Below are 63,014 nucleotides of genomic sequence, written 5' to 3'. Positions count from 1 at the left end.
CAACCAAATACTGCATTCAGAGCAGAAAATAAGTGTAGTGACCCCAGAGCAGAGAATAATACTACTGGAGACCACGTAGCAGGCATAAAAGTTATACTAGTGGAGAACCCAGAGCAGACAAAACCTCTTCTTTCATGGCTCTTCTCCTCCCTACACCACACTAGAGCTTCTTCTCCATGTGCTATTCTAATCTCTGGTTGTATGTGGCAGCATCCACACCCGGAGCAGAACTCCAACAGGAGAGAACCCAGGAGTAATACAGTAAAGCTGACAAGTAATTGCAACTCCTGGGTCCTCTCCTACAGGTGCTCTGCTCTGGGTCCTGACCTTAACACTTACAAATAGAGTCAGGGCACAGAGTTTAGCGGTAGGAGATGACCTGGGAGCACTTCTCAGCTGCATTCACTGCTACCCGGTCTCTTGCACTAATGAACACTTCAGTTATGTTACAGCAGTTCTAGAAGTGCTCATTGGACTCTAACCGTCAGCAGGGTGCAGTCCACAACTCATGGCTTGACAAGCTGCATGTGTCCTGTTGGCTTAGCTGGTGCGCCCTTGATCCCCTTTTTATTTGAGATCAATGCGGGGTGAAATACAGGAAGACGTGGAGGTCATAGATTTGCTGGGTCTGTCACATGAACAAACGGAGAGCATGGGCTCCCTGCTGTCAGTTGAGGAATTGGAGGCAGCTCTTGCATCCCTCCATAATGATAAGGCTCCATTGTTAATGAGCTTCCGGGGGAGTTTTTTTAAGAAGCACCAAGGTTGTTGCAGATGCTAGAAGAGTCAGAGGCACAGAATACCTTCTCAGCACCTATTCGGGAGGCGATAGTGGTTCTGGTGCCTAAGCCAGACAAGGACCTGCTTTATCTGGACTCTCACACAGTCTGATTTCCCTACTCTCCGTAGATATCAAAATAAGGCTAACCGCCTTCGGAATGTTATCACCTCCCTCATTCATACAGATCAGGCCGGGTTCATACCGGACAGGTCCACATCAGTTAACATCAGGAGATTATATCTGAACATTCAGGCCAAATGGTGCAGGAGGACAGGCAGGGCGGTTCTCTCACTCAATGCTGAAAAAGCTTTTGTGACCAATTGTGGCCATACTCGGGGACCCTACTCCCCCCCCCCCCCCCCCCCCAGAGATACAGCGAGGAATGTGATTCCCTTTATGCTGATGACCTATATTTGGGTGATACTGAGAAGTCCCTCACTGGTGTCATGAATATCATTAGAATTTACGGGTTTTACTCAGGATTTAACATTGAGACCAAATCAGTCCTACTCCCCTGGATCCAATTCCTGGAGATCCCCAGACTTTAAGCTCTTTTACAAGTGGCCTCCAGGATTAAATATTTAGGAGTGGTGGTGACCCTCTAGCCGAGGGACTACATAAAAGATAACTTAGAACCCCTGCTCTCTCGCTCTCTAGCATAAAATTGAGACATGGTGTAAACTGCCCCTCTCCCCAGTAGGCAGAGGGAACTTAAAGGGAACCTGTCACCAGGAGACCCATTTTTAGCACTCCCCCAGTCCCCACAGAGCATAGTACATACACTGCCAAAGTGTTTTTGTATTAAAAATTGGTTTTACAGAAAATTAGATACGTTATATTGTACCTTTCATTAGCATCTGCTGTGTGACTAGGCAGTTGCCTTTTGGGAGGAGCTGGAAAGGAGCAGTTTCACCCCACCCACCCTTGGGGAACAGCTTCTCCATGTGACCTTTTCAAATATATGAAAACACCCATCACTGGGCTTAGCGACGCCCCCTGCTCCTCTACAGCCAATCCTGAGTGTTGGGAGTTATTCATATATTTGAAAAGATCACATGTTTCCCAAGGGTGGGGGCGAACTGCTCCTTTCCAGCCCCTCCCAAAAGGCAACTGCCTAGTCACACAGCAGATGCTAATGAAAGGTACAATATAACGTATCTTTTTTTCTGTAAAACCAATTTTTAATACAAAAACACTTTGGCAGCGTATGTACTATGCTCTGTGGGGACTGGGGGAGTGCTAAAAATGGGTCTCCTGGTGACAGGTTCCCTTTACTTAAGATGATCCTGATGACGCTACTCTTGTATATCTTGCACAACTCCCCGGTCTAGATAGCACAGACTTATTGCCATAGAATAAAACATATGTTTCCCAAATTGATCTGGAAAGGCCAACAAGCATGTATCCGTTTAGAAATGTTTCAGAGGAGCAAAACTGATGGTGGGCTCTAGTCATTCCTAACTCTTGGCTGTACTTTTTAGCCTCCCAGGTTCAGCATTTTGCCAGATGGGGGAAGCGTGAAGGGGTTAACTCAGTAGGCAGCTTGATCCCGTCATGGACAATAAAATAAAATCATTACTAAACCCATACAGTGAATACAGTAAAAAAATAATAAAGCAGACTAAAATAAAAAAACATGCGATCAAAATGTCACATTTACTCTAATTCGGCTCAATCAACAAAAAATCCAAATGTTACACCACTTGAAAAACGATAATGCAAAAGCAAGTGATTCTTCTCTCCAAATGCGTTTTTATTCAGCGAAATTGTTCATAAAAACATTCATAATTACATAATGCATATTCATAAAACAGCTATATAAATGGGATATTGCCGTAAGCGTTCAGACCCATAACATAAATAACATGATATATATTCTAGTGTTATATACAGTGTATAAAATATAAAAGTAAAAAATCTGTATCGGAATAGATTTATTTTTTTGCATTTCCACCAAGAAAGTTCATAAAATGTAATCAATGAGCTATAGACACTTTAAAATGTACTTTTTCAAATGGGGTCACATATTAGAGGTTTCGGGGTGGAATTAGGGGCATGACGCGCGGCAGTCACCGCCGGCCTGTGGAAAAATCGGGGTGGTCCAGGGAAGAGGCAGCCCCTCGGACCGCCCCCTCAAAAATACGCTGCGCCGCTTTGTGAGCAGTCTGACGATTACATTGTACTTTGCCACAGTGTTAGATAGTGTTACCGGAGGTTTCCGATAACGCTATCACTCTAATACTGCGCCACTTTCGTAAGCAGCTCCTAATGCCCAATTTATGGGTGACAGGTCCCCTTTAACTGGTTTACATCCACTTGTGGGGTATTGCTAGAGAGAAACTGAGATGTGTTTTCTCATTTTATCCTGCATGAACAGTAAGCAATCTTAACAAGGGCTGCATAGTTTGAGAGGTACAATTTAAAATGTGGTACTTTGTGGGAAGTTTCTAATAAATAGAACTTTTAAAATCCCTATAAATATGAATAGGCCTCTAAAATAATTGAATCTTACATGTTTGTGGAAAAAAAGACATATAGTTAATGTTAGTTAGTAACCTATTTGGGAAGTTAAATTAACTGTATGACGGGCATAACATTTAGAAATCCGAAAATCGCTAATTTTTCAAAATTTTCACCAAATTTAAATTTTTTTTTTTAAATAAATGCAAAACATATCAACCAAGATATATCACTAAGGTGAAGTACAACATTTCACAAAAAAAGAATCTGAAAATCACCCAGGTAAGTTAAACTGTTCTAAAGTTAAAGTTGCTGGATCTTTAAGCGGTCAAACAAGAAAAACTGAAATATCACATGGTCATAAGTATTCAGACCCTTTTCTGTGACATTCATATTTACCTCCCATGCTATCCCTTCCCTTCTGATCTTCCTTGAGATGGTTCTATTCATTAGTTGGAATCCAGCTGTGTTTAATTAAACTGATAGGACCTGATTAGGAAAGGCACACACCTGTATGTATAAGACCTCACAGTGCATGTCAGAGCAAATGAGAATCATGAGGTCTAAGGAACTGCCCAAGGAGCTCAGAAAGATAATTTTTACAAGGCACAGATGTGGTTACATTTACAAAAGAATTTCTGCAGCACTCCACAGCTTAGTCTCTTCATAATAATTAAATTGAAGACATTTGGGACGACCACAACTCTTCCTCGAACTGGTCGTCCAGTCAAACTAAGCAATTGTGGGAGAAGAGCCTTGGTGAGAGAGATAAGAAAGAACCCCAAGAACACTGTGGCTGAGCTCCAGAGATGCAAAAGGGAGATGGGAGAAAGTTCCACAAAGTCAACTATCACTTCCAATGGAAGCCTCACTCCAAAGTCAGCATACAGTTTGCAAAAAAACACATAAAAGACTTCCAGACTATGAGAAATAGAATTCTCTGTTCTGTTGAGATGAAGATTGAACTTTTGGTGTTAATTTTAAGCAGTATGCATGGAGATAAGCAGGCAATGGCCATCACCTGCAAAATACTGTCCCAACAGTGAAACATGGTGGCAGCATCATGCTATGGGGGTGTTTTGTTTGCTGCAGAGACAGGATGACTGGTTGCAATTGAAGGAAAGATGAACGCGTCTAAGTACCTCAGACTGGGCCGAATGTCCAGAGCACAGCTAAAATAACAAAGCAGTGGCTTCAGAACAACCCAGTGATCATTCTTGACCTAAAGCCAACTGAGCATCTCTGAAGAGACTTAAAAATGGCCGTCCACCATCGCTCATCATCCATCCTGAGGGAAATGGAGAGGATCTCCAAGGAAGAATCCCCAAATCCAGATGTGAAAAAGTTGTTGCGTCATTTCCAAGAAGACTCATGGCTGTACTAGCTCAAAACGTACTTCTACTCAATACTGAGCAAAGGGGCTGAATACTTATAACCATGTGATATCTCAGTTTTCCTTGTTAAAAGCAAATCTGTAGATATTTTTGCTAATTTATTTATGTCAAGATGGGGGGCGGAGTGTACATTAATAAGCAAAAAAGACCCTTTTTGATGTAACCAATTCTCTGCAATAAAGCAAAGAGTGAAAAATGTAAAGGGATCTGAACATTTTCCATACATTTTATGGCGTTTACCGCCAGGAATAACGGTTTTTATATATTGATAGATCAGGACTTTTGGGACGTGCCGATATCTAACATGTTCATGATTTTTACTGTTTATTTTTATATCTGTTCTATGGATGATTTGGGTTTTAGGTTTTTTAGATTTATTTTTTACTTTTTTTTTCAGACCCCATTGGGTATTTTAACACCAGGCTGTCTGATCGATCCTACTATATACTGCCATACGACAGTATGGCGGTGCAACACCCTCGCCGATGCAAGGCGGAGGAGTGGTTGCGAATACGTCCCACAGCATGTCACTACATCACACTACATAGTCCTTATAGGACACAGGGGGATATTGCAGTGGTAGATCCTGCCTGGCAAGGCAGGAGTTAACTGTTTTATGTGATGTAAGATGTGTCATCCAATCACATGTATTACACTCTATTCTCTTGTAAGCTGAGATGTAATTGGAGGAGTAGCCATCACCTGACCAGGGGAGTTACAAGACCCTGTCAGGAAACTTCCAGAAGAAAGCAGTCTCTCCCTGGAGTTCTAGTCAGACCTAGGAGTCTGCAGAAGCAAGCTGGAGTAACTCCAGTCTAAACTCTATACAGCTAGCATACCAGACCAAGAGCAGGAAGAGCCTAGCCCCTGCCTGAAGAGTGGAGCTAATAGATAAGAGTTAGTGAGGAAAGGGGTATCATCCTACCTTCAAGGTTGATACCTGAAGCACTCCAGGACAAGCTGAAGCATCCTATTAGGACACAGCTACCTCCCAGCCTGCCCTCTGCATCCAGGCTGGCGATCTACCTCCTGTGGCTCCCTCCAACTGCATCTCAGCACTCCACCATTCTGTTAAAGGCACGTTGCTGCGGTTCCTGTCGGTTCCAATAAAGAACTGTAAGTTGTTTTTTTATCGGACGCTGAGCTCAATGACTTAGCGCTCAGCGTCCGATATATCGGACGCTGAGCCCATGCCGGTTCAGCTCAAGATCTGAGCCGAACCGGCATCGGGAAACACGGGGTGCCGGCTGTGACTGATAGCCGGCACCCCAGTGTAACACCCGCGATCGGAGTTGACTCTGATCGCGGGGGCTTAACCCGTTAAATGCCGCGGTCAGCGCGACCGCGGCATCTAACATGCCTCTGGGGGTTCTTTCCCCCACGATCGCCCCCCCCGAAGCGTTTTCGGGGGGCGCCGATCGTTGCTATAGCAACTCTGGGGTCCGATCTGGACCCCAGAGTTACCTGCAAGAATTGCCGGTAAGATGGCGTCTGTGACGTCATCTTACTGGCACAGTGCCAGCCTATGCAAGTGTATAGGCTGACACTGATAATACTCTGCAATACATGAGTATTGCAGAATATTATCATGAACAAGCAATCAGATGATTGCTTGTTCATTTCCCATGGTATAAAAGTGAAAAAGTAAAAAAAAAAATGTTATTCAATAAAAAAAATAAAGTAATAAATCACTAAAAATGCCCAAAACCCCCAAAACATATAAAGAGACATATAACTAAAAAAAAAGTCTAAATCATAACACAAACCCCACATATATAGTATCACCGCGTCCGTAACAACCCGTAGAATAAAAGTAAATCATTATTGAACCCCCACGATAAACGCCGTAAAAAAAAAACTGCTATAAACCTTCCAAAAATTATGATTTTTAGCTATTCAATCCCACAAAAAATGCTATAAAATGTGATCAAAAAACCATGTGTACTCCGACATGATACTGGTGCAAAGTACAACATGTCCCGCAAAAAATAAGCCATCAATCAGCTCCGTAGCCAAAAAAGTAACAATGTTATGCCACTTGGAAGACGGCAATACATAAATGATAGATTTTTCCCCACATTAGGGTTTTGTTTGACAAATTTAGTAAAACGTAAGAAAATATATTCAAGTCTGGTATCCCCGTAATCGTATCGACCCATAGAATAAAGATAACATGATTATTAGTCTATACGGTGAACACCAAAAAAAAAAGAGTAAAAAATCCAGTATAGAATTGATGCTTTTCTACTCCTGCCCTCAAAAAAAGTTCCTAAATTTTTAACAATAGGTGATACCAACCCCAAAATGGTAACAATGGAAAAAGCATCTCATCGCGCAAAAAAAATGGCATCACATGGCCCAAATAACGAAAAAGCGAAAATTTTATAGCCTTCAAAAGGGGCCAATGAGGAAACTAAAATCCTGGCAGCTGCAGGGCTCTCCTTCCCTTCTGCACCTCGCTGTGCGCCCATAAAACAAGTAATGGCCACATGTGGGGGGTCTTTGTACTCAGGAGAAATTGCAGAACAAATTGTATGGTGGGTTTTCTCTTTTTATATTTTGGAAATGTGTAAATTTTAGTGCTAAATGAACGTATAAGGGAACAATTTGACCATTCTAAATTTCACCTCCATTTTGATTCAATTACTATGAAGATCTCAAGGGGTTAACAATCTTCGTAAAAGCTGTTTCTGATAGCTTGAGGGGGGCAGATTTGAAAATGGGTTGGTTATATAGGGGGTTTTAATGCTAAATATGTAAAATTTCATTCAAAACTGTATTTATCCCCAAAATAGTCAATTCTGAAAATCCGGAAAAGCAATATTCTTTTTGTAAGCCGCGTGACATCAAAATAAATTATCCAGCCATTTCAGAAATTATGAAAATGTAAAGTAGACAAATGGGAAATGTTATTCAGCAACTTATTTAGGTGGTAAATCTATCTGCCTGAAAACACAATGATTTTGAATTTCGAAAATGGCAAATTTTTCAAAAAAATTATCATATTTTCTTTTTTTTTTGTAAATAAACGCAAAACTTATCAGCCAAAATTTACCACTAAAATGAAGTACAACATGTGGGGGAAAAACAATCTCAGAATCGTTTTGATAAGTAACAGTGTTCAAAAGTTATAACCATATAAAGCGACGCAGATCAGAATCCAAAAAATCGGGCTGAGCCTTAAGCTACAAAATGGCCGCGTCCTTAAGGGGTTAAAAACATTGAGGAAAAGTATGTATTCCAACCCCTTGTACTTGTCCAGAAGGGTGGACATGTATTATGTGAGCAACAGAACCCTGATTAGAGAGAAAGGTTTGTAGTTTGTGGTGCATATTACCCCACACAACAAAAATGTTTATATCAGGTTGTTGAATAACCTGTTTTTAGAACAAGCTTAAATGCCAGGGATGGGACACCCTGAGAATCCAAAGTATTCCCTTATTACCATTGATGAAGATGACTAAAGGTTAGGTCAAGCCCTAGGAGCAAGAATGGGTTCCCCCCAAACCTGAACCAACTACATCTACTCCAGGGAGGTATGAATAGCTCAAACAGGATGTCACAAGCCACCTTGGCCAAGGGTTGTATGTAGGAAAGCTGGGTATGAGAAGAAAATGTTAGCAATGGTTAAACACATGCTGGACTCTGGCAAATGACATATATCTATCTTCTAAAAGATGCAAGAGACATACTTATATATATATGGAAAGACCTTGAAAGTTTGACAATAGAAAAAGGTACCATTACACATATAATACATGCAGCCATGGGAAAAAGTCTAAGAGAAGACTCAATAGTTGAGTGTTGTGGACAACTGACATATTGAGCTGGAAACAGTTTGGTTTCACAATCTATTACTTGACACAGGAGAAACCTTTGAAAAATTTGGTGCCATATTACAAATGACCTGGGCAGATATGGGTTATGAGACTAGCAATGAGATGCACTAAAAGGATACTAGGGTCTGCTTTGGTTGATGGTCTATTTTCACCGATATAGGATGCTCTAGTATAGTCACAACCCAGGTGACTTATACAAGATAGATAGAGTAATTGAGGGGTGGGCAAAGTTAAGGCAGCTACCTTTCAGAGGACATTGGGAGAGGAACAACCAACTCAAGGAAAGTTATACTGCAGGCAAACAACCAGGATAAGTGTTTTTGTAGAGCTCAACCCAGAGAGATTGTGTGTCAACAATTTATATAAGTGGCCTGGAAAAAAGCGGGTGGGTTCATTTAATTTTATTATTGACTAAAAAAATTGTAATTATACTGCTCATCTGTTATAGCCACTAGCAGACCCTAACAGATCATGCCAAATGACTGTCACAGTGGCCTCATAGAGGCTTAAAGGAAACCTACAACCTCATATCTACCTATAAAGGTAGATCGGGTGGTTGGTGCATCTATTGGACTAATCCTATTGGACTGGCTTCTCTGGGGCGCAGAGGAGCCAGAGCTGTGGCTACACGGCGCTGCTACTCCACGCCCCAGTATCCTCTTTGATCCTCCTACCAGATATCTTCGGCATGTGCAGAACAGCAAGCCTGCGGCTGCACGGTCACTGCTCCGAAACCGGCGTCGAGGACAATGGATAGGGGATGGATATCGCAATGGATTTGCACCCCTTCCCTCCATGACGTTATGGGGAGTGGAAATAATATGGAGGCACAAATGCGCTGCTGCAGTTTAGGTGCCAAGGTCGGATTCGAGCACGTCACCCCAATAGGATGTCAGCCAAGATGGCTGCAGTTAATGCCAGGTGTCAGCCCTCTCCATGCATCTCTTACCTCACTGTGACATGCGATAGCTAAGTGTTCCTGCAAATGTAGATGTGTGGTCATCTATTTTCTATGTACATAAGGTGTCTCAATGTGTTCATATATTTGCAAATTTGAAATGTGATGTAATATTTGTGTCAAATCATTATGCGTTGCATAAAGGTGATTTTATGTATTTAATGTGCTCTAAAACAGTATACAGGCAGTCCCCGAGTTACGTACAAGATGGGTTCTGTAGGTTTGATCTTACGTTGAATTTGTATGTAAGTCGAAACTGTATATTTCATAATTGTATCTCCAAATTTTTTTTGGTCTCTGAAACAATTGGATTTTGAAAATGTTGGATTGTAATAAGAACCAGAATTAACAATAAAGCTTTATTACAGACACCTTTAATCCCTTAAGGACAAAGCCAGTTGATAGTTTAAGGCTCAGTCCCATTTTTTGATCACTGTTACTTGCATGCTGTACTTCACTTTAGTGGTAAATTTTGGCTGATTATTTTATTTATAGTTTATTTACAAAAAAAAGAAAAAAATTATGAATTTTTTGAAAAATTTTCTATTTTCTAAATTCAAAATCATCGTGCTTTCAGGCAGATCAATTTTACCAAATAAATAAGTTGCTGAATAACATTTCCCATATGTCTATTTTACATTTTCATAATTTTTGAAATTTCTGGATAATTTATTTTGAAGTCACATGGCTTACAAATTGAATATCGCTTTTCCGTATTTTCAGAACTGACCATTTTGGGGATAATTACTATTCTGAATGAAATTTTAAATATTTAGCATTAAAAATCCCCTATATAATAAACCCATTTTCAAATCTGCACCCCTCAAACTATCAGAAACATCTTTTAGGAAGATAGTTCACCCCTTGAGATCTTCATAGTAATTTAAAGGACACCTGTCATCAGGTCTGTGTCACTTGTCCTGTCACCTCTACCTGTTGGAGCAGCTCACAAGGATCCCATCCCAGCCTTTATCTAGTTATTTCATACATTATTCATTGTAAAATCATCTTTTTTTTATCATATAAATGAGGCTGGTCACATGGTCAGAGGCAGTGATGTCACCCCTGTTCCCCCTCCCCTCTCCTCCCCCTGCTCATGTGTGTGTAATGTATAGTAAAGCATTGCTAGTGTGTGTGCTGCATCTGCTGTAACATGGCTGCCTGGAGCTGCTGTATCTCTCCTAAACACACACAGGCTGCAGGGGGCGTGGCCACCAGCACCAGGAAGCACATCATTATACAGCCTCACATCATTATACAGGCTGTCAGTCATGCACTGGGGGTGTGGCTGTGCCTCCCACTCATGAATAGAGTGGACAGCTTGAATATGCTAATGCTTCATTGGACATTTCACAGGTCATTTGCATACAGCTTTAGGACCTCATTGCTTAGGTTTACAGGCATGTAGAGGGACAATGAAGGGATAGAGGTAATGCTCTCTAATGACAGTTTATGAAAATATATTTAGTTTAGGGGGGTTATTTTGCATGACGGGTTCTCTTTAAATCAAAATAGAGGTGAAATTTAGAATGGTCAAATATTGTCGATTATATGTTTATTTAGCCCTAACATTTACATATTTCCAAAAGATAAAAAGAGAAAACCCATCTTACAATATTTTCGGCAATTTTTCCTGAGTACATATAGTTGTTACTTGTTTTATGGGCGCACAGCGAGGCGCAGAAGGGAAGGAGTGCCCTGCAGCTGCCAGGATTTTAGTTTCCTCATTGGCCCCTTTTGTAGGCTTTAAAGTTTTAGCTTTTTCATTATTGGGGCCATGTGATGCTTTTTTTTTTTTTTTTCAGGATAAGATGCATTTTCCAGTGTTAACATTTTGGGGTTGGTATTCCCTATTGTTGAAAATTTATTAACTTTTTTTTGAGGGCAGGAGTAGAAAAGCATCAATTCTGTACTGGATTTTTTAACTTTTTTTTGGTGTTTACAGTAAAGCCTAATAATCATGTTATATTTATTCTATGGGTCAATACGACTATGGGGATACATTTGCCAAATAAAATCCTAATGTGCAACAAAATCTATCATTTTTGCATCACTGTCTTCCAAGTGGCATAACATTTTTAATTTTTACTTTTCTGGCTACAAAGCTGGTTGACAGTATAATTCTGGAGTACATATGTTTTTTTGATCACTTTTTATTGCATTTTTTGTGGGATTAAATTGTTGTACAGTAAGTCTCCTCACACTGCTGTTTGCAGGCAGGAAGTGTCTGTGTGTGAACTCGTCTTGGAATGAAAGGGGGAAGGGCAAGAGACAGAGAGACACTGCAGACAGGAGAAACAATTCATGAGAAACATCTGCCATGCCCAACCTAGTCAGTAAATAGTCTGATCAGAAAGTCCAAAACTGGCTTCAGCAGGAAGGTGTTTTTTTTTCCTTCCATTTATTCGTTATTCTTCTGGTCTTTTTAGGTATCCTTTTTCTGGTGTATTTATATATTCTTTTTTTTATTTACTTTAGTATTTATTTTCTGAAAAAAACAGAAGGAATAATGGATGGAAACAATAGATACCTTTAAATATACATCTGCATCCATAAGGTATACATAGACTTAAATATTACCAAAAAACACCTTACCATGTGTCATGCTTCTGTTATTTGAAATAGGAAAAATCAACAGTCGTGCAAAAAGAGGACAATGGAAGTCTTACAAATACATGGGGCCCATGTATTATTAGTTTGAGATTACTGTATATGCCTGTTTTTTTCTGCTGGTCAGATGAGTATCATAGTGTTTCATACATCTGGCATTTGAGGACTTAAGCTGTTTGACTGAATTTGCAACTTTTTTTTTCTTTTAGACAAAAAGTCGCAATTTCCTACACATGTTGTAGAGTGAGTTTTTGAGAAAAAAAAATGTGTGGGCAAAAAAAAAAAACAAAACAAAAAAAAACCTGGAACATCTGGAATCAGGGGCGAACTCAGGCAACACTACAGAAAAAAACAAACAACCAAGGTAAACTCTAAAGTGAGGTCGTCTTAGGTACAAATTCACTACTGCACCCCAAAAACTTTAAAAAAAAAAGCAGGAGAAAAAATGTACATGTGCCCCATTGCAACTTTAATGTATTTATTTGCTTTTTTTTTGCCCTTTTAAAATGGAATAATCCAAATAAAAGTAAATGCTACTGTTAACTGCCTGTAGATTTCTGATTTGCTGGAAATACTATATACATGTTATATGACTCCAGGATCAGATTTGATTGTGTTTGTTGCCTATTTCCAAAGATTCCAATATGTGTTGAAGATCAAGAACAGGTCATTTTTAAATGATCCTATCTGCTATATTGCTTTCTTTATTTTAGATGCATTTGCATTTGTGTGCTCTTAAAGAGAACCTGTCACCACATTTTTCACTATTCTAGCTAGTCAGGTCTTAGCTTTCAGTCAAATGAACCCCCAAAACTAAATATATTTTCTTAAACTGCCATTTGAAGGTTTTGTCCCTCTACATGCCTGTAAACTTAAACAATTGGGTTCTAAAGAGCTCTAAAGAGTTCCAATGAGCCATTTTCATATTCAGCAGTCCAGCTTATTCATGGGTGTCAGGCACAGTCACACCCCCAGTGCTTGACTGTCAGCCTGTATAATGATGTGACACTCCTGGCGCTGGCTCCTCTATGTGGTTCCTGGTGCTGGCGGCCACGCCCCCTACAGCCTGTGTGTGAGAGACTCCTATACATATGACTGACAGCCTGTGTAATGATGTGACACTCCTGGTGCTGGAACCCCTGCACCCTGTGTGTGTATGAGACACTCCTATACACATGACTGACAGCCTGTATAATGATGCGACACTCCTGGAGCTGGCTCCTCTATGTACATCCTATTGCTGGCGCCCCCTGCGTGTATATGAGATACTCCTGTAGACATGAATGACAGCCTGTATAATGATGCGACACTCCTGGAGCTGGCTCCTCTATGTACATCCTGGTGCTGGCGCCCCCTGCAGCCTGTCTGTGTATGAGATACTCCTACACACATGACTGACAGCCTGTATAATGATGCGACACTCCTGGCACTGGTTCCTCTATGTGCTTCCTGGTGCTGGCGGCCGCACTCACTGCAGCCTGCACAGGATACAGCCATGTGTATAGAAGAACATATCAGGTTGTTGTGAAGCTGATGTCTGTGTCTCTCATGTGTATAGGAAAACATAGCATGTCAGGTGTGTAACTGATGTCTGTCTCACACAGGCAGCAGATAAATCACAAACACTAGCGATGCTTTACTATACATTACACACAGACATGAGCAGGGGGAGGAGAGGGAAGGGGTAACAGGGGTGACATCACTTTATCTCTACGTGGCCAGCCTCATTTACATAATAAAGACATTCTAAAATTTTAGAATGATTCATGTATACATTTGACTAGATAAAGGCTGGGGTGAAATCCTTGTGAGCTGCTCCAACAGGTAGTGGTGACAGAATTAGTTACAGAGACCCGATGACAGGTTTCCTTTAACTAAAAAAACCTCCTCTTACCTTGCAGCTAAATATAATGGTGGACATTGGTTAAAAGAGTGATATGGGAACCTGTCAGCTGGAATAGTGAAAAATTTGGTGACAGGTTCCCTTTAAAAGCTCACCTTTCATTCAGCTTTTGTAGCCAAAATCAGGAATAGAAAAAAGGCTGTACTGTCTGCCCTTTCTTATGTTCACTTCTGCGTCTGGTTTTTGGCTTAAAAAAAACCTCCTCAGGGCAATGAAAAAGAGTTAATTTCCTATAAATACAGCCATTTTGTAGTTTATTTGCCTTCAAGAGGCAAAGTGTATTTATAAGCAAAGCATACTGCTATTAGAAAGTATAATTTATCTATATTCCCATGTACCAGATTATTGAAAGCAAATTGCAAGTAACTCCAACCAGTCATCAGACTGCAAGCTTTTATGGCCAATAATTCATTGTGCCTCTTTTATTCTACAAGGTACAGCGCTCTGTGCACTGCCAGTGCTATATAAGATAAGAAAAGTATTGTTTGGGTTATTTAAAAGTACATCAGGGAGTAGGAAAGCCTACAGCTTAATCAAAATGTAATGCCTTCATTTTCCCTCTCCTCTTATTGTGAAATCTCAAGGACAAGTTCACATACTGGAGGAATTGCTCAAGGATAAGAAACATTTTAGATGCAAATAGCATACATAACCCCCAGATTGGGGTCTCAAGGGAGTCATATTCCTCTCGCGGTGACGTTTTTTTTTTTTTTTTTTTGCAATGATGCTAAGACAAGCAATCCAATGCAAGAGTCCAATGCATAAACATGTATAAGTTCTGTGACAGATTGATGAGATGCCTTGGTCAGAACTTCCCTTGCTTCAATTTATCTATAAGGTGAGACAGCTTCAGAGCAGGACCCAGCTTTAGACCCATATATTTCATCATGACGTCACTTCTCAGCAATAGTAGGGCTTTTCCATCAATTTCCTATAGGAAACAAAAACAGATGATAAATCGAGGTGCTTAAATATTAGTCTATAATATGTTTCATTGTACCAATTTGTACTTTTTTAAATTAATCTCTAATTTACAAACTCTGAGGCTTGGTGTTCCACCCAAATGCTTCATATTCCACAGAAAATGGGTAACTGTTAATGGGATAACAAAACTGTCTAGTTGCTCAAGGCTGAGCTTTCAATTCATAAACTGCTATGGGAAAGTGAAAGCTAGGCTCTGATTGGTTGCCAAGAGCAATTAGAACAGTCTTGCTCCCAAACACGTCTGATAAATCTCCACCCTGGAGTGTAGGAAGTAAATGTTGTGGCTGCACTTTGGTTGTTCTTATTGTAGTGCTTAGCCCCTTAACCACCACAGCACATTTTCGTTTTTGCTTTTCAATTTTCACTCCCCACCTTTAACCCCTTAACGCTGAAGCCACATTTCACCTTCCTGACACGGCCCATTTTTTCAAATCTGCCCTGTTTTCTCGTGACACATTGTACTTCATGTTAGTTAAAAAATTTTGGTGGTATGTTGCGCATTTATTTATGAGAAAATCAGATATTTGGTGAAAATTTGGAAAAATTCGCAATTTTCGGAATTCAAAATGTTCTACTTTTTCCACACATAAGTCATAACCCCAAAAAACATAATAACTAACATTCACCGAATGTCTACTTTATGCATACTGTTATTTTTGTAGGATGTTATGGGGCTTTGAACGTTAGGTGCAATTTTTCATATTTTCATTTAAAAAGCTAAATCCTGCTATTGAGGGACCTGCTCAGGTTTGAAGTCACTTTGAGAGGACTAAATAAAAGTAAAACCCCATAAATTACTCCATTATAGAAACTACACCCCTCAACGTACGTAAAACAACTTTTATGAAGTTTGTTAACCCTTTAATTGGTTTACAGGGGTTAAAACAAAATCGGATGCAATTTTGAAATTGCAATTTTGACAGATTACGGTCAACTGCCCCTGACACGCTGCGGTCAGCGCGACCGCGGCGTGTTAGGGCTTAACACCCGCGATCGGAGAAATCTCCGATCGTGGGTGTTAGAGGCGGGTGTCAGCTATAATATATAGCAGACACCCGCAGCTTCTGGAGCCGGCGCCAGAAGCATGACGTACTATTACTGCATTTTGCGGGAACGCACCTCCCGCCATGCAGTAATAGTACGTCAAATGTCGGGAAGGGGTTAAAAAATCCATAATGTTTTTTTATTTTTCCATGTAGAGAGCTGTGTGAGGCTTGTAAATAGCACATTGTAATACCTAGTGTGCATAGTGTGAAAAGGGACAGCCTTGGGTCTTCGTGTGACATCAAGGGAGACTGAACTCCTGAAACACGTTGGTTTTTGGTATAGACTTTTTAATCTAATGAAATAAAGAAAAGTGGAATTTCACCATTGATGCTGAGCCGTTTCTGCGTTTGATTAATTTATATATATATTGTTGGTAGGTTTACAGCCACCTTCAGAGACAACAGAACACCTCACATCCCCACATCATAGGTCTAAGACAGTGGTGGCGAACCTATGGCTCTGAGCCCTCTGTGTGGGCACCCAGGCCATCACCCCAGCATGAAGTTCACCAGACAGAACTCAAAGAATCTTCCTGCAGAACCTTCCTACAATGATAAGCGAATTTGCCCTCCTCCTTTCAACTACGTTGGTTTCCTTAGGAGGAAAGTTGTCAAAGAACAAGGAGAAATAAATTACTGCTTAAATTGCTGTGCTGGCACTTTGCGATAAATAAGTGGCTTTTGGTTGAGGTTTGGGCACTCAGGCTCTAAAAGGTTCGCCATTACTGGTCTAAGAGATGTAACCTAATATCTTTTGTGTAGATTACAAAAATAAAGTCATTTTGTTGTATCAATGAGGAGGAAGAACATGGTAAAACTACATATGGTATACTTCATACACTTTCTGTATACTAAACAATATACTATTACTTATTTTCTTCCTATACTTACATGTTTACGGAAGAGATCAGCATGGGATCCTAGCTGTGGATCTGCTTCTTTGACAAACTGCATAACATCTTCCATGTTCCATAAAGATGGGTCGCGAGATCCCTGCCGACCATTTACACACCTCTCAGATTCTAAAGTATAAAAAAAAAGAAAAAAAAAGGTAAACATCATGCTATTTAACCATAAATGTATCTCTGTAATATCTTCATTAGCATTTTGTGGTTTGCATTGTTATAGTCTGACATCAGGACAGGTTTTCCCACTCTGTTAACCAACATATACTTAATTCATAAACAGACTTTATTCTAGTCTTTATAAAACTGCTGAGCACTACAATGTAATTTTGCAGACCAAAATGCCTTCGTTAGAAAAGCCACGCCATAAAAGACAGTTACACACGTGCAACTGCCAACTGAGAAATGGCTATGTGTCTCCACACACCTACACGGCAGCCTTAATTGGCAAAATCTCTGTAAGGAGAGCGCTTACTTCCCAACCCTAGTCAAAAGCTTCTCACTCAGCTAAACCAGTTCCCTACACTGTACTGAAGAGATGCAACCACATTGAAACAGACCTGTCTACAGTTGGGAATCTGTCCTTATTAATAGATTTACTGGTTTGACTTTAATCCAGCATCATGTCATTCCTGAAAGTCATGCTTAATGATAAGGGGGCTGCCAAAAGGAAGGGATTTCCTTATACCATCCTGAAAAACATATTTGCATATTTACCACTTTTGCAACAAACAGCAACTTTGAAATCCGCTATAAACATGCATGTCCCACTCAGTCAACCAGACAACAGTTGTAATGGAGAGGATGAGGATTTACACAGGGACAGATTACCTTCATCAGTATATCATATTTCCATATATCTCTAAAATGTAGGTATTGGCTTGCTGAAACAAAACCCCTACAATGAAATATTACTAAAATAGTTTTATACCATGACTGTGCTACTCACCACCTGAGCTTAGCCGGCGTACAGTTCCTTGGGACAGACTGCCAGGCTGGTGGTGATTCCGAAAGGCAGGAGACCGATATTCCTTAGAGACTCTACAAGTGTTTGGGCTACTAGGAGATTCTGCAGGTCCCAGACGCTGCTCCATTGACCCTGGAAGTCCAGCATCATTCAGGAATGTTTCCCCTGTAGTCATACACAGGTTGGAACATTACTATAATATGTAGCATGAGTTATGCAAAGAGAGCCCTTCTATGATGCTTTATTCCTAAGCCCCTTAGCACAAGAGCTAGATTTGGAATACACCTTTTGTATCTACTCTTCACTTTTTATTGATGGTGAATGCCATATTATTTCATTACTATGTGTCCACTAGAAACTACCGTATGTTGTTATTTTGCCCTCCTTGGGATCAATACTGTAGGATTATAGGTTAGACCTATGTACTTACTGAACCATATCCAATATAATATATACACCGCTATGAGCTGTATTTTTCTTTGTTTAGTTTTTTTCGTCACTTTACCTTATTTTAGTCATTATGATTTTTCAGTTCACATGGTCAGTACTTGTATATTGCCATACTATTTTTTTAAGTTGAATAATTTCTTTTAAATAACACGATTTTTGTGAGTTTATCAGAGGATATAGAGATACCCAGGGGAATAGCTGCTGTCATTAGGGGGGCAGACACAAAGCCAAGAGTGTTAGCCGCTCCCCTCCTGCTATACCCCTCCTGCAGGCAGTGATTTTTTCAGTTTTTACAAAATCCCAAATAGCACAATATTTAAACAGCGCAATAATTGGAACCTTAAAAGAAACACTGACAGACCTACAATACCACCTAAAAACTAATATTAGGATTATAAAGGTGAATGTACAAACAAAAAATGTCATTTTCTCCATTGTGGGGGGACAAAGATCATGGGAGTTCCTAAAGCATACCCTAGGGGTGGGAAACAGAAAGTCATTACATACTAAAGCCTGCAGTACTTTCCTATTTAGAGATGTGTCTGATGATATAATCACACCATAAAAAATTTGAAATTTGAAAAAAAGTCGAAATGTTAATCACATAGACAGTTTGCATACTAGAACAACACAGGTTTCATAGGATACAATAGGTCTCCATTGCTGTGGTGGGAAAGTCCATCTACGAGTTCCCATTCTAGAATAACCAAAGGAAATCTGGCACAACAATACAAAAGGGCTGCATGAACACCCTGAAAAAGTGTGCACATCAGGTTCAGAGGCAAACTGGTGTTAAAAATTAAGACAAACTTTTTATCATTTGATAGGGCTAAAATGGAGTTCCCGAATGAATGAAAACATTTAAAAATGTATTAGAGAAATCTGATGTTCCTCACACCAACTAAACAATGACAGTCAGATTCTGTGGTAGATTCTGGAAGGAAGATTTCTTGCCATCAGCATGGTGCTGTTCATGTTGCCAGAAAATTGCCAGGGTGCCTAATTTGATGCATAATTCTTTCAAAATTAAGATGAAGGTACCACGCTCTCAAATCCACCATCACATTTTCTATGCCAGAAATGTGGATTCTGGTTAACCATACAAAGTGTTACAGACTAACAGACAGAAATAAAAAGTTAAGGAGGACAAAATGTGAAATTGACCAAACAGAACTCCCTTGCATGTGAAGTGGAAGAAAAAAATCCAAAGGACAGGTTGGAGGTTCTTCAAAAGCTATAAAATATTCTCTTGAAGAAGCCATGCGGAAATCTATCCCCACCAAGGTTATTCATTTTTCAGGTGAAAAACAGGAGTTGGTGTGGTCGAATACCCAACAAAACAGAGTCAACGGATCTAGGGTATCTTCATAAATTAAAAACCAACATCTTCATAAATTGTCCTTTTTCTGGAAATATAACAAGAGATTTCATGCAGAATCTTTGTACTTAAAGCGTAACTGTAAAGCTATAGTGATTTTACCAAATTATAATATGTGATTCCCCCTTTGAAAACAAACAGAACGATGCCTACTTTGTGCTGCTCACCCATTTCTTTCCAAAGTTATGGCATTTTCTGTTCTGAAAGTGTGTGACAAAAATCTTTCTCACTAGAGCTAAAGTAGGCAGAGACTAATATCTGTCAGTCAATCTCTACCCTCAGGCTGAAGCCAGTTAGCTTGCCCACAGATCCCATGATGCCTTGTGTTCTCTCTCAAAGTAATTTAGCATTAAATCCATATAGTTTCCCAAGTAAATCCACTGAACACTGCACAGTGCACATATAGGATGTATATGGTGACAGACTGACAGCTTCCATCACGCTGAGGAGCAGGGAACATGTTATAAGTGAAAGTACATGAAGTGTATGCCTGTGCAGTATGAGCAGTAAGGGTTAATAGCTTATCTGGACAGAGCTGATATTGCTGATGACAAGGTGGGGGAAGTGAGCAGCATGAAGTAGCAGACAGAAAGTTCTGTAGAATCACAGACTAGGATGGAGGGACTGATAGGGAACAGGGAGACTTGTACCTCACTATTCTGTGCAGGAGACATCTGCATACACATCCAACTGTGCCAAGTTCACTGACACATGACCTCTTCCCCTGTGAACAGGAGGCAGCAGCTTCTTCCCTTCTCTCAGGAAACCGACAGAAACAAAGTTTAAACACAGTACCGATTCATAAGGCTTATCAGCACATGGAGAGGAGGCAGCCATTACAGCAATGAGGTAATCTGAGGGCTATAGCAAGGAAACTACTGTATATAGGTAATAAATATAACAGGCAAAGTTGTTTTGAATCCCAAGGGCTATACAGTTACTCTTTAAATGATCCAATTCATGGTTTTCAAATCTAGAATCGTGTAGGCAATATTCTCCTCCTCTAGTACATTGAAAATGAAGTCTCCTGTCCCCTCATTTCACCCGTCCCAAGGAGAAGAGTCAAGCGTCCAAGAATAAAACATAGGACATAGAAAAATAGAAGCTGCTGCAGCCGTCCATTTGAGGTTAGGGGGCTTTGCACTGATGATAAGAGTGGTTGAGGAATTGTAAAATATTTCCTTCAGTCTATATTTACCCCACCTTCAGCCTCTTCTTTTTGGCTTCCCCAACTAAGCTGCCTCTCCCCTACAGTGACACTCAAGTGATTATGAGAGTGGGCTTGAGTGGGGGTGCAATCTACCAGTAACAAAATGGCTAATGGGCAATAGGGGAACTGGGCTCCTCTGTTTCTGCTGCCTTCTTGGAGGAGAATGAGGGCAGTGCAAATGTTAGCCTGTACTTGTCCTTCCCACTGGGGATAACAGTACATTTAAGATCTGTGTTTCCTAACAAAAGAAAAAAAAACAAATAAAAAAGTAGAGAATCATACAGAGGAAGGAGGTCTTCCTTCTACAGACACTGAGCTAAAACTTATTAGCTCACTGTCTACAGGAGAGATATAGCATGGAAGATGGAGGTCTTCTAACGGCAACAGCTTTACCTCATTATGACAAAATTTTTTATTTTTTTCTCCAAAAAGTAACAACAGCAATTGTCAATAGTTTTTTTTTATAACTTGTGAGGTATAAATCTATAGGTTTTTACAGCAAAAACACATGTGTATTTTTTGGTGTGTGTTTCAGTCACAATAACTTGTTTATTGAGAAACCTATAGTAGTTTTCCTTGGTACCGTTTTAGAGTCATATCACATTGTAATCACTTATTATTAGTCATTATAGTGTGGGGAGAGAAAAAATGATTTTAAAGGCAGTATAAATGTAAAGAGTAACTATTCTTCAGGCCTGTTTGATTTTGTAATATATAATTTATATAGTGAAGGGCTTATACTTCTCAAACCTTCTATTTATCGCTTTGGGTAAAGATTACCTGAATTCCTCATTCATTTATTTTTCTACAGCATATTCAGTTTGACTTAAATAACATGATAAAAATATAGGGTTGGTACTCGTTATTGACTGTGGCATCTAAGGGGCTATAAATAGCATGACACTACCTGTAAGCCTTTAGCATCTAAGTGCCATATATTTAGAGCACTGAGTGAGAACTACATCTTGCTATTTTTTTGTTAATGTATAGTGTGTGTGAGTTGCAAAAGGATAGTTACCAAGCTTACCTTCTGATGCGTGGCAATCATTCTTTGGTACTTTGGGACACAGGGGAGCATTGTAGGGGGGTATTTCTTGAGAGAATCTCTTGGATCCTCTGCCAGGACCATGGAGGCTGCCCTCAAAATTACACCTTTCTGAGAAATATAAAAAAAATTGTTATGAGCACTGGACAACCAGGGGTTCACTACAAATAAAAAAGCAGTCCAAAGGATTAACCAAATAAACATTTATAAATATTTTTGGTAAAAGGGCTACAAATACATAACATATAAACTACTTGCAAGTGTAGTAGAGTAATATTCTGAGAAATGAATCATTAATTGAAAGAGGATTGTTCTAAATTTAAGGAGTTTACATGAAATCATTAATTCTGTGATATAACATGTGTCAATTTTGGCCTTTATTTTAAGCAGGGATGTGGCAAATGTTGGTTATAGGTTACTACTGGCATAAACATGGAGTTTGAATACTTTTATAATCACGTTACTCTATTGGAATGTCCTTTCAATTAGTATTTCAACATTACAATGACCCAAATCATACCGTACGCATATGTTCACCGTCTGGCTTTCTGACTTGCAACATTCGTATGTTTATGACAGTAACTAAGCTTTTTTCCAAATACGTCAATCTTTTCTGAATAGTGCTGTTTCATATAGTACCTGTTAAATATCGGTCATTCTCATATGATCCAGCCTGTGGTGCAGGATTATGAGTAAACGGTTGATTCCCAAATAAGTTGTCACTACGTAGATTCCGGCAAAGCTTCTCCAAAAAGCGCAGAACATGCACAATACTGTTTACTGCTGGAAGGTTCAGTGTGTGCTGCTCCCTCTCAAACACCGCTGCAAAAGAATGAGCAAAAACTAAATCATAGGTACGCTTTGGCTGTATCATATACTTTGAATAGATGGCAACCAAACCCTTCCAGACTGCTCACTCATACATATGCCCAAGTAAAAAAAATATATATATATTAATGAATATTCATAAAAATATAATGACATTTCCCCATATTATAAAAAAAATCCCCCACTACACTACAAAAAGCATCACGATAGAGACTATACATATTATACATGAAAACGACCGAAACAAAATAAGGAATTCATACTAAAAATTACAAAAAAAAGGCTTTTTTCCACTTTTAAAAAATTTTTTTAAAAAAAAGTTTAAAGTTTTATTACCTTTTTAACTAGCTCTAGGTGTCCTAAAAAAAAAAAAACACCACAAAAAGATTTAAGGAAGCATGGACCCTAAACCGGCGCTAACGAAAATTCGCTAAAAAATGCCAGGTCACTAGAGCCTTTTCAGGCTGCGTCAATAAGAAGGTAAGAAAACTTGACTTGCAGACGACCCCTAAGCAGAAAATCATGCTGAGCAAATTAATGAATTCATCACAGTTGCCAAAAAGCGATAATACAGGCGCAAAAGAGAGACTAAAACCAGGCGCACTAAAAATTTAACAGCACCTAAAATGTGATACATCTGCCTCAAAGTGTACAGTTTTCAGCTTTATTTTTGCATAATTTACCTGGGTGTTGGATGTCTATTTGAACATTATCCAAGAAGAAACACAGAAATAGGAAAAATTATTCTCCAATCTTATGTTTATCATGATTCTAGGACTATGGGCCCGGAGAGGCCTGAAACATGAAAGATCGGTGGATACTTCTTCCCCATACTGTGATTCCTCTTGGATGTTTGCTGTATATTGATTTTGCAAACACTTAGAATATTGTAGGTACAGCAAAAAAAGATGATGCAGAGTCCAGTGAAAAGTAAGGATATGTTCACACTAGATTTTAGTGTGTATTCTGCACTAAAATACCTTTAAACAATTTTCACCCAGACAGGGAATTCTCATTCATGGGCAATACGCAGAAGAGGCCATCAAAGTCTGATTATTGGTACGGCATAAACACAGGCTTTAGAGTTGGAAACTGACTTTTTTTGTTTTAGTATCTACTAAGCCAACACACTGTAGCAGAAAAAAAACCATTTGGCACTCACCAGATATAATTTCCCCACCATGACCCTGTTTTAGGAAAGCAAACACCGTTTTCTGATGGTAAGCACAGTCTATGCAGGCTTGTACTGCTTGCTGCAGGACAACAGATGCTCGTGCTGGTCCAAAATGATCTGGAAGGTGCTGAACTTTCTTTCTGTCAAGGTGAGGGCCAGCATCTCCATTCCTGTTTAGGTAAATGCAAACTAGAAAAAAAAAAATAGTACAGAGCAGGTAAGAACATGTTTACATAAAGTCTTAAGCAAAAGAAATTGCAACCTATTTGATTTCATTTTGTGTAACAAGACATAATAAACAAAACACCTACTCCTTAGAAAGTCTTAAAGGGAACCGGTCATCAGCAATAGATCTAATAAACCACCTTCCAGTTTTTGTTTCTTTTATGGTCCAGTGTAGTGGCTTTAGCCAGAAAATCAACTTTGAAGTGAGATGTAAATGTAAGTAGCATAAGTTTTATAACTATATATTGCCACAATCGCAGCGTATGGAGTTGTAATAAAAGAAGTTCTGAGGAACATTGTTCCTCCAGAACTTCTTATTGGGACACATCTTATTAGGACACAAGGTGTAGGCAACATTCAGAAGCAACATGTGGAAACGTTTGTCAGTGTGCCGGTCTGCAACAATAAGTTGTCCGTTAACACAACAGGAAAAACATCAGTAATGCTGTTAGAGATCACATTAATCTGGGAAGAGTTCTAAGGCCATTTCTAAGTTTAGTATACTACAATGAGAAAAATTCATGACAGTTGCCAATTCTCCCGAGTGGACATCCCATTCTTTACGACATTCATTTTAGCTACTGTCCTTACAGTTCACACATTATTCCCCCCTCGCTCGCGGAGTGGGAAGCAGTGAACATAGTTTAAGATGAAAGTTGCAAATGTATTACCTTGCTTAACCCAGTTATTTACAGCCCACAACCTTTTCTAGTTTGCAGGGTCCTGAGCTATTCTAGGTTCTGAAAGTATCAAATATATGACATATGGTCATTTATCCTACTATTACATGCCATTGATATGATTTTGCAGAGCTTCAATAATATCATGACTTCCCTGATGTTTCTAGGGTATAATGCTATTTACAGTTGGTAAGGAACATGCACTTGCTGGGGAGAATCAAATTACACAGTTTCATGTGGTCTTACTGTACAAAACAAGAAGAGGTAATTTAATAATATTAGTTTAGCATAAATATATAAAGGCTTCAACTATTGGGTGCAAAGGTTATACCTGTGGGTGCCTGCATGGCAGCACATGGAATCGTGGCAGCATCTTGTGGTACAGTGCTTGTATCTGGCTCTGGGGTGCTGTTTGTTGGGGAAGTTGGGACTTGGTTTAGCAAAAGTCGTGGCTTTCTCTGTTAAAAAAAAAATGGATTATGTGAAAATATTTGATAAGCCTATTATAACATGAAAGGTTGAACATTAAACGTTATCATATATGTAAATATACAGTACTGTTTATAAAAAAAATGATAATAAGGGTAAATGTAATGTTACACATATAAGGGCTATGTACACCTTTAGGGCAATCTTTTTTTGCATAGCATCTACAATGCATAAAAATTATTTCCCCAACATGTTTATATTAAAAAAAATTTCTCAGTAGCTGCTGCTTCCCACACTTCAAATCAGTCAAAGAGCAGTCTGACTTCCTGCTTATCTGTCTTCTCCTTAGTGGATAAAAATACATAATGAAGCTAATTCATAGTTAGAATTCTGCTTCAGTAAGTGTTTCTTAACATGTCATCAAGATACTTCTCTGATGGATTTTTTTCTTTGCAAGAGGAAAAAAATCCTCTAGAGAGTGAAGTACTAATATAGGAGAAACCAAGCACAATTTTATTGCAAAAGTGATAGATGATTACAGGTGATACGATTCATAATGGGGACATGGCAAACACCCCTGTTATATAAGCAGTTATATAAGCTGAACTGTATTAATGGTAATAATGATATACATACAGCATTATGGACATAGTTGAACATAGTTATATCTATATTTAAGTAGCAATATATAGAAAAAAAAAAGAATTTCAATTATTATCTGTATTAGAGTTCTTTAATGCTTCTTCACTGGGTTGGCATTTGTTAAAGCTGTGTACCTTGCTTCCTGGTTTGGGACCTCTCTTTTTGGGAAACCGGAAAGGTTCACAAAGTTTCGCCGGTTGGCTTGTCAACTGATGTGCAAGAGCTTTAGGCAACTGTCCCTTCTTTCTTCCTGGCTTTCGACGTCTACGTCCTGGTACACCAGGTAGCAATGTTTTAGGGCCTCGCAAGATCCCAGAAGCAATACCTGCAGCAGGAGCTGGACTTTTAGGAATGGCCACTGTATAAAAAATAGATACTTTTGTAACAACAATAACGTGAAAGGAAAATGGAAGGGTAAGAGACAAGTGGTAAGAGGATGTATCTACTAATCGGCTATCATCAATGATTTATGCACAGTACTGACATGCCGAAATAGCCTATTAGTATTTAAAAATCTATAAAATCTGATATAACGCCTATCATCCAGAGTAAAATAAAGCCACAGAAAAAAAGGAGTGAGCTCACCTTCTAAACACAATGCCTGGTGTGGAGGAGTAGGCACAGGCCACCTCGCTGCTGAGGTATCAAAAGCTCCAATAGAGAGATCCACTCGTGGTGCAGCCAATATCCAATGCACATGTATCAGTCATGATTAAGAGCGGTTGACCCACTAGAAATGCGTAGACCTTGTTATCTGTCTTATACGGTGATTTTTCAAATAAAGAAGTGTGCACTGGATAGTGGCTGGACCACGAGTGGATCTCTCTATTGGAGAGTAAAATAAAACCTATTCTGAAATACTCTTTGGCAGCATTCACACAAACGTTTGGAGGGGGGGAATATATATGTCTGCAAATTCCCCCCCCCCCCCATATACGTCCTCCACAACTTGTGCTCACTGTACTGTGCCGTGGCCGCAAAAAATATAGAACATGCTCTATCTTTGGCCGTAACAACGGCCGTGCGGCTCTATTTTCTATGCAGAGGGGAAGGGTGAGCAGTGCTCATCCCTCCTCTCCAGCGCGCCTGACGTGGGCCCGCCCGGCCATGGCCATGTGGGCACACGTTCATGTAAATGCAGCCTTTATGTAATTTTCCAGATCTGGATTTTTGCAAAGATAAATCTTTCTGCTAATAGACCTAATTGCATTGTACCATACAGGATCTACGACTTGCTCCCATGTATGGTGCAGGTAAAGGAGCTGTGACCATGCTATCGGCAGCAAAGCACTAGTTGTTGCAGCAAGATTTCACCTTTATATTAGTCAGGATTGGGAAGAATGTTAATCCTTTCCATTTATTTGAAACTCTTACTAAACATGAGTAATTGAAGGAATAATGTTATCCTTAAAGGAAACCTACCACTTGAAGTGGCAGGTATAAGGGGGAACTACCGAGCACCAGCTCAGGGTGAGCTGGTGCCGGAGCTTAGTTTTGTTAGTGTTTTAAACCGCAGTATCGCGGTTTAAAACACATTTTAAACTGTATGGCCGAAGCTGCTTCGGCGCAGGGAGGTACGCGCTCGGCGCACCATGCGCGACCGTGCACGCGGCTGCATAGGAAGTGAATGAGAGCCGCGGGCACGGTTGCGCGCATGGTGCGCCGAGCGAGTACCTCCCTGCGCCGAAGCAGCTTCGGCCATACAGTTTAAAATGTGTTTTAAACCGCGATACTGCGGTTTAAAACACTAACAAAACTAAGCTCCGGCACCAGCGCACCCTGATCTGGTGTTCGGTAGTTCCCCCTTATACCTGCCACTTCAAGTGGTAGGTTTCCTTTAAGCAGCAATGTGTGCAACATAGTGTTTTCACTATAATTATTCTAAATGTCTGATCTCCTACAACCATGTTACTTAAATATGTTTATAGTGAATATTTCTGAATAAACAGGAGGATTAATGACAAAACCAAAACATTGTCCCCTTTTGGGATGTAAACATCTACATACCTTTAGTGCCAGGAGGCTGAAGGTTGTCACCTGTCAGAGAGCACCACCCAACAGGAAATATATCCCTGGAGTCATATCTGCACCAATAATCAAAAGCTCCTCTCCATCCATCAAAAGTCACAAGGATCTCGCTGCCCCTCACTTCTCCAATGGTTGCTGGGCAGATGAAATGGGGATTTTTTCTGTCTACTGCCTCCAGCTTCATGCCGATCTCAAAGTTATTCTGAGCTGGAGAAGGAGGTTCCTTTGAAAAGATAAGTAACTAATTGGGGACTAAACCACACTTATGTTCTTCACACAAAGGCTTCACAGAACTTTTTTTTTATACCACAGATGGTTCAAACTAAAAACAAAAATGAAAACAAATTTCTTGTCTAAAAAGGCAAAAATAAAAACCCCAACAATTTAAAGGGAGCCATTCAAATTACCCCACCCAAAATAAGTACCGTATATATACTCGAGTATGGTTACACTCAAGTTAAAAAAAAAAAAAAAAAAGTGTACCCCCCACCAAGCAGGTCCTCTTCTATCCATTGCGGCCCGGCATCGGCTACCTGTCCTGGTCCGTCGCATGCATCCTGACATCAGCCGCACGCTGACATTCTAATGTGTGTGCCGACATCCGACATTTTTACTTGAGTATAAGCCGAGTTTGGGTTTTCAGCACATTTTTTGTGCTGAAAAACTAGGCTTATACTCGAGTATATATGGCAACTCCCTTAGATTTCCCCTGAATGGGATCTAGGAAAGATAGGAAATTCTACACAATCTCTTGCTGGAACATTGAGAGAAAGACAGACAGGGGATGTCTGTGACTCAGCAGTGCTACATCATTAACCACTCCCTCAGAAAGGTGCAGACTGATGGAGACCTGGCTAAATGCAATGTCACAAAGGTTCTCTTATTCATGAGGAGGCTGGGTTAGGTGCGTCAGCGAGGAGGTGGGATATGTAGACTGTATACTGCAGCTCCCTGCTTCCATGAGTGGAACAGAGAACATCAACAAAAGTATTTTTTAGAAGAATGCTTGATCAAATCCTATGGATAGAGGCATCAGTGGCACATGGTATACCTGGTGACAGGTTTGCTTTACAGTTACTGGGTCCCAAAGCAAAATGTGTTGTAGAGCGTCAACTATAATGTATTGTTTATGGTACTGGTCTACATACATGGGAAAGATACCTTATGGCCCCCTAAAGATCCTGGGTCTAATGGCACCATCTGCACCTAGTCGCTGTTATTGGCCTATGCAATATCTCACCACCACTGTATAGGTTCCTCACAACATCACAACATGTTTCCATGCTCTTGTGTATCTAAACCAAGGTTACTACTGAAAGGGAAAGCACATTACCATGCTTCTGAATAATGACATCAGTGAGGAACCCTTCAAAAGAACATAGAATGAGCTCTAAGGACACGAAGAAAGAATAGCAGCCTAGGAATGTATACATTACTTGGAGAATACATTTTACTACACAAATATATGAATTTTTAAGTTATATTCATCTTTATCTACAGATAACTTTAACAATAGTAAACAATTTAAAAGAACAGAATACAAGCATACCTTGTGGAAAACTTTTGCTGGTGCCATCTCAGCTCCATTTAGTGTCTTCAGAAGGAACATGGGCCAAGAAGAGGCATTAAGTCTAAAACCTAAATACAGTTTTGGTTACAGTCATGAAATCCATGTAAATAAGAACATGTACAAGCATCCAAATGTGTATTTTCACACACAAAATAAGTTAAGGCAAGGGTCAGGTATAATGCTATAAATGGATGCTGTCATGGCCTAAACAGCTAATAAAATATTGCCTACTGCAACTATAACAGCTTTGAGCTTTGTTTCCCCTTTTTAATAAAACTGGCCTTGCACACAAGGATGTACAGGCAGTTCCCAACATAGGCCGCATGCAAACGACCATACAAAAACGTCCGTATATACGGCGAAACACGGCCCCATGCATTCCAATGGGCAATACGACCATCCATGTACATGGCCGTATTGTTCACCGTACCGTACCGCACCGTAAGTGAGCCGCATAAAAATATAAAGCATGTCCTATTTTCTACTGTATTTCTGTTCTGTACTGCCTATAGAAGTCAATGGGAACATATAAAATATGGGCTAAATACGTGCTGCATACGGCTGTGCACCGTATGCTGCCGTATATATGTGCAGTATCCAGAACCAGTGGAACATGCATTCTGTCAGCCATCCATCATCTGCCAGCCCACCGTATTTTATACAGATACAGTGCAATATGTTGCCATACTTTTGCAATACGTCCCATAGTTATACAGAACAGAAAAGACCATACGGTCATGTGCGTGAGGCTTTAAGAACACCTGACTTGGAGTTACCCATAGTTACAAACAGACCTTTCTGGATTCAGGTAATTTACTGTACTTTAGTTCCAGGCTGCAATGATCAGCTGTAAAGTGTCTGCAATTAACTACCTTTATCATTATTGCATGTTCCATTGTCAACCCAAATTTATTTTACATCCAATTGTCCCAGGGAACAAAAAATACTTTGTCTGGAGTTACACTTACAAAATATACTTGTTCCAATTTACATACAAATTGATCTTTAGAACAAATCTATAGAACTTGTACGTGACCTGGGAACTGCCTGTAGCTGAATGGTTAATCATTTCATGTGTGCGGCCTACTGGAAGAAAGAAGGATTGGGTACGATAAATTTTAACATGCTTAATGTTTAAGTTTTCGGATAAGCGAGAAGGACAGAGCCCAGCATGAATATAGGGAAGTAGCTGTGCCTTTTTACACTATGCACAGACTATGCATGGTGTAAACAGAGCCTAGGCAGTACCAATCTATCTGTAATATTAAATACAGCACTGGAAAATGACTCTGTTTGTACAATCCATTACTGGTTAGCCAGTGCCTCATCCCTTCATAGAGAAAATGTAGCTGTATAGAAAGGAAATGCAATAACTCACCTAGTGGAGGCTGCAGCATGCCTCCATTCTTTTCACACGTGCCAATGGGTTGGATCTCTGATGAGTCTACCAATCTCCAGAAATCATTTTTGTTGTCACTTCCATCAAGACGCAATCTAAGTCTTGCTCCTGTGAGGCCTACCACAGAGGCAATGCAAGTGGAGGTTGTGTTCCTTGGGTCTTGGGCTTCCAACTTCATTCCAATCTTGTAATCATTGGATGGGGGAGAGCAGGACTGAGAATAAAAGTAAAAATGAATAAAAAGGTGAGTAAATATTAACACTTTATAAAAAAATGGAATCCACTGTTGGATATACTGACATGGGAAACTGCTTTCCTTTAAGGCGATCTGCAAGACATCCAAATTAATTATTGGTATAGTTAAGATTCTTGCTGAAGGTCCGGACATGACATCTGTTATAACAGCTCAGTTGTGATGCAGCCGAGTTGGCCATGGACCTTTTAATCGACAAACTGCTGTCAGCCATTGTGTTATTCATACTTACTATCTGCTACACAGAGATCTAGGATCTGCCAGCAGCAGGGTGCAGGCAGCAACTGGAGGCTCTCAGCCACTTGTGGGTTGTGCACCAACTAGTGCAAAGTTAGTCTAGACAGTCTTAAACTACTCCATATTTATCATCCTGTATCAGACACCTTGATAAATCTGGAGCAGCAACACAGTGACTAAGTTTGCTCGCTTAATAAATCTACCTCATTGTGTCTTCAGTGTTACTGGTGACATAAAGTAGAGCACTGTGTTTGAAGCAGTACTGAAGCACTGTGTTTGAGGTTAATTTGTGTGATTTTATATTTTACTTACCTTCAAAAATAATTTAAGGTAATAAAGGCAGTGCTAAGCTGGGGAGTAGAGTGAGCAGGATTAGTGGAACTCTCTACCTTGCATAGGGCGTTATACCTTTAATGCTGTGAAAGTATCATCATCAGGAAAGCGTTTACCTGCTTGATAAAGTTACCCCAATAAACAAGCACAAATTATCCTCTTTTGATTGAGGAATAAAAAAAAAAGTTTTAGCCTTCCTTATATGGCCAAATATGGTTTTAAGTGTAAAACAAAAGAAAACCTGTTTGGTATCTCCTTAATGGTACTAAGCTACAGAATCATTTTATCATGGTTATTATACTGTACAGTGAACTGCGTAAAAGGTTTAACTAAACAACAAGTGGCAAAACACCTGTTTTGTTTTCTGTTCCGTTACAGGAAAGAGAAAATATATAGTTATCATTCTGCTATTTTTAACATAAAAATTAACCCATTGGAAAATACAAATCTGCAAAAAACAAGCCCTCTTATGCCCATGTTAGATAAAAAATAGGCCTGTGTCCTGAGGGTGTTAACAATGAATTCATAATGTAAATGATTATGCGGAAGTGCAATTCAAATACATCACACAAAGGCTTCAAAATACAATTGCCCTTGTGTGATATTGCATGTTTATTTGAGGCGTCTCACCTGTCTGAAGCAGTGAGGAGGGGCTGGTTGAGATCCCGTCTCCTTCAAATATTTTTCCCAACTGAAGTGGCCTGTGCAAAAGAAGTTGTACATATTTTTTATTCCAATTGCAGATCAAATGCATACTTAAGGGATAAACATTAATACACAAAGTTAAATTATATAAATATAATAGGCACCAATGTGAAATTACCGTATATCCTCTTGTATAAGCCGAGTTTTTCAGCACAAAAAATGTGCTGAAAAACGTCCCCTCGGCTTCTACACGAGTCAATACGAAAGTAAAAATTACTTTAAAAAAAATAAACTTATATACTCACCCTCCGGTGGCCCCGATGCGTAGCGCTGCTCCCCCGATGTCCGCGCGGCTTCTCTTCAGGCTTCCGCGCCCGTCTTCTGCAGGGCACCGCCATTGTTTTTCTCCCAGGCGGCGCCTAGCATGACGTCAGCAGCGGTGCGTCATTCTATGCGCCTGCCTGGAGAGAACAATGGCGGCGCCCTGCAGAAGACAGAAGCGGATGCCTGAAGACAAGCCGTGCGGACATCGGGGGAGCAGCGCTGTACATTAGGGCCACCGGAGGGTGAGTATGTAAGTTTATTTTTTTTTTAATGCTGGGCTCGCTGTATACTACTGGGGGCAAGCTGGCTATGTACTGGCGGGGGTCTGTGACCAATGCATTTCCCACCCTCGGCTTATACTCGAGTCAACAGGTTTTCCCAGTTTTTGGTGATAAAATTAGGGGCCTCGGCTTATACTCGGGTCGGCTTATACTCGAGTATATACGGTACGTAAAATTAGATGCATACAAAGTATACCAATTATAAACACATACAACATGGGCCCCTGCAGGCTATAAGCAAAGTATTATGGATCATTACAAAACAGATGCATATTACAACAATATGCATAAGACTTACAATGTAATTGTGTCTGTAGAAGCTTTTGGTGGTAAAATTGGACATAATGTAAACGTCCCTCTCTATGTAAGGTCTCATAACTGACAATGCAAAACCGAAAAAGACAGCATTGTTTTCATGCACAAATTAGGAGAAGGGTACAAAAAAAATGTCTTCTTTTCTGAAAGTTCCCAGCATAGTGCCCCCTTATTGTTAAATGAAATATGTTTAGAAAAAACAAGATTCTACCTATAGTTGACCACCCGACTAAACTAAGTAAATCTTAGAGAATGGCGTAGGTAGAGAGGTGACCAAACATCCAATAGTCATGGTGTACAGATGTGATATAATTTAAAAAAATCACTGCAGCACTAAACTAGTCTTGACTTTATGACATATTAAAGAGGAGGCAGAGCTGAGTAAGTGAGTACACACATGTTGCCTGAGTATCCAGCATTTATTCTGTTAATACCCGGAATTCAGCAACTTGTCAGCGCTATCTTACTATACAGACTACAGTGACCCTTTTCTACTAATATTACCCTGCAGAGATGGAGATCCAAGCACATAAAAGGTACTGTAACATGAGCGGCAGAACAGAGGCGGCCATTGTACATGGCTCAATGACAAAGGGCCCTGCTAAGCCTCCAAAGGGAGCCCTGCAATTGCTGGATACTGCAGCTTTAGTAGTTCACCTGCACTTCTCGCTTACAGCAATCAACCATTTGTCAATAATGAAATGCAAAAAGTGAGGGAAAGGAGTTGAACTCCACTGATATGCATTAAGACAATGGGGAGATTTCAACATGAGGACCTGTCATCCCACCAAAAGACCCCCACCAACTATGCCCTCGAAATCCTCCCCCTCAGCCCCTTTCTATTTATGCCATTTTTAAAAAAAGAATTATGTTGGGGAACTTGGTTTTAATCAATCTTACCTCTTACCAAATTAGAGTTCGGACCCTCGTATCCTGGGCACTGCAGTCGGCAGTTTTCATGAGGGGGCCTGCCGACATGCTCCCCACCACGCTCTGTCGCGGGGACCTGTGAGAATAGCCTGCAGCGCATATATTGCGCAATTGTGGCTGGCTCTCTGCGATGCGGCGGCGTCGTGCTGATTCAGAGCGCCAGTCGAATGTTATATATATTTGGCCGGCATCGGAGAGAGTCTCCTCAGACGTTAAAGCATATACATAGCTAAACTCTGCTTATCAAATTTGATAATGAGATTACTTTTTGGTGAAAACAACCCCCATCTATTATCAGCAGAACTAACTTCACTGATATGATTTCAATGACTCAATTATTATGTGTCATCCACAGCGCCCCTTGCACTGTTTTTATTAATTCCATAGTGTGTTCAGCGACCTAATCCAAAAGAAGGGGATACCTCATATTAAATATGATTCATTACACCCCTCTAAGGAAGGGGCTGTCCTGACTCCCCTGAATCTGTGGATTTATTTTCTGTCCTCACAACATTCTCTTGGTGTAGAGGACCAGTGGCTGCCCTGTTGGAAACCCTGGCTATCCAGTTCACCTATTTCCATATCAAAGGCAGGTAGGGAGGGAGATATAGAACCTATTTCTGAAAGCCATTGCAATTGTTTTTCTTATGTTTTGAAATTCTTTAATAAAAATTTATTTGATTAAAAATAAGGCATATCAAACTCTGTCACTAATAAAAAAAAGCAACTAAAGTGCTCTCAAGATACAAGAAACTGGATCATGAACTTTGTGGCCTCAATTCTATGTGTTATGTCTAAAGGAAACCAGGCTCTGCTTGTCATCTTTACAGTAGCATCCGTACAGCGAGACATGGTGGTGACATTGTCCTGTGAAGGTGTTTTTCTGCAGCTGGGACAGAGAGACGGGTCAGTGTTGAGTCGATTGGAGTAAAGCACAAAAAATAGTCTTCAGTAAAACTTGATCCAGACTGCCCTAACACTCAGACTAGGCTGAAAGTTTAGCCTTCAACAAAACAATAACCCTAAGCATACAGCCAAGAAAAAGCAAAAAGTGACTATGGGACCATTCTTGGACTGTGTTAAGTGGCTAAGGCAGAGCCCCAATCTCTGAAGAGATCTACATATGGATGTTCTCCAACTGTGCACCATGCAACCTGAGAGAATAATAATAATAAAAAATACAGAAACAGTCCATATGCAGGTTTATAGATCTTGTGGCATCATACTCAAGAAAACTGGAGCTTGTAAGTGCTGCTTCAACTAAGTCGCAAGAAAAGGGTGTGAATACTTATCTCAATGCAATATTTTAGGTAGGGCTTTTCATTAAATTATAAAAGATATCTAACATTTAGTTTTTTGTCTGTATTAGACAAGCAGCAATGTAGAAAAAAAATTGAATTTCTTTTATTTCAAATATGAAAAAACGCATTGTAGAAGAGAGTATGAGATGTTAACAATGTACCACTTCCCAACAGTACTAAACTATGCAAAGGGCTTTTGCACAGTGCCCGCCCACACCCTGGAATTATACACCCTGGAGTGATAGGAGCGAATACAGCAATAACACTAAGTAACATTGTAAAGTAAGGGGTTAAAATGATCTTTATTGTGTAAACATCACGATGAGATTGATATTGGAGAATTTTCTTTATGGGAAATCTCCTTTAAGACCTTGGAATTAAGACCTTGATGAAGATACTTACCCTGGAGTCCTCAGCCACATCTATTGTACGATCCACAGGCTGGTATCCCGATATTAGCCCCACCCACTCTCTCCGGTGATTGGTCGCTCTGCCCGAACCTAAGGGCCAATCGGGCGGCCTCCTTGGAGGGTATGTGAGAAGGGCTGGGACCTGCCTCTTTTTAAATATTGGCGTCTTTGTGCCGCAACTCGCGGCTGACTATCTGACCGCCGGCACCCACCATCAGGACGCCTGCGTTTTGTTTATTATTTTGTTAGCTATCCACTGATTCTACAGTATATGTCCATATATCTCCTGATGAACCCAACATTGTGGGGGAAACGCATAGAGATGAGATAAGAAGTAGATGAGATCTTATTAGTGCACAGAATCATCATATGTGCCTATAATAGCTAGACTTAGTGGGATGCATGAATATCAAATGCACCCATGAGGACAGGAGATGCATTGATTACAATACATGATATCATATGTTCTTGCATCCGAAGTCTATACTAAGTGTGCAGAGGATCCAAATGTATGTGTGAGAGCTATCTTCAGAATGCGTGCATATTGAGATACTGCACTAGACAGGGCATGTTGTGCATCTGAATACACACTGTGTACGAGTGCTGGTTGAGTCCTAAGTGTGCATGAACACTGATTACATACATATCCTACTCTATCCCTACCCTTGTTACAGGACATCTTTATTCTATGGTGCATGGTGGGCTCCCCCAGTGAAGACATTAAAACTGAGGGATGCCTTAAACTACAAAATTGATGAGGTTACATTGCCACTGAATTCCTAGTGAGACGGGTGCGCTCTGCTCATCCTGGACGCCACTGCATCTCCTAGTGATGTGCTGTGACTGAATGATTGATGTTATAGTGGTGTATATGTGACACTAGTGGTGATAGAAGGCGTCGGATTTACGATCATATAGCCTATATCCAAATAAGAGGAGACTATAGCCATCACATACACCTACCATTCACCATTAAGAAGGTTTTGTAGACGCACACTTAACAACTCCTACTGAACCAGCAACAGTGTAATAGTGGATCTAGAAAAAGTGGGTCTAATCTTCCCTGTCTCCACCATATTGGTGGTGGTCCCTGACCCATACACCACCTAGTGGTGAGAGAGGGTACTGTTGATTTCACCCATCTAGTTCTTCCACAATACTTGAGGAGTCATGGCAGAGGATGTGTAACAGTGGCTCTTTTTTATTGGTTGTGTCCAGTCCAATTTGAATTTTAAGACGTCTGAATAAAAGTTAAGTTTTATCCATATAATTCCGTTATTTCAGTGAGTTTCTGACAAGAATTGACAACGGTATTGACATCAGCATATTCTGTGAAGACCTTGGAATAAGTCAGTAATAGGTGATTGTGGGGGCTTGACACCCGTTGCCCCCAATGACCAACCGACTACACTACGATCAGAGCTAATCGTAAAATCACTTACACATTTACATGGGAAAATTATTTGTTACAACTATTCCTAGAAATGGTGATACTCGATATCTGGCCTCATAATATGGCATTACCAGAAGGCCTGATCATAGCTGTCAGACTGTATGTTTAAAGATTTCACATTTTTTTGTAACAATAAAACTTTTATTACCTGCTGAAGACAACTATTCAAAGAGACTACTTTGATGCTATAGATAACTACAGATTTACATTTTGTTAATGGATAACTTCAGGAGTAAATATGTCTCAATTCTTCTAAACCACAGATCAAACAATCTACCTACAAAGCCTTTATAAGTTAAAGAAAAATACTGCATTAAAACCAACCAGTGTGAACTGGGACATCTGCAGGCCCTCACAGGAAAGAGCTCTAAAATGAAAAGGTCAACCTGACTTTTTAGCTACCAGTCCATATATTTAGGTATAGTTTTAGGTGTAAAAATAATGTATAATAATATATTGGGCAGGCAGGCAAGTTTCTAACTGGTTATGAACCTGTTTAACAGTCATCTAAAAACACTAGATGCACAGTATTACTGTGTAGTTCAATATAAAGTCTGACAAACTGAGTTGCATATAATTGTCAATTTCACTATGTATATAAGCATTCTGCTATGTTAACATGCTTCAAATAAACGAGAGGAATTCTAAGCTCTGATGAAAAAAATAAATAATTTGAAGCACTGGCTCACCTGGAAGAAAACTCACTAATGTACTTGATGGTATTTAGCAGGAGTGAAAAGATGGCAAACGATTAGAGAGAAAAAAATAGGATAAAATATGTTCATGCTTAGAGATGAGCGAACACTAAAATGCTCGGGTACTCGTTATTCGAGACGAACTTTTCCCGATGCTCGAGTGCTCGTCTCGAATAACGAACCCCATTGAAGTCAATGGGAGACTCGAGCATTTTTCAAGGGGACCAAGGCTCTGCACAGGGAAGCTTGGCCAAACACCTGGGAACCTCAGAAAAGGATGGAAACACCACGGAAATGGACAGGAAACAGCAGGGGCAGCATGCATGGATGCCTCTGAGGCTGCATAATCGCACCATTATGCCAAAATTATGGGCAACAGCATGGCCATGACAGAGTGACAGAATGAAGCTAGATAGCATCTAAAACATCCAATAATTGACCCTGACACTATAGGGGACGGCATGCAGAGGCAGCGGCAGCAGGCTAGAGAGTGTCATGGCGACATACCCTAAATGGACTCAGGCTTCAAACCAATGGGTGGCAGAGAGGAACCAAAGGAGGTGAGCAAGAAGCGCTCAAATAATATCGGTACATGATAAAAGTTTGCCAGTATATTTTGTGGATTACACAGCAGGGTGGCGACAAAGTTAACATGGAAGCCATGAAAACAACCCAAAATTCTGCCTGACACAGCTCGTTTGATAAGGGGACGATGTATGGAGGCAGTGAACTAGTAGTAGATTAAAGGTGCTGCAGTTAAAACTATGTTAGTTGGATCTTGGCATGGAGCTGGCGCTCCGCTGCCAGGCGAGCTTTCGCCAATCCAAGCCCCTGTCTATAGGCTACTCCCCAAACAGCACTTCTAAGAACCTTTTGTATAAGATCAAGTGTAGTAGCGTTCTTATAAGTTTAGGATATGGCGGGTGAGGGGAATGTAAACAGATGCGCAAGAAGCGCTGAAATAATATCCCTAAATGGTAAAAGTTTGCAAGTATATTTTGGGGATTACACAGCAGGGTGGCGACAAAGTTAACAACTTTGATGTGGAATGCCCTGTAATAGCTCTTGGGCGGTGTGCCTTTTATCGCCTAGGCTCAGCAGTTTCAGCACCGCCTGCTGTCGCTTAGCGACGGCACTGCTGCTGTGCCTAGAGCTACCGACTGATGGCGCCATGCCCACGGATGGTAATTCGGAGGAGGAGGAGGTGGAGGAGGGGTGGGAGGAGGTATAGTAGGCCTTTGAGACCTGGACCGAGGTAGGCCCCGCAATTCTCTGCGTCGGCAGTATATGACCAGCCCCAGGGTCAGACTCGGTCCCAGCCTGCACCAAGTTAAGTGTAGTAGCGTTCTCATAAGTTTGGGATATGGCGGGTGAGGGGAATGTAAACAGATGCGCAAGAAGCGCATGATGCGCATGGAGCTGGCGTTCCGCTGCCAGGCGAGCTTTCGCCAATCCAAGCCCCTGTCTCTAGGCTACTCCCCAAACAGCACTTCTAAGAACCTTTTGTATAAGATCAAGTGTAGTAGCGTTCTTATAAGTTTAGGATATGCCGGGTGAGGGGAATGTAAACAGATGCGCAAGAAGCGCTGAAATAATATCCCTAAATGGTAAAAGTTTGCCAGTATATTTTGTGGATAACACAGCAGGGTGGCGACAAAGTTAACAACTTTGATGTGGAATCCATGAAAACAACCCAAATTTCTGCCTGACACACCTCGTTTGATAAAGGGACGATGTATGGAGGCAGCTATATGGACGACTTTTGGAGGTAGCAATGGAGACAACGTGTGGAGGCTGCTATGGAGACAATTTAATTTGGATAGTGCCTGTATGTGGCAGTCCCAAACATTTTTCAAACCAGAGGAGCAGGTAGGTGGCCCTCCAGTAAAATGGGATAGATTGAGTGCCTGTATGTGGCAGTCCCAAAAATGTTTCAAACCAGAGGAGCAGGTAGGTGGCCCTCCAGTAAAATGGAATAGATTGAGTGCCTGTATGTGGCAGTCCCAAAAATTGTTCAAACCAGAGGAGCAGGTAGGTGGCCCTGCAGTAAAATGGAATAGATTGAGTGCCTGTATGTGGCAGTCCCAAAAATTGTTCAAACCAGAGGAGCAGGTAGGTGGCCCTGCAGTAAAATGGAATAGATTGAGTGCCTGTATGTGGCAGTCCCAAAAATGTTTCAAACCAGAGGAGCAGGTAGGTGGCCCTCCAGTAAAATGGGATAGATTGAGTGCCTGTATGTGGCAGTCCCAAAAATGTTTCAAACCAGAGGAGCAGGTAGGTGGCCCTCCAGTAAAATGGAATAGATTGAGTGCCTGTATGTGGCAGTCCCAAAAATTGTTCAAACCAGAGGAGCAGGTAGGTGGCCCTGCAGTAAAATGGAATAGATTGAGTGCCTGTATGTGGCAGTCCCAAAAATTGTTCAAACCAGAGGAGCAGGTAGGTGGCCCTGCAGTAAAATGGAATAGATTGAGTGCCTGTATGTGGCAGTCCCAAAAATGTTTCAAACCAGAGGAGCAGGTAGGTGGCCCTGCAGTAAAATGGAATAGATTGAGTGCCTGTATGTGGCAGTCCCAAAAATGTTTCAAACCAGAGGAGCAGGTAGGTGGCCCTCCAGTAAAATGGAATAGATTGAGTGCCTGTATGTGGCAGTCCCAAAAATTGTTCAAACCAGAGGAGCAGGTAGGTGGCCCTGCAGTAAAATGGAATAGATTGAGTGCCTGTATGTGGCAGTCCCAAAAATTTTTTAAAACAGAGGACCGGGTAGGTGGCCCTCCAGAAAAATGGAATAGATTGAGTGCCTGTATGTGGCACTCACAAAAATTGTTTCAAACAGAGGACCGGGTAGGTGGCCCTCCAGAAAAATTAAATGCATGAAGTACTATAGCAAGAGCCAGTGGGCCCTGTCAAAAAATAGCCAGTTTCCTCTGCTTTACTGTACAAAGAGGAGGAGAAGGAGGAAAATGAGGAGGAGGAGGAGGAGTGGATCAATTATTCAGGTTGAGCTTCCTTCACCTGGTGGAGATTGGAAATTCTGAGAAATCCAGCCTTTATTCATTTTAATAAGCGTCAGCCTGTCAGTCGACAGGCGTGTACGCTTATCGGTGATGATGCCACCAGCTGCACTGAAAACCCGCTCGGACAAGACGCTAGCGGCAGGGCAGGCAAGAACCTCCAAAGCGTACAGCGCCAGTTCGTGCCACATGTCCAGCTTTGAAACCCAGTAGTTGTAGGGAGCTGTGTGATCATTTAGGACGATGGTATGGTCAGCTACGTACTCCCTCACCATCTTTCTGTAAAGATCAGCCCTACTCTGCCGAGACTGGGGACAGGTGACAGTGTCTTGCTGGGGTGACATAAAGCTGGCAAAAGCCTTGTAAAGCGTACCCTTGCCAGTGCTGGACAAGCTGCCTGCTCGCCTACTCTCCCTCGCTACTTGTCCCGCAGAACTACGCACTCTGCCGCTAGCGCTGTCAGAAGGGAAATACTGTTTCAGCTTGTGCACCAGGGCCTGCTGGTATTCATGCATTCTCACACTCCTTTCCTCTCCAGGGATGAGAGTGGGAAGATTTTGCTTGTACCGTGGGTCCAGGAGAGTGAACACCCAGTAATCGGTGCTGGAATAAATTCTTTGAACGCGAGGGTCACGGGATAGGCAGCCTAGCATGAAATCTGCCATATGCGCCAGAGTACCAACGCGTAAGAATTCACTCCCCTCACTGGCCTGACTGTCCATTTCCTCCTCCTCCAACTCCTCTTCTTCTGCCCATACACGCTGAACAGTGAAGGACTCAACAATGGTCCCCTCTTGTGTCTCGCCAACATTCTCCTCCTCTTCCTCCTCATCCTCCTCCACCTCCACCTCCTCCGATATGCGCTGAGAAACAGACCTCAGGGTGCTTTGGCTATCAACAAGGGAATATTCTTCCCCCGTCTCTTGTGACGAGCGCAAAGCTTCCGACTTCATGCTGACCAGAGAGTTTTTCAACAGGCCAAGCAGCGGGATGGTGAGGCTGATGATGGCGGCATCGCCACTGACCATCTGTGTTGACTCCTCAAAGTTACTCAGCACCTGACAGATATCAGACATCCACGTCCACTCCTCATTGTAGACTTGAGGAAGCTGACTGACCTGACTACCAGTTCTGGTGGAAGTTGACATCTGGCAGTCTACAATCGCTCTGCGCTGCTGGTAAACTCTGGATAACATGGTCAGTGTTGAATTCCACCTCGTGGGCACGTCGCACAACAGTCGGTGAGCGGGCAGTTGGAGGCGGCGCTGCGCTGCCCTGAGAGTGGCAGCATCTGGGCTGGACTTCCTGAAATGCGCACAGATGCGGCGCACCTTCGTGAGCAAATCAGACAGATTGGGGTATGTCTTGAGGAAACGCTGCACTATCAGATTTAACACATGGGCCAGGCATGGCACATGTGTCAGTCTGCCGAGTTGCAGAGCCGCCACCAGGTTACGGCCGTTGTCACACACAACCATTCCCGGCTTGAGGTTCAGCGGTGCCAGCCACAGATCAGTCTGCGCCGTGATGCCCTGTAATAGCTCTTGGGCGGTGTGCCTTTTGTCGCCTAGGCTCAGCAGTTTGAGCACCGCCTGCTGTCGCTTAGCGACGGCACTGCTGCTGTGCCTAGAGCTACCGACTGATGGCGCCGTGCCCACGGATGGTAGTTCGGAGGAGGAGGTGGAGGAGGGGTGGGAGGAGGAGGAGGCATAGTAGGCCTGAAACACCTGGACCGAGGTAGGCCCCGCAATCCTCGGCGTCGGCAGTATATGAGCAGCCCCAGGGTCAGACTCGGTCCCAGCCTCCACCAAGTTAACCCAATGTGCCGTCAGCGATATATAGTGGCCCTGCCCGGCAGCACTCGTCCACGTGTCCGTGGTCAGGTGGACCTTGTCAGAAACGGCGTTGGTCAGGGCACGGATGATGTTGTCTGACACGTGCTGGTGCAGGGCTGGGACGGCACATCGGGAAAAGTAGTGGCGGCTGGGGACCGAATACCGAGGGGCGGCCGCCGCCATGAGGTTGCGAAAGGCCTCGGTCTCTACTAGCCTATAGGGCAGCATCTCCAGGCTAAGCAATCTGGAGATGTGCACATTAAGGGCTTGGGCGTGCGGGTGGGTTGCACTATATTTGCGTTTCCGCTCCAGTGTCTGGGGTATGGAGAGCTGAACGCTGGTGGATGCTGTGGAGGATCGTGGAGGCGACGATGGGGTTTTTGTGCCAGGGTCCTGGGCAGGGGGCTGACTAGCAGCTGACACAGGGGAAGGAGCAGTGGTGTGCACGGCCGGAGGTGAACGGGCTTGTTGCCACTGAGTGGGGTGCTTAGCATTCATATGCCTGCGCATACTGGTGGTAGTTAAGCTAGTAGTGGTGGAACCCCTGCTGAGCCTGGTTTGGCAAATGTTGCACACCACAGTCCGTCGGTCATCCGGTGTTTCCTTAAAGAACCTCCACACTTCTGAAGATCTAGCCCTCGCCGCAAGAGCCCTCACCACGGGAGCTTCACTAGTTGACAGTGGCGCTGATGCACCAGCTCTGGCCCTGCCTCTCCGTCTGGCCCCACCACTGCCTCTTCCAACCTGTTCAGGTCGAGGACTCTCCTCCGTCTCAGAAGCACTGTGTTCACCCGGCCTCTCAACCCAGCTTGGGTCTGTCACCTCATCATCCTCCGATCCCTCAGTCTGCTCCCCCCTCGGACTTCCTGCCCTGACAACAACTTCCCCACTGTCTGACAACCGTGTCTCCTCATCGTCGGACACCTCTTTACACACTTCCACTACGTCAAGAAGGTCATCATCACCCACAGACTGTGACTGGTGGAAAACCTGGGCATCGGAAAATTGCTCAGCAGCAACCGGACAAGTGGTTTGTGACTGTGGGAAGGGTCCAGAAAACAGTTCCTCAGAGTATGCCGGTTCAAATGCCAAATTTTCCTGGGAGGGGGCAGACTGGGGGGGAGGAGGCTGAGGTGCAGGAGCTGGAGGAGTGGCGATTTCGGTGACATGGGTGGACTGCGTGGAAGACTGACTGGTGGTGGACAAATTGCTCGAAGCATTGTCAGCAATCCACGACATCACCTGTTCGCACTGTTCTGGCCTCAACAGTGCTCTACCACGAGTCCCAGTAACTTCAGACATGAACCTAGGGAGTGTAGCTCTGCGGCGTTCCCCTGCTCCCTCATCAGCAGGTGGTGTCTCACCCCGCCCAGGACCACGGCCTCTGACCCCTGCAGTAGTTGGACGCCCACGTCCACGCCCTCGTCCTCTACCCCTAGCCCTCGGGTTAAACATTTTTAAAATGAGAGTTATAACTTTATTTTTTTTTTTTTACTTTTTTTTTTTTTTTTTGTGTTTTTTTTTTTTTTGTGTTTTTTGTTTTTTTTTGAGTTTTTAAAACCAAACAATGCTATCCTATTGCTATGGCTATTTTCTAGCCAAGTATCAAAGCACACTACTATGCCAGATGAGATGACACTGAGTTATTGGCTAATAGAAATCCAATCCCTACTGAATTTTGCCACTTCGGCCTTTGCTATGGATATGTGCGCCACTAAGCGCAGAACACAGCGGTCGCAAGTCTCACTACAAATTGCTCAGAATTGGCAAGTACATGCACTGCAGAAACTACAGCCACCAGCAGATCAACCAGAAATCAAATATATAGAACGCTACTGTAGGCTTCAAGAAGCTGTTTGTATTCTCCTATGGCTATTTTCTAGCCAAGTATCAAAGGAAGCACAGTACTATGCCAGATGAGATGACACTGAGTTATTGCCTAATAGAAATCCAACCCCTACTGAATTTTGCCACTTTGGCCTTTGCTATGGATATGTGCGCCACTAAGCGCAGAACACAGCGGTCGCAAGTCTCACTACAAATTGCTCAGAATTGGCAAGTACATGCACTGCAGAAACTACAGCCACCAGCAGATCAACCAGAAATCAAATATATAGAACGCTACTGTAGGCTTCAAGAAGCTGTTTGTATTCTCCTATGGCTATTTTCTAGCCAAGTATCAAAGGAAGCACAGTACTATGCCAGATGAGATGACACTGAGTTATTGGCTAATAGAAATCCAACCCCTACTGAATTTTGCCACTTCGGCCTTTGCTATGGATATGTGCGCCACTAAGCGCAGAACACAGCGGTCGCAAGTCTCACTACAAATTGCTCAGAATTGGCAAGTACATGCACTGCAGAAACTACAGCCACCAGCAGATCAACCAGAAATCAAATATATAGAACGCTACTGTAGGCTTCAAGAAGCTGTTTGTATTCTCCTATGGCTATTTTCTAGCCAAGTATCAAAGAAAGCACAGTACTATGCCAGATGAGATGACACTGAGTTATTGGCTAATAGAAATCCAACCCCTACTGAATTTTGCCACTTCGGCCTTTGCTATGGATATGTGCGCCACTAAGCGCAGAACACAGCGGTCGCAAGTCTCACTACAAATTGCTCAGAATTGGCAAGTACATGCACTGCAGAAACTACAGCCACCAGCAGATCAACCAGAAATCAAATATATAGAACACTACTGTAGGCTTCAAGAAGCTGTTTGTATTCTCCTATGGCTATTTTCTAGCCAAGTATCAAAGGAAGCACAGTACTATGCCAGATGAGATGACACTGAGTTATTGCCTAATAGAAATCCAACCCCTACTGAATTTTCCCACTTCGGCCTTTGCTATGGATATGTGCGCCACTAAGCGCAGAACACAGCGGTCGCAAGTCTCACTACAAATTGCTCAGAATTGGCAAGTACATGCACTGCAGAAACTACAGCCACCAGCAGATCAACCAGAAATCAAATATATAGAACGCTACTGTAGGCTTCAAGAAGCTGTTTGTATTCTCCTATGGCTATTTTCTAGCCAAGTATCAAAGGAAGCACAGTACTATGCCAGATGAGATGACACTGAGTTATTGGCTAATAGAAATCCAACCCCTACTGAATTTTGCCACTTCGGCCTTTGCTATGGATATGTGCGCCACTAAGCGCAGAACACAGCGGTCGCAAGTCTCACTACAAATTGCTCAGAATTGGCAAGTACATGCACTGCAGAAACTACAGCCACCAGCAGATCAACCAGAAATCAAATATATAGAACGCTACTGTAGGCTTCAAGAAGCTGTTTGTATTCTCCTATGGCTATTTTCTAGCCAAGTATCAAAGGAAGCACAGTACTATGCCAGATGAGATGACACTGAGTTATTGCCTAATAGAAATCCAACCCCTACTGAATTTTGCCACTTTGGCCTTTGCTATGGATATGTGCGCCACTAAGCGCAGAACACAGCGGTCGCAAGTCTCACTACAAATTGCTCAGAATTGGCAAGTACATGCACTGCAGAAACTACAGCCACCAGCAGATCAACCAGAAATCAAATATATAGAACGCTACTGTAGGCTTCAAGAAGCTGTTTGTATTCTCCTATGGCTATTTTCTAGCCAAGTATCAAAGGAAGCACAGTACTATGCCAGATGAGATGACACTGAGTTATTGCCTAATAGAAATCCAACCCCTACTGAATTTTGCCACTTCGGCCTTTGCTATGGATATGTGCGCCACTAAGCGCAGAACACAGCGGTCGCAAGTCTCACTACAAATTGCTCAGAATTGGCAAGTACATGCACTGCAGAAACTACAGCCACCAGCAGATCAACCAGAAATCAAATATATAGAACGCTACTGTAGGCTTCAAGAAGCTGTTTGTATTCTCCTATGGCTATTTTCTAGCCAAGTATCAAAGGAAGCACAGTACTATGCCAGATGAGATGACACTGAGTTATTGGCTAATAGAAATCCAACCCCTACTGAATTTTGCCACTTCGGCCTTTGCTATGGATATGTGCGCCACTAAGCGCAGAACACAGCGGTCGCAAGTCTCACTACAAATTGCTCAGAATTGGCAAGTACATGCACTGCAGAAACTACAGCCACCAGCAGATCAACCAGAAATCAAATATATAGAACGCTACTGTAGGCTTCAAGAAGCTGTTTGTATTCTCCTATGGCTATTTTCTAGCCAAGTATCAAAGGAAGCACAGTACTATGCCAGATGAGATGACACTGAGTTATTGGCTAATAGAAATCCAACCCCTACTGAATTTTGCCACTTCGGCCTTTGCTATGGATATGTGCGCCACTAAGCGCAGAACACAGCGGTCGCAAGTCTCACTACAAATTGCTCAGAATTGGCAAGTACATGCACTGCAGAAACTACAGCCACCAGCAGATCAACCAGAAATCAAATATATAGAACGCTACTGTAGGCTTCAAGAAGCTGTTTGTATTCTCCTATGGCTATTTTCTAGCCAAGTATCAAAGCACACTACTATGCCAGATGAGATGACACTGAGTTATTGCCTAATAGAAATCCAACCCCTACTGAATTTTCCCACTTCGGTCTTTGCTATGGATATGTGTGCCACTAAGAGCTAAACACAACGGTAGCAAGTCCCCCTGCTAATTCCTCACAAAATGGTAAAAGATGCAAATTAAAATAAAAAAAGTAGAACGTTATTGTAGCCCTAAGAAGGGCTGTTGGGTTCTTTGAGAATCACTCCTGCCTAACAGTAAGCTAATAGAACACCCTAACGCTTTCCCTGACCAGCAGCAGCTCTCTCCCTAGCGGCATCCAGAGACAGAATGATCCGAGCAGCGCGGCCAGCGGCTAGTCTATCCCAGGGTCACCTGATCTGGCCAGCCAACCACTGCTATCGACGTGTAAGGGTACCACGTCATGCTGGGTGGAGTGCAGAGTCTCCTGGCTTGTGATTGGCTCTGTTTCTGGCCGCCAAAAAGCAAAACGGCGGGAGCTGCCATTTTCTCGAGCGGGCGAAGTATTCGTCCGAGTAACGAGCAGTTTCGAGTACCCTAATGCTCGACCGAGCATCAAGCTCGGACGAGCATGTTCGCTCATCTCTATTCATGCTTTAAAACTGCAAAATATAACCTCTGGCTGTTTATAAAACAATGAAAAATCGAGGACTATATACCGTAAATACTCGAGTATAATCCGAGGCCCCTAATTTTACCACAAATAACTGGGAAAACTTATTGACTCGAGTATAAGCCTAGGTTGGGTAATGTCCAGCAGCCTCCCCCGATAAAATAATGCTCCATGCGGCAGCCTCCCCCGATAATATAATGCTCCATGCGGCAGCCTCCCCCACTAATGTAATGCCCCATGCAGCAGCCTCCCCCACTAATGTAATGCCCCATGCAGCCGCCTCCCCCACTAATGTAATGCCCCATGCAGCGGCCTCCCCCACTAATGTAATGCCCCATGCAGCGGCCTACCCCAGTAATAGCCTGTTCTGCGTCCCCCTAGAATTAACGGCCCAGCAGCCCCTCAGAGTATTAAAAAAAATTTACTTACATAAACACCTTCCAATACTCGCGCAGCTCATTTTCCTTTCACGTGGAATAGGGCGAACAGAGACGTGTCCACACTATGATGTCAGTAGCGGTTGCCGCTGATGTCATAGTGCAGTGATGGCAAACCTTTTGGAGACAGAGTGCCCAAACTACAACCAATACCCATTTACATGTCATACAGTGCCAGCATGACAATTTTAGTAGTAACCTATTGATCACTGCTGTATCACAGGTTTCAATCGCATTGGCGTCCAGAGTTCACCAATACGATGATGGAGAAATTTGGATTGTAGCTTCCAGGGCTCCTTGAAGAGAAAGAATCAGTGGAATTAGAGAAGAAGCTCCAATGATAACCCATATATATCCAAACCTTCTCGCTCCTCCTGTAGTTGTGGCAGCCAAGGATATTACTTTAAAGTGCTGCTGAGCATGGCACGTCCTGGGCTGGCACGTCCTGGGCTGTCTTGTACCACACGAGGAAGCTTTGAGCCCTGACTGGCAAACTCTCTGTTGGCATGAAGGCCTGGGTGCCCACAAAAAGGTCTCTAAGTGCCCCCTCTGGCACCCGTGCCATAGGTTCGCCACCACTGTCATAATGGGTGCCGGTGGGTATAGTGCATGGACACGTCTCTGTTTGATTTATTCCACGTGAAAGAGAGAAGGAAGAGGAGACGTGAGGGTCATCGGTGAGTATCAATGGTGAGTATGTAACTTTATTTTTTTTAAACACTTGTGTATAAACCGAGTTGGGCTTTTTCATCACATTTTTTGTGCTGAAAAACTTGGCTTATACACAACTATATATGGAAGTTTGTGTAGTTCAGGGTTTATGTCTAGGTTAAGCATTGTACAGTATATTGAGCTTAACATGTTAAGCATTGCATGTGGCAGTGATGGCGAACTATTAAGAGAGAGTGCCCAAACATATGGCGGGAGAGGTGAATGCGGAGCAAGGTTGAGTGAATAATTAGCCAAAGTAGGAGCGAAGAACGGCTTAATTTAGAGAGCCTTAAGCGCTCCAAGATACATATGCATTACAAGGCCAATGTGTCCCTGACTTTAGATGAAAACTACCAAAGGCAAGTGGTTGATTTTCCTTCAAGTTGCCTGGGATTCTTTGAGTCCTGTCTGGTGAGCTCTGTGCTGGGGTGTTGGCCGGGGTGCCCAAAAAAAGGGCTCAGAGCGCCAACTCTAGCACATGTGCCATAGATTCATCACTTATAACTTTAGGTCTTATTATTTCAGATTTTCGCGATAATCGTCAAAACCTATTTTGGAGGGACCAAGTTAGTTAGAAGTGACTTTTTAAGTGTCATTTCTGGGGGAGTTCTATTTTAGAAACCACACCCTCAAAATATTCAAAACAACCTTTGGAAAGTTTGTTAAGAAAAAAATAAATAAAAGTGAAATTATGAAAACGTATTTTTTTTTTAACAATATATTAATTGAACACTAAAAGTTGCACCTCCACAATGGGTTATAAAGAAAACGCATATCACAAAGTTTAGTGCAATTCCTCCTGAGTATGCCAATACCCATTTTGTCAATGTAGACTTCAGTACGGGAACAAGGGGGCACTTGGAAGGGAAAGAGCATTGTTCAGTTTTTGGAGGACAAATATGGCTGAAATGCTTTTCATGTGTGCAGGGCTCTAGAGGTACCAAAATAGAGGAGAACCCAAACAAGTGACACCATTTTGGAAAGCACAAGGGATTTTCTAAGTCACAAGGGATAACAGATGAAACAACCCCCCTATATCTCCTGAACACAGAATTGCCCCACATGTGCATATAAAATGGTGTATGGGGAAAAAGGGATGTTTGCCTTTTAGAAGCCAAATTTGACAGAAATCCTTTACATGTGTCAGAATGCATTCGGTACAAAACAGAGGAGAACTCAAAAAACGACCCCGATTTTGGAAAGGACACCCCTTGGAGAATTTAGCAAGGTGTAATACGTTTATTATTATGGTATAATGTGCATTTTAAACATACATGTGGTTTCCAAATATGATGTATAATCCTAAACACTAGCCATAAAACACAACAGGACTCCAAAATGATAAAGCACCATGTGTATTTGAGACAGAACTTGGAGAATTACAAAGCATGTACTAACAAATCCGGAGACTTGGATGGGAACTAGATTACCTTTAAAAAAATAAATAAAATATATATATATATATATATATATATATCCAAAGCAGCACAACCTTCAGAAGTAGGTGCAATATCTGGGGTCCGTGGCAAAACCCTACAAATAGGTTTTTATAAGTCTGGAATTATGAGCTCTCTTTTTTATGAATCAGCTTTGTGCGGCTCTTGTGTTTCAGCAAATAGATGCAGAAAGGTAATCAGGAAAGCATGTGACACTATCAAGGTACATCTCAGCCGGTGGGACATTGCCTTAACAGGAACACACACCACAGAGATTTTGGAGTATTTTTTATAATGCACAACACCCTATCAATTTATTGTTGAATTTATTCCTACTGAATTTAGTAGGAAGCATTCCTCTACTTGTGACTTTGGCTGCAAAAAAATTTGGCTGCAATAAAAACTGTGTATTTTCTCAGACTAAGGTTGTACAGGACTAGAAAAACATAGGTGCTTTCTAGACATAATTCATGGACAGGTGTGCTACTGTTTCAGGAAGAAACTCTATTTAGTAGACCAGAGAAGACTGTTTTAAACTATACCTTGATGTGTGTGTGTATCCGCCGGTCGCCCATGTCTCCGACCGTCCTTCCAGTCGGATGCTAAAATACAATAGTCAATAATTACTAATAATAATAAGAAGTCAATTATTTAACCCTTAATGCTTGATATGTTTACAGAGCCTCTTATTTACTGTCATATACATATTGCAAAATGAGATTGGTGGTCTGGCTACACTGACCTGTGGTGATCAGCCATATTTCCATAGCCCTAATGGGATGAGAAATGTGGCATAACATGGCACAATACACCCCAAGGCCTCTTTTAAACAAATGCTCACCTGTGCCTAAATCTGGGCAAGCATGCAGCTACGCACTGGAGAGCGCTGCTCACCCCTCCCCTATGAGGGGCATGGTGCCCGGCCATACACATGGTAAAAGATAGAGCATGCTCTATCTTTTTCCTGTATACGGTACAGTGGCACATGTATGTGGTAACCGTACTGCGGCCGGGTGCCATAATCTTCTATCGGGACTGAAATCTGGCAGAAAACTGTTAATAATAATTCCTTTTTTTTATATAGTGCACACAGATTCCGCAGCGCTGCACAGAGCTTGCCAAATTGGTCCCTGTTCCCAATGGGGCTCACAATGTAATCAACCTACCAGTATTTTTTTTGGAGTGTGGGAGGAAACCCATGCAAACACGGAGAGAACATACAAACTCTCTCTGTTGACCTGGATGGGACTTGAACCTAGGACCCCTGCTCTGCAAGGCTTTAGTGCTAACCACTGAGCCACCGTGCTGCCCAATACAAATATCAGAAAGCTCTTCAGGCTGAAAGACACAACTGCAGCTCTTGTATGAGCTGCAAACCTGGATTAAAAATTAAATTTTTTACAGGCTTGCTGCTACTTACTACACACGCACAGGTATGGTTACATAGATCTCCACGGCTTATGTTTTCTAGATCTCTGCTTGCTGTCATTCAACAAAAATTTCCCATGCCTACCTCCAGTGGACAGAAATCCTACCATGGTCACACAGGTGCACAGCTGGCTATAACACACAGCTCCGAATATCGTTCCCTCACACGTTCATGCGAAAGGGGCCTAAAGTGTACTATTTAAATATCATGGGAACAGCGGGTTATTAGCCAGGATCCTTACAGCTAGATGGGTCTGAAATATCTGACTGTGAATAAAAAGACCCAGCAATATTGAGATACTATTTTTCAGCTTCTTGATACTACTGCATATACTTGAGTATAACCCAATGTACCTAATTTTAACCCAAAAAAAAAAAAAACCTATTGACTTGAGTATAAGCCTAGGGTGAGAAATGCATTGGTCACAGCCTCCAAGCCAGTATAAAGCTGACCAGCCCATATCCCCAAGTACATAGCCAGGCCATTCCTCCCCCCCCCCCCCCCCCCCGTATATAGCCTGCCAGACCCTGCCCCAAGTATAACCAAGCCTTTAATTATTAAAAAAAAAAATTAACACTGTACTCACCTTTGCGGTGCCCCCCACAGACCCTCTTCTTGCTTCGATGCTCTGGTGCCTCTTTGGGTCGTTTGGCTCCTCTTCAGGGTCCTTGCGCACGGCCGGCACACATGATGACATCAGCCACTTAACAACGCCATTGTTTGTGAGCCGCCGGCATCGCGAGGGAACCCGAAGAGGAGCCCAAAAGGCACTGGAGCATCGGAAGCAAGAAGAGGATCTGCGGAGGGTGTTGGAAAGGTGAGTACAGCGTTAATATATATATATTTTTTTTTACAGACTAGAGTATAAGCCAAGTTAGGTTTTACAGCACAATTTTTGTAGTGAAAAACTCAGCTTATACTCTAGTGTATATGGTATAATAAATATAAATTGATTCACTACAATCCTGAACCAGTTTCATCAATACCATGTTGGGTAAAAAAGGGGCTTTTGATAAATCTTCAGCTGGGAAACCATTTCAACATATAGGGAACACAACATTGTGCCTGTGTTATGGGGGCAGGATTGATATTACTGCCATGTCAGCAATGTGAGTCTAATCTATAGTAGGGGCTCTGAGAAAGAGGTACATAGGGGGCTTTTATTTGTAAACCTTGACGGTTTGGAGGATGTGGATATGATGGCACCATATAAATAACGATTTGTAATTAATATTATATGATATGAAGCATCAATTTAACTTAATAATATACAAAATATCTGTAACATGACAAAAATGGAAGTAATTATTATTTTGGTCAAATAATTACCCCTGAGATGTCCAGGTTTCCTCATGACTTCAGGAGCAAGGCAGCACTGATAGCTCTCCAATTCTTCAGGCTGGAGTTGCACAGTCGTGGTGTAGAATATGAAGAATGACAATTTCTCTTCAAGCAAACGGAGAACTGAACTGTAATGGACGAAACTTTGTTACCACGTTTAAACCAATAGGTAGTGTAGCTCTTAATCCAAGTACACAATGTGAAAATGTAGGTTACAGAAAGCAAAGGGACCAAGTGGGATCCACTCTATAAAATGGAAAGGTGAAAATATATGTAAATGATACAAAAAAGCAAATTATCTCAATGATCTAAGATGGGCAGTGGGATCTGACAATCTTCACTTAAAGGAAACCTACCACTTCTGACGGTAGGTATGAGATACAAACACCGGGCACCAGCTCAGGGTGAGCTGGTGCCGGTGCTTAGTCTCGTTAGTGTTAAAACCGCGGTATCGCGGTTTTAACACTTTTGAAACTTTCTAGCAGAAACTGCTTCGGCGCTGCGCGCGATCGTGCGCGCGCAACGCCTGCGGCGTTTCCAATGTAGGCGCGCGCACGATCGTGTGCACGAAGCGCCGAAGCAGTTTCTGCTAGAAAGTTTCAAAAGTGTTAAAACCGCGATACCGCGGTTTTAACACTAACGAGACTAAGCACCGGCACCAGCTCACCCTGAGCTGGTGCCCGGTGTTTGTATCTCATACCTACCGTCAGAAGTGGTAGGTTTCCTTTAAAGGAAACCATTTTTAGCCAAGGAGTCCTGGGGATGGGGGGGCGGTGGGAAGTCTGTCCATCAGCCAGGTTGTTAGGCAGCGAGGCCTTTAAGGAACCACAGGGGCTGGCACAGGAGGGGCAACCTACCTGTTGGCTTTTCCCCAGCTACGCGCATTTAAATTTTAATTAGAAAAGTAAAGACACCCATGGAGGAGACAATTGTGTTATTGGGGAAGGTGTCTGGCACGTGTATTACAACACTGCTGTAACTGGCACACCTGTATAAGCAATTCTGTACTCACACAGGCATTGCTACTGCATGTCATGACACTATCTTAGGTCGAACATAGATGTGGACTAAAGTACTAAATGGTGTCACGGTGTTGCATATAGCGAATACATTTGCTGTGGGTTTATATTTTAGTGATTGAGTCACCAGTGGATTGTGGTTGGGATTAACAGGACAGGGATAATTTGTAGTTCCTGTGCCCTATTGTACCAAGGCCCTGCCTGTTTCATTTCCAATACTAGGGTCTTCTTATGTGCCCAGGAGTGACTTCTATCTCTGTAGCATAGCCCCTGGAAACCACACTACACATTACTGCATCCAGCTAGCTGGACTCTCATACAGGACAATGACACTTTGATTGCTGCTGGATGTTTTCCTTCTCTTTTTATTATTATCTGCTCTCAATAAAGAAAGAGAAGCTGTGCACATGCACAGACCTGTAGCTTTGTAGACCTGTGAAGGGGGGGGGGGCACTTGCGGTTTCCTTAAGTGGGGGCTCGAAGATGTTCAGTAGTTACATTTATACAGTATTAGCCACTTCAGGGCAACCACAAAGCTATATTGTTAAATGGTAAGTGTGCCTCCCAAAATACAGCCAATACTCAGAGTGACCCCACAGCAGCCAAAGTACCCCTACAGATGCTACAGTGCCCTCACTGCTGCCAAATGCCACAGTGCCCTAGACAGCCACCAGTGTCCCCCCCAAAGATGCCAAAGTCCACCCCATAGTTCACTCACAGTAGCCACAGTGCCTACAACAGCTGCCAGTGCCCCCGCAACTGCTCCAGTGCACCCTATAGTAGTCACAGTGCCCCCACAGCTGCCAGAGGGCCAACCACAGCAGCCACAGTGCGCCCCATAGATGCCACACTGTCCCCTATAGTAGTCACATTGCTCCTGCAGCTGTCACTGTGCCCCCTAAAGTAGCCAGCAACCTCCCTCCCTCCCCCAATGCATGTCTGTCCGTGAAAAAAAACATACTCACCTTTCCCAACACTAAGATGACGGCTGCAGTGAATGGGGAAAGGCGAGTATAGTAGTTACCTTGCCCCTATGCTGTGCTCCTGATCAGCGCAGCCTAAGGCAGCGAGTCGGACTTGTGTTTGACACCCGTGCTCCAAGTAGTGGTAAAATCATGTTATGCAGATCAGCTTTCAATCATTTGAATGGGGCTAAGCTGCAGTGACCCGGTACAGCCACTACACATATAAGAGAGCTGTCTGCTCCTTGTGCCATTCTCTGTTATCAGAGGCAGAGGACTCCTGTTCTGTTGGATGCCGTTTCCATAAATTATGATATTGATGACCTAATCTCAGTATAGACCCTTAATATTTTAACTTTGAAAACCTGTTTAAGTCTACACTTGAGAATATACTAAGTGAAAGCTTCTGACTCTACCATAACCTTACACGTCTGCATATAAGATGGATATTATGTTATTCACATGACTTTCAGGAATCAAATCTTAACACAGGTTTTGTGGCAGCAAGAACATTTACTGTACAGTAAATCTGGGCTGAATAAAGTGCTCCAGACAGCAGAAGCTTATAATCTAATGACACAGCAAGCAAAAATGGAGAGGGTTAAGAAGGTAGGTCAGGCACAATCTATCATTTATGAGGGTGTGTTTGGAATAAAAATGAATGAATAATGCAGTGACATATATGTATGTATGTATACAATAACATTTCATATGTGCATATACACCCATGGCCAGTCATTGCAGTGCAGCACAATGCCAGGCACAAGTTTACACTCAGTGTAGGAGGGCACACATGCTTTATACACAAAACCTGTGCCCTGCAGAGCTTACAATCTAATCACTGTCATTGTATTCCCATCCCCTGTCTTCTGTGGCAGAGCACTCCTCTCACTGCCTTCTCCCCTCCCCCTCATCAACAAGCATAACATAAGCAAGTGAACAGCAGCCATTGCTCTCTCCTCTCTAGCTCTTAACCCTGCTATTCCCCTGCAGGGCCCAGTATGGACGCCTGGGTGCCAGCTCTCTCTGTCACACTCTGCTGTAAGGGACAAGGACACAGGACAACAGCTTGTGTGCTGCTAGCCTTGTCTTGCCTCAGTCATTACTCCTAATGTTTACTTACCCCTCAGCTTATTCAATTTTCTTCTCCCGGGCTTTGGCAGAGAAGGGGGGGATATCAGTCTCCATCCGCCATGATCTTTCCTACGCAACCAGACGTAAAAACAGACACCCCCTCCTTTCCTTCTCTCCACTCCTCCTTCTCCTTCCTTCCCCCTCTCCTTCTCTCTCTTTGCCAAAAAGGACACCTAGTGCCTGGTGTCTAAAACACAGGCTGCGTGACGTTAACCCTTACCACATCATTTACAGCTATGGATTTATATTAGAATGTAGGCTATAAATACTACATGTAAAGATTACATTCATCTACTAAGCGACTGAAAAAAACAAGAAGTACTACTACAGTACTACTATTACTATATTATTTAATGGTGATTTTATATATATATATATATATATATATATATATATATATATATTACATACACATAGAGGGGTGTAACTAAAATGTCAGGATGGTGGAATATCTTGCAAAAACACTTCAGATCAAAATAGTAAAAATATATGTGCCAAATATTTTTCAAACTTTACAAGAGGGGGCTAAGAAGCCCTAAGGCACCATAACCAAGGAGTAAAAATTAACTTTTATTAGTATTATATTACTAAATGATGAGCGAAAAAGTGTGATTTAAAAACACAGGGTTGCATCCATACCACGTGTATAGAGAACCCAGTGCTGGTTATCCGCATCTACCAGACTGGGTGTTGTGGATATCACATATACATTGGTGGGGCAGACTGTGGTTGTGGGTGATAATTCCAGTATATCAGGTGAGACTCCGAGTATGGGATAAATATACTTATTTAACTAGGCAGGTGGATCCAGAAGGGCACAGTTCGCTCCTCCTGGTCAACTCTAGAGGGATTATTTCCTTTATTACCTGATTGGGTTGTTGAGAGGGTAATTCTATTGTACTGTATCCCTATGAGGGTCCAATTGGTATGACCCAATGTAGATATTTGAGCTGTGGAGTACTTAAAGTGATGGGAAATTAATCCACAGTCTGTCTCTCAATAAGACAGGTTGGTCAAACGGCGCCTATGAGGTGGTACCATATGATTTTAGCCACCCTGCATGCTGATTGTCAGCTCTCCCAGTCGTCTCATGCACCTCAGAAAAGCATTCACACCAGGAGGAGCGAACTGTGCCCTTCTGGATCCACCTGCCTAGTTAAATAAGTATATTTATCCCATACTCGGAGTCTCGCCTGATATACTGGAATTATCACCCACAACCACAGTCTGCCCCACCAATGTATATGTGATATCCACAATACCCAGTCTGGTAGATGCGGATAACCAGCACTGGGTTCTCTATACACGTGGTATGGATGCAATCCTGTGTTTTTAAAGCACACTTTTTCGTTCATCATTTATTAATAAAATACTAATAAAAGTTAATTTTTACTCCTTGGTTATGGTGCCTTAGGGCTTCTTAGCACCCTCTTGTAAAGTTTCAAAAATAACCTACCAAGTAGAGACTTCCCACTCTTTTTTTTTTGGCTTCAAATATTTTTCAAAAATCTATCCAATGCCACCAAACATGGCCTCCTACCCCCAACCCATGGGGATGGGCATGGGGGCAACTTTAAAATCTTAAATGGGAACCCCAATTTTATATTGCAGATTTAGATACCCCAGGGAAATTACCTATATATACCTACATAAATGTGGATATATATCTATATATATAGATATATATCTCCAATTCACCCTAAACTCTACTGCCCGGCTAATCCATCCGTCTCCTCGATTCTCCTCTGCCTCTCCTCTTTGCCAGTCTCTCCACTGGTTACCCACTGCACAGCAAATTCTAACCATGACCTACAAAGCCTATCCATAACATGTCCCCTCCAAATATCTCTGAACTCATCAGCCAATGCATAGGGGCACACTTACATACCTGACCGCTGGAGCTGGAGTTCACTGTCCAACAATAATGCAGTGTGCGGTGATTCACCGGGGTTGTGTGCCCGATATCCTGCATGTGCCGCTTCCCCGCACAGGTCTGACAGAGTTTACCATCTTTTTAGTGGTGCAACTTGGTGCTTGGGCTTGCAACACAATTTGAAAGTTAAATCCTGCGCTCAGTTCGAATCAGTTGGATTGTCTGAAAGCACACCCCCTAAATTGTGTCGCATGGAAGCCAGCGCCGCTGTGCCAAAATAGGATTGCGTGCACCAAAAACCCCTGGCAGACACTTCTTAAATACCTGTGCAAGCCGTGTAATCCCCGAAAAAGGTTCACAGTTTGACGAAAGTGAGTAGTAAATAAGCCCCACAATCTCTGTTCCTCACAGGACCTTCAGGTTCGCTTACGATGTGCATTAAGTGCACTTCTCTGCTCCCTCACCTCATGTCTCCACCTTCCCTCACCCATATAGATTGTGGGTCCTCAAGGGCAGGGTCCGCCCACTTGTCTCCTCATCATTGTAGTTTTCTATTTTGTACTTGCAATTATTTTTGTCTTAATGTAATGTATGTGAACCCCTTACTGATTGTACAACGCCATGGAATATAAATTATAATATATTCTTTACAAATTGTGCTCTAAATTTAATTGGCGCTTTTCAACACTTGTTCTGAAGATGTAATGCAACAAGCACCAATTTCATAAGGTTGTTAAATTGTATTTTTTTTTTTGTGTAGGTTAAAGGAAATCTACCACCAGGGTCAAGGGTTGTAAACCAAGAACACTTGCATACTTGTATGGAGGTAGGATCTACTCTTTTTTTAGCTTCTTATGTCCTGCTTTTTACAACAAAAAAGCTTTTAAAATTACGCAAATGAGCTGGAGGGGCTCCCGTCTGCATAGGTGTCAATTGAGCCTTGAGCCCCCCAGGCTCATTTGCATATTTTAAAGCCCTTTTGTCTTAAAAACAAGGGCATAGGAAAAGTAAGGAAGAGTTATTGTTTTAAAACCCTTCATCTTGGTGATAGATGTTATTTCTAATGTACAGCAAAGATTGTTTCTGATTAGTCAAGAAAATGAGTTCCAGAAAAAAGCAGTTCTTAAAGGGAACCTGCCACCTCAAAACTCTATAATAAACTACTAACAGTACCTTGTAGATGACTGTAAATTAATTTGCATGGTTCCTGTGTGGCTTCTCTGTGCTCGTGCTCTGGCCCAAAAAGAGTTTTATTCTCCTTGTTTTCTTTCCCTCATGCAGTCAAGGAGGCAAGAGAGCTTTTGGATAGTAGTCAAGCTCCCCCGACTCCTCATGGGCTTCTAGATACTTCTAGATACCAATGTATTATCTTAAATTCTGCAAGGGTTAAACCACATTGTGTTGAGAAAATGTCTGCATAAGCATGTTTGCAAAGGGCACAGTTATAATTGGCTGGTTCCAAGGACCAAGATTATATAAGATAAGCCCTGTCTGTGATTCTGGGTAGGTCTAGTACGCCAGTTAGGCTTTCCTGTCAGGAGACAGGTTGGATTCTTTCCCTCAAGCTTTCCTTAGAGCAGTGATGGCGAACCTTTTAGAGACCGAGTGCCCAAACCTCAACAAAAACCCGCTTATTTATCGCAAAGTGCCAACACAGAAATGTAATTTGTGATTTATACTCCCTTCTCTGTCACAGCTTTCATTGATACCAGCACCTGAGGACACCAATAAAGCAGAAAATAGTCCCAGGTACAGCTGTCACTTTAAAATAGCCCTGTGCACAGCAAGTCCTGGGCTGTCTGTGACTGCAGGAAGATACCTGGAGGCATCTCTGGTGATGGCCTGAGTGCCCACAGAAAGGGCTCTGAGTGCCACCTCTGGCACCAGTGCCATAGGTTAGCCATCACTGCCTTAGAGGATCATCCCTGAGTCTTTCTCTCACCACCTGTCAGGAGACTGGTTAGGAGTCTTGCTTAATCTCCAGAGGATTATCAATGGCACCAAGAAGCTGACCCCAATTTACCTGCCCACACAGCAGAGCTCATCTGCCTCCTCTTCAAAAAGGATAATGATTCCAGAAATGGAGAGAGCCCTGGTCCATTGGCTGAAGATATTGCTACCACAATCAGCCAATAGACAGATATTGTTGTCAGCCTGTTACCCTGCTGCTGCTGTTAGAGTTCACTACAATAAAGTGAGTTGTTTTGTTACAAACTCTTTTCTTTTTTCATCCTGGTGGTCCATAATAGTGGTGAATTAATAGTGGTGGATGAAGCCTACCCTAGAACATAGTGCCACCATGACACAAGGTTTAGGCTGCAGCCAAGCCAGCCACTCCAGTACTAGTCCCCAGGATACATTTCACCTGCCACCTCCACGTATATATGTCAGCCCCGGGTGCATATGATTGCACTAGCAGTGAGTGTGGCCCCTGTCTGGTGGTAGAAACGTCCATGACACCAGACGTGGTGTGTTGTCATGTGACTGGAGCATCGGTGGTCTGTACAGAATTACTGGGCTCCTGTCACATGATATTTCATGGGAGTCACGAGCTGCAGCAATATAGAGACATTAAAGGATATCTACCATCTAACTTCTCTGTTCCATCCTGAACGCGGATAACTTTCTTTTGTCATCTTTTAGAATGAAATGTGTAATCAAATTTCTAGAGACAGCATTTATTTTTGTCAAGACAGGGACTAGATATTTCCCCAAAAAACTAATGCTATTAGGAAGAATGGTAACTGTAAAACTACAGACAGGAAGAAAAGATATTCACCAGTACAGAATATAGTCCACAAAATCAGCAAATTGATCATTGATCATTAAGAACTATCTCCCATTTTTAAATCAAGATCCAAAACCTAACCCTTTAACGACCAGGCCCTTTTGGATTTTTGAGATTTCATTTTTTCACTCTCAACCATTAAAAATCTATATCTTTTTTATTTTCCCATGTAAAAAGCTGTCCTTGTTTTCTGCATAATAAATTGCTATTTAAAAATGACAGTACAGGCAGTCCCCGGGTTACATACCAGATAGGGTCTGTAGATGTTGTTCTTAAGATGAATTTGTATGTAAGTCGGAACTGTATATTTTATCATTGTAATCCCAGCCAGAACTTTTTTGGTCTCTGTGACAATTGGATTTTAAAAATGTTGGGTTGTCATAAGAATCAGGATTAACACTAAAGCTTCATTACAGACACCTGTGATAACTGTTACAGCTGATCATTGTAGCCTAGGACTAAAGTACAATAAATTACCAATATCCAGAGGTCCGTTTGTAACTAGGGGTCGTATGTAAGTCGAGTGTTCTTAAGTAGGGGACCGCCTGTATTTAATATTCCATGTACTGAAAAGACGGAAATAAATACCAAATGCAGTAAAATTGGTGAAAAAATGCCTTTGCGTCATTCTCTTGTGGGCTTTGATTTTACTGTGCGCCCTAAATAACACATATGTTTTATTCTTTGGGTCGGTACGATCATAGGGATACCAAATTTATATAGGTTTTATAATGTTTTCATACATTTACAAATATTAAAACCTGTACAAAAAAATTGTCATTTTGCCATCTTCTGGCTCTAATAACTTTTTAATTCTTCAGTCTACAGAGCTGTGTGTGGTGTCATTTTTTTGTGAGATGAGATGACATTTGCAATGCTACCATTTTGAGGACTGTACGGCCTTTTGATAACTTTTTATAAAAAATTTTATGTGCTGAAAAATGACGAAAAAGTGCCATTTTCCATAACAGTGTTAAAAGCTGGAAATAAGCGTTATTATATTTATAGATTATACTGATCGTGCATTACAATGTGCCATGCAAAGACCCAAGGCTGTCATAGAAACAGATTCTCGTTCCCCGATGATGTCACGGGAAGCGTTGATCGAAGCCAAGATGGTGGCGCCCACGTGCTGCTGGCTTTTTAGCACTGAACGTGGGTGTTATCATGCAATATGCAGCAAACACTCTCGGTGTATGGAGAGGGCTCAGCCTGTTAGCCCTCTCCAAACACCTGTAGCTGTCGTGTGATGTTTATATACACTCACCGGCCACTTTATTAGGTACACCATGCTAGTAACGGGTTGGACCCCCTTTTGCCTTCAGAACTGCCTCAATTCTTCGTGGCATAGATTCAACAAGATGCTGGAAGCATTCCTCAGAGATTTTGGTCCATATTGACATGATGGCATCACACAGTTGCCGCAGATTTGCCGGCTGCACATCCATGATGCGAATCTCCCGTTCCACCACATCCCAAAGATGCTCTATTGGATTGAGATCTGGTGACTGTGGAGGCCATTTGAGTACAGTGACCTCATTGTCATGTTCAAGAAACCAGTCTGAGATGATTCCAGCTTTATGACATGGTGCATTATCCTGCTGAAAGTAGCCATCAGATGTTGGGTACATTGTGGTCATAAAGGGATGGACATGGTCAGCAACAATACTGAGGTAGGCTGTGGCGTTGCAACGATGCTCAATTGGTACCAAGGGGCCCAAAGAGTGCCAAGAAAATATTCCCCACACCATGACACCACCACCATCACCAGCCTGAACCGTTGATACAAGGCAGGATGGATCCATGCTTTCATGTTGTTGATGCCAAATTCTGA

At 42.0% G+C, this 63,014-nt stretch overlaps 1 protein-coding gene across 3 annotated transcripts; it reads right to left on the bottom strand.

Moving 5' to 3' along the window:
- Positions 1–14,624: 14,624 nt before the first annotated feature.
- SCMH1 (Scm polycomb group protein homolog 1) lies at positions 14,625–56,692 on the bottom strand. 3 transcript variants are annotated; one of them, XM_072136956.1, is made up of 15 exons: positions 56,509–56,691; positions 53,393–53,532; positions 51,177–51,236; positions 32,359–32,429; positions 30,885–31,119; positions 29,486–29,574; positions 27,916–28,159; positions 26,043–26,266; positions 25,169–25,295; positions 23,921–24,121; positions 22,570–22,752; positions 21,913–22,041; positions 17,830–18,012; positions 16,867–16,997; positions 14,625–14,876 (listed from the first exon to the last, which is right to left on the bottom strand). In XM_072136956.1, the coding sequence occupies exons 2-15, from the start codon at positions 53,415–53,417 to the stop codon at positions 14,751–14,753; spliced, it is 2,028 nt and encodes a 675-aa protein (XP_071993057.1). In that variant the 5' UTR covers positions 53,418–53,532; positions 56,509–56,691; the 3' UTR covers positions 14,625–14,750. The 3 variants fall into 3 exon arrangements, with proteins under 3 accessions (XP_071993057.1, XP_071993059.1, XP_071993058.1); XM_072136958.1 differs by lacking the exon at positions 17,830–18,012 and having other exon boundaries at positions 56,509–56,692; XM_072136957.1 differs by lacking the exon at positions 51,177–51,236.
- Positions 56,693–63,014: the final 6,322 nt, after the last annotated feature.

The sequence above is a fragment of the Engystomops pustulosus genome, chromosome 2 (assembly GCF_040894005.1).
Source record: "Engystomops pustulosus chromosome 2, aEngPut4.maternal, whole genome shotgun sequence".
Lineage (NCBI taxonomy): Eukaryota > Metazoa > Chordata > Amphibia > Anura > Leptodactylidae > Engystomops > Engystomops pustulosus.
The sequence above is the reverse complement of the archived record's forward strand: the minus strand, read 5'-3'. Positions and strand labels throughout refer to the sequence as shown.

Excerpts from the sequence above, each read along its gene's own strand:
- SCMH1 (XM_072136956.1), bottom strand. The coding sequence starts at position 53,417 with ATGAGGAAACCTGGACATCTCAGGG. Across the intron at positions 31,120-32,358 it reads CTCCTCACTGCTTCAGACAG|TCCTGCTCTCCCCCATCCAA; the intron begins GTGAGACGCCTC and ends TTTTATTCTCAG. Across the intron at positions 18,013-21,912 it reads TGATTGCCACGCATCAGAAG|GGGAAACATTCCTGAATGAT; the intron begins GTAAGCTTGGTA and ends GTATGACTACAG.